Source organism: Orcinus orca, chromosome 13 (assembly GCF_937001465.1).
Source record: "Orcinus orca chromosome 13, mOrcOrc1.1, whole genome shotgun sequence".
NCBI lineage: Eukaryota > Metazoa > Chordata > Mammalia > Artiodactyla > Delphinidae > Orcinus > Orcinus orca.
The window spans coordinates 84,890,070-84,962,158 of record NC_064571.1 but is presented as its reverse complement, the minus strand read 5'-3'; the positions used below and the strand labels follow the sequence as shown (position 1 = coordinate 84,962,158).

The following is a 72,089-nucleotide window of genomic DNA, read 5'->3' as shown; positions in this document are numbered from 1 at the left end:
TATCTTTAGGTATTTTTCTATAATAAGCACTTTTTAAATGCAGCTTGCTAAAGCACTTTAAAATACTTAGTATGTTTCAATTGTAATTTACTCCTTTTAATAAGGAGAGGTCTCAAATTGGACTTCTGGGAGCCATTACAAACAGTGTGGTAAATGCGCTCTCTTTGTCCAACACCCTGAGCTCCTGCTCTTGCAGGTAACCTCTCAGATGCTCGATATTTCACTGCACTTTACTTCCAAAATTCCAACCATCGGTAATCCAATTTTCTATAGCTTTTTCAACAGAATTTATATTTCCCCCCATCCATATCCAAAAATCTTAAGTATAAACCACTAAACTTCTTACAGTAGAGTTTATGACAGTTTATACTAGACAATGCTACAAAAACTACCTTCCTTATCAGCTCAGTGTATGGTCATACTCTCCTGTTTAGAAACGCCACAGTGGCTGCCCAGCATGCTCTACAATGAGAACACTTTCTTTGCTTCCTACAAGTTGCTCCAGCGATCATCCTAAACAACTGAGCTTTTCTCATTTCGGCTGCTACAAACACATATTAGAAAACCGACACTATTCAAAAGGTCAGGCTAGAGTACTGTATTATTTAGGATCCCCTCCCCAAAGCTCTCTGCTCTTCTCTGCCACGTGTTAGTTTCCCTCACTGGGCCTCCTCTGTCTGGTCCTCCTTAGGGACCCTAACCTTACTCACTGCTTTTTTAATCTCTTCCACCCCCACTCCCATCCCTCCTTTCTTGCAAACACGTTCTGCACATATTTTCCCCTTTCCACCAGATCCCACCTATTCATTTATTCAACAAAAAGTTATTGAAAACCTCCTACCTTCCAAGCACTAGGGATATTAATGGAGAGAAGGAGAGATACATTTCCAATACTGCGACTTTGGGGGAAAGAGCATCACACAAAAAATCATTATAAAGTATGTCACAAACCAAGGGAGAGGAAATGGAAAGAATTTATAGAACACAGCAGGAGCTTGACCCCTGTCTGGCAAGCCAAGGATGCTTTTCCCAGGGAAACAGCACTGAAGTTAAGACCGAAAGGATGAGGAAGCAGCCAAGAGAACGAAAAGAAAGGACAGGGTTCTAAGTAGACGGCATACCTGTGCTGAGGTCCACAAGAAATACAGAACACAATACACTCAAAGAATTGAAAGCAAGTCAGTGAGGCTGGAGTGCAGAACGGCACCGCGGACATGAAGAGGTGTGAGGCTGCAGAGGCAGGCAAAGGTCTGGTCATGGAGGGTCGTGGAACTAAATAAAGGATTTTTGACTTTGGGTAAGGGCAACAGCTATAAATTAGAAATTTCCTCGTGACTGTGAAACCAAATGCCCCTAAAACCAAGTTCCCCTGCCAAGTTTGTGATTAGCCTATCTGAAGCTATATTCTCTTTCTTGACCTGACTCTGTTGCCCTCAGGATTGAAGAGTATCACATAAAAGGCGGGACTGAAACCAAGCAGGACCCTTCAGGGCCCTCCCAGATAAAAAAAACTTTTTTTTTAAAAATAGTTTATTTATTTTGGCTGCGTTGGGTATTCATTGCTGCGCATGGGCTTTCTCTAGTTGCAGCGAGCAGGGGCTACTCTTCATTGCGGTGCGCGGGCTTCTCATTGCTGTGGCTTCTCTTGCTGCGGAGCACGAGCTCTAGGCACACGGGCTTCAGTAGTTGTGGCTCACAGGCTCAGTAGTTGTGGCTCGTGGGCTCTAGAGCGCAGGCTGAGTAGTTGTGGTGCACGGGCTTAGCTGCTCTGCAGCATGTGGGATCTTCCCGGACCAGGGCTCAAACCCGCGTCCCCAGCATTGGAAGGCGGATTCTTAACCACTGGTCCACCAGGGAAGTCCCTACAAAAGCCCTTCTGTCCCCTGTTTCTGGTTTGTAGAAAAGGCTTTAGTCTCTTAGACCTTCCCCGAGTTCCAAAGAGCAGATTCAAGCAATTACTAATTAGAGAAGTGATGGAAGGCTGAAACAAAGGGAAAACGGTCAAGAAACAATAGAGAGTCCTAGTTCCTCCTCCAGGGATATACAGAACAAGCTGACACAAATCTTTGAGTTGTTCTGCAGGAACTAAGACAGCCCCCTCCTCCCAAGTGGAGGATAGTGACTACAAGCTGACCACAAGCACACAGAACCCAGACTGGTTGGAACCAGAAAGTTGATGATTAAGACTCATGAAAAACCACCCTGTTACTTCACCACCAACCAATCAGAAGAAAGTCATGCTCCCTGCAACCCTCACCCCAAACGTTGCCTTTAAAAACCATGTCCAGCCAGGAAGATGGATCTGAGACAAGCCTACATCTCCCATCTTCTCCATCTGTGCCCTCCCAATCAATAAACCTTTTTCTGCTCCAAACTCGGACATTTCCATCTGTTGGGCCTCACTGTGCGTCAGGCACATGAGCTTGGGTTCAACAACAACTGCAGTGTGCAGAACGGGCTAGAGGAGGACAAAACTGCAGTCTGGGAAATCAGCTAGTAAGCTGCTGAGCAATCCAGGTGGAGATCACTAAAAGACCCCCAGGTTTCTGGCTTGGATACCTGGGTAGACAGTGGCACCACATTCACTGAGATTTAAAAAAATACACAACTAAGAGGAGGTTTGGGGGAGGGATGTGTTGAAGAGAAAAACCATAAGCCCACTTTTGCTAAAGCCCACGATACCAAACCTAGGTTTAATACCTAACTGTAGTTTCGACCTTCACCAGAAAAGTAATCTTAACCAACAAGTTTGGAATTGTCTACTAATGAGGTAATCTGTCATAGGGGCCCCCTCCATCCCCCAGAGGAAGAAGAGGTTATCCATATGATAAAATCCTTGCCAGTTCCCTTCCCCCCAAAAAGATGATGTCCTAGCCTAAAAACAATCCTTTTCTTCTCTTTCGCTAACAGATTCCTTGCCCCACCCTTACTCCTATAAAAACCTTCCATTTGGTACAAACCCTCAGAGGCCCCTTCTAGTTGCTAGAAGGGATGCTGCCCCAATTCATAAATCGCCTAATAAAGCCAATTAGATCTTCAGATTTACCCGGTTGAATTTTGGGGTTTTTTTAGCAGGTTGATATAAGGGGACAAGTGGATGCTGAAAGATTCTGAAGTTCTACACTGTATCTTGTTCCTTTATATACAGTTTGCAATTATTCATTTACATAGAACTTTTTTGCATTAAGTCATCATACGTTTGCAGTTATGTCACTGATAAATCACGTAATGATTTTAAGCAGGGAAAGAGTAAATCTGTTATTCTATGATTTTCAAAATCAAGATCAGTGGTTAAAATGCAGCTGATACTTCGTTCCTTTTTTTATGTTCTCAAAGAATAAACAGAGGGCTTCCCTGGTGGCGCAGTGGTTAAGAATCTGCCTGCCAATGCAAGGGACACGGGTTCGCGCCCTGGTCCGGGAAGATCCCACATGCCATGGAGCAACTAAGCCTGTGCACCACAGCTACTGAGCCTGCGAGCCACAACTACTGAAACCCGCAAGCCTAGAGCCCGTGCTCCGCAACAAGAGAAGCCACCGCAATGAGAAGCCCGCACACCACAACGAAGAGTAGCCCCCGCTCGCCGCAGCGAGAGAAAGCCTATGCAGCAACGAAGACCCAATGCAGCCAAAAATAAATAAATAAGTAAAATAAAGTTCCCTTTAAAAAAAAAGAATAAAAGAGGAAGCTGGACCTTCAGGCCTGCAACAAACCGGCTTTCTGTATACAGATATGGAGTGGCCTATAGATCTGATAAACCTTCTTACTCTACCCTTCTCTCATACCTGAATTGTTCTGTCTCCATGATATGCTTGTATGGCCACTGACTTTTGGTACAACGACACAAAATATTCCCTTACTTCATTCATCAAGCCAAGGCAAGTTTTTAAGATAAAACTGATTTTTAAATAATGAGGTGTTAGAAGAGTCTGGGAACACTTGTGAACTTTTTACTTAATTTCTCTTTTTTTTTTTGCAATAAGTTGCATCTTCCTGGAATTCAACTTGCAATTGTCATGCAGAATCCCTGTAGCACTCTGTCCACTCTCCACGGCTCTGCTGCACAGAGTATGAAGAGTTCCCCCAAAATGACACAGTGTCATGCGCGCACTTCTGGTGTCAGAAGTGGAAAAGATAAAGCCAGGGCTGCTGTCAAGTGTTTATTCTGCTTGTGCAGAAGACACATGAGACTTGACTGCTCTTCAATACTCCCCAAAATACGCAGGACAAGGGAGAGGCCTGGTCGGGTCACTCTGCAACAAGCCCTAAGCATGGGTGAATCCCTCCTTGGGACTAAGGGATAAGAAAAGAACAGTGCTGTTTGCTAGGCAGTGGACCCCAGAACCTGGGAACTAAAAACCTAATTTTATGGGTTTATACCAGTTAGGGAAGCTGGAGGGTGAGCTGCCTCAAATACTTCCTTATCAAGAGCCCTTCACCTGGGCTGGGACTAAACCTGGGCCAAGACTCTCCAGCAAGACCAGTCACATGGAAACTCTGAGCCAAAAATGAAAGTGAGCACAGCCCAAGGGAACCTCCAAAGAACCCTGGATTGATCCATAAGGCTCTGCACCTGCAATGGATGCAAATTCGGGTTAAGCAATGAGATTACTTCCACAATTTCCAGTGCTGCTGCCTTTTCCTAGATTAAACCTTGTCTCCTATACACATTCTTCTAATCAAAGAGGTAAGTAATTTTGGACATATGTTTGAGGCACCTGTGAACACTGAGGTGGATACATGAGAGTGGAGCTTCAGAGAACAGGTCTAGGTCAGAGACACATATTTGGTAGTTACCTAAACAGTCAAATGGTAAGTGAAACCAGGGCAACAGATGAGACTTGTCAAAGCCTACAACTCTTATTAAAAGAGAGAAAAAAAGAAAAGGAGGTATGTGCGGAGGGAGATACCCATCTCCTTGGTTCATTTTAGGACTAAGTTAAGGGATATGTGAAAAAGCACTTCATTTCACCTCCCAACCTCTGTGAAGCCTCTTCCTGTCCCTCCCTCCCTACCCATCTTTTTCTGACTTCCCTCAAAGTATACTTCCAACTGAAAACACTCACCATCTCTCACAAATACAAAATGGTGAAGGATCTAAAATTCAACCACACTTGGCCTTGAAGGACACCTACACTTAATGTTCTGGAAAACCCCATGAAGGCCAAATGGAATTCTCCAGTTTCCCCACCATGGCTTTCTGCTTAACTCTTCTCTTTGTTCTACTCTAGAAATAGTTTCTCTCTCTGACTAGTACAAAGGAGAACTGTGTTAAATTTCTGTTGAAGCAGGTGGGGTGGGTAAGTGTTTTAGTTTCAAAAGAATCCAGCCTGTAAGCAAAATTAACATCAAAAGACTAAGTCAGATGTAAAAATATTGAGCAAAATGATGCCGTCAATAATGAGAAATGAGCACTGCAATGTGGAGAATCCCCATGCCAATTACCAAAGGTACATTTCAAATATATGTTTCAGATGCAAATTTTCATCCCTCATCTGTGACCTACATTTTTTTTCCTTCCACCCACTATATTCTTTTATTAAAAGTAACACAGAGAAAACTCTTTTGAAATCAGTGACACTTATATACCCCAGCTGTAACTTCAACAGAAGATATCATTATGACTAAGCTCAAATGACTTGTAAATTTCCTAAATTATGCAATTCATGACAGTTCAACTGAAAGCACTTTGGGTGACATGTAGAGTACTCCAAAAGCCAGATTCTAGTATACATTTTTATTCTTCAGAAAATGTTGTCAAATCCCTAATCAATATTTAGAACTGCAGTTATGGGGTTATGGTAACATTTATAGGATAAGAAGGCTATTAAACAATAAACCATGCTCTTTAACTATGAAATTATTCATTGGCCTCGACCAATTCAATCTAAATGGTAGAGTTAAGCAACAAGCTACATCCAAAGCTATCAAACAAACACACAAAAAAGTCATTCTTCAAAAGAAAAAATACCCTCAAGCCATATATTTATCACTAATTGAATGAACCTGAAAAGTCACTACACCTTTCAGAGACTCATCTCACCTGCCGCTTTATTTGAAAAACTAGACATGATCTCCAAGGTTCATTTCAATTCTAACAATCTCTAAGTGCCTCCATCAGGACTGTCCTTATTTTCTCCCTTCAGCTACTTAACCTTACAGCCTGGGCTCAATATCATCACCTCCTTCAGGGAGCCTTTACTAACCTTCCCTGGATAGGTTCAGTGTCCCCTGATGAAAATAATACCCACCATAATGTCTTCTCTCACTCTCCTTCCTATTGTTCTAGAATTGTCTGTTTAGATGTCTCTATTCTACTACACCAAAAGCTTTTTGAAGATGAATGTAGTCTGATCTTTATATTTCCAATGCCTCACATAAAAAACTTGCATACAGTATGTGTTCTTCAAACATGCAGTGAATAAATGGTAAGTCTATGCATTTTTCTGGCACCAGTGGTCTGCACTCTGCAAATGAAAACACACGGTCAAAGGAAAAAAAAACCCTTACGATTTGTGAACGCTGCTGAGAATTGACCTAGAAAGTAAGGTTTTCTTCTATACTATGTGCATTCCTAGGATTCATTCTACTTATTTTTCCACTTGTGAACAAGAGAATGATAACAAAAGTGAAACAGTTGTGTTAGAGTGGTAAAAATATAACTTTAATATTTCAAAATACATGTTTATTCTTTTCATTAACGTTTATCCTTACGAAGTGGATCCTTACCCTATTCCTCCATCCTCACCACCCCTAACTCACCATTTTCCTTCAATTTGTATTAACTTATCACATCTCAGCACTTCCTACCAGGTTCTCCCTGGCCTTTCTTTAAACTAATCACCTGTAATCCATTGCAATTTGAGATAACCACAAAGCAGTCGTTCAGGTGAGAACACAACACCTTTAATACCCTCCGCCAATTACAATTTTTGTCCATTAAATAAGGAAAAAGAACTGCCAGGTAAACTAATGCAAAATTTTTATTGGCCATAAAGAAAATCTACAGTGTCTCAATCTGCACGATACTATACTATATGGATTCATGGTGAGATTTGGGGGCCAAAACAACCATGAAAAATGAGGCTACAACTTCTCACGCTGGGAAAATATACTGTTTCATACTTTGTTACTAATTCATCAAGCTCTCTTACACGCTAACTTTTAACAGATAAAGGGCCCTAACAGGGGTCACTATACGTTTACACAAACTAACTCCCACCAAATTTCACATCTCTCAATGTTAGTCCATCCTTCAAATCCAAGCTCTTTAGAAAATCCACATGACCCTCTACTTTCTGGCCTCAAAACTGACCAAATTGGTCGTCCCTGATAATTTTTGTTTCAAATGGCAAGGAAGGCATTCACAGTAGCGGCATTACGAGCTGGCCCGGCAAGTATAAGTACCTTCCATAAGCTACAATTGAAATAACTAACACGCTTAAGATGTTCGCAAAAAGCAACTCCAAGACGAGTTCCCCAGGCACCGCCTTCCAACCAGATTACCGCCTAAGTACCTCCTACAGAAGAAAACCTAGTTCGCTTCCTTGGACAGCCAGGAAGAGCCGTGCAGCCTTGGGCCTTCCTACCCTCCTCCAGAGCCCTGCCTTTGGTAAGGACACAATACAGATTTGCTCCCGAGAAGGGCAGGGACCTGGACCACATCTCCCTCTCCGAACACGAGCCACCACCAGCCCGCCTCACCTCTGTCCGGAACACACGCCCAAACACGAACTCAGCGGGCAGACCCCTCCCAGGCCCTCAGTCACTCCCGGAGGCTCCCTCCAGGATCCCTGCCCACCCCGAGACAAGCCCATCTCCATTCTTTCCTGAACTCTGAGGGCCACACCCCCTTGCTACGCTGCAAACTTAGGGTCGCGCCACCGTCGTCCAATACCCCGCCCCCAAACACCTGATAGATCCTGCTCCCCTGCTCTTCCCCGAAAGCTGCGCGCTCCAGGCACCCGGTGCCGGCCGAAGCCAGATCCGCAGGGTCTTTACCGAGTCGCTGGGGGGAGCCGAAGCCCGGCTCGTCCGGCGGTCGCGGCGCCAGCACGAAAGGAACCAAGCTGCTCAGGAAGAGGACACACTGCCTCATGTTCCCGGCCCGGCCAGCGGCTCCACCTCTCTGGGCAGCCTTCGCCTGACTGGGGCTCAGGACGCTGCTCACATTGGGAGAAGAGGGGATCCGCCCGGCCCGGCGCCTGCAGCCTCTTACTCTTACCGCGCCGCCTACCGGAAAACTCTAGAGCCGGGCTCCAGGTTCCCGGAAGCGTAGGCAGCGCTCGGAGAGGCTGGCTCAGCCTGCTTCCGGCCGCCGCCGACCCCCGCACCGCCCACAGCCGGGCGCCGCGCGGCATGCCGGGAGGCCCTCACTACCGTCGGCCCCGCGCCGGCGCGTCGCCATTTTGCCGCCCCTCCGCCCGCGCCCTTGCGTCCCGTCGGGGTTCGGCCGGCGCCGCCTCTGACGCGGCCCGCGACGTCCTGACTCGACCCACTCGGGCCACGCCTCTGTCCCTGGGTGACCGCCGCGAGGGAGGCGGGAGCTCGCGAGTAGGCCTTCAAAGGCGCGCCCGGCCACCTCCCTCGCCTCGGTCCGACCCATGTCTGGATAGGATCCCTGTTACCCTTTTTACTACCTAGCTGTGGAAACCACCGTGGGGGTCCAGAGTGGGCGAGGAGGAGCGCCGGGCCGGGTGGGCTCGGGGTGATGACCCAGCAGCGGAGTGCCTGGGACGAAGGACGGGCTCCCGGGAGCAGAGGCCCCGCGTCCATGCGCCAGCTTCTGCGAGACCAGCCTCCTAGTCGCAAATGGGGTGCAGCTTGGCTTTCGGGGCCCAGCGTCGTACCACCCGGGCATCTCAGGCCTCCGTCCGTTGTAACGGAAGATCCTTTGTGGCGGGAAATAAATAGGCGCTTCCTTGATGCCCATTTTCTCGTTGGCCCCGCTGTATGTAGAGGGTCTGCAAGCATTTCCAGAAACTAAATCCTAAACCTAACTCCTCGTCTGCCCGTACAGGTTCTAGGGAGGTCCAGCCAACTTCTTGAAACCTAACTCCATGCTTGGTCACTTTAGCTTAGACTGGAAATTTGCCAAGACACTTTGTGTTTTGTTTTACAATCCTTTGCATAATTTTAGCTCTAGTGAGTGTTTATGGTACTGAATAAAACATTCTAATAACGTTGGACGTGAATTGCTATTTTGGTTCAACTAAAGTTTATGCAAGTACGACAGAACACATTTTCCACTTAAGAGTGAGTGGGACAGCCTTGTCTCCATTATGAAATCGAAAATTCTTAGGAATAGAATATTAGTCCTGTCTGGTCAAGTTTTACGGCTACTCCTAATAAAATACTCAAACTATGGTTTTGTCCTATGAATTTAGGTTCACTGTGGCATGCCTCAGTAAATTCTCAGCATCTTTTCCCAACAGTTATTATCCAGAGTTACTGGTTTTGTGCATTTTGGGCTTAACTGGACCTGTTGTGTTCATCTGAGGTATAAAGTGCCTTCATTAAACATATACATTGATGGCATACCTAATCAAAAAGTAAGCAGAGGTTCACCTCTGCAAATTGTACATAATTTTTAAAAGATGTATCCCATAAAACATGTGACAGTTGTAGACATTTTTTTTTTGTACAGTGAGAATATCATCTTACTTTCTGAGCACCCAGACACCATGCTCTCCAGCTTATACCTTTAGTAGATCCTAGATTTTACTCTTTCTGTGTTTCACCCACAGCTCTTCTACAGTACCTTGCTTGTAGATGGCCCTTCACCATCTGTTTAATAAATGCCATTTTAAAAAAGTAAAGTTCCTGATTCATTTGCTTATTCATATCCAGAAGTCCTAGATTTTCAGAGACAGTCAAGGTTTCAAGTAATTTTTCCTATTCACAAATCAGGACCCAAATTATGATTTCCAGTTTGAGGTTTATCTTTCATTTATAAATTGTCCATGCCTTTTAGATATAAGAGCACCACGTGGGGGAGATAAAGAGCCAGAGGAACATAATAAGAGGGACACATTGGATAGAACTAGTAGTCTGAGCCAGCTGTCTTCAAACTTTTATACTCTTATCCCCAAAAGAATTTTTAAAAAATATGTACTCCCTATATACATTTAACATTTTTCATCATAAATTTCCAGCATAATGTGAACACTGACATTTATTTAATTTTATTTATTTATTTTTGGCTGCGTTGGGTCTTCATTGCTGCGTGCAGACTGTCTCTAGTTGTGGCGAGCGGGGTCTACTCTTAATTGCGGTGCACGGGCTTCTCATTGCGGTGGCTTCTCTTGTTGTGGAGCACAGGCTCTAGGCATGCAGGCTTCAGTAGTTGTGGCACGCAGGCTCAGTAGTTGTGGCTTACAGGCTCAGTAGTTGTGGCACACGGGCTTAGTTGCTCTGTGGCATGTGGGATCTTCCCGGACCAGGGCTCGAACCCGTGTCCCCTACGTCGGCAGGGGGATTCTTAACCACTGCACCACCAGGGAAGTACCAACACTAACATTCAAAATTAAAACTCTTAGGTTTAAATTTACCCAATGGAATATAAATACCTGACAGATTTGATAGCCACTGTGGTAGCCAGCCTCCCCGATGGCCCCCAATGATCCCTGCTTCCTGATATTCACTCCCTTGTAGAGCCCGTCCCCTTCCACATTGGTCCAAGGTTGGTCTCTGTGGCCAATAGCGCAAAGAGGAAGTGATGGTATTTCACTTCCAAGGTTAGGTTGTAAGAGACTGTGTCTTCCATCTCAGGTGTTCTCTTACTTGCTTGGTCTCTCTTGGATCACTCACTAGGCAAAGTCAGCTTCTGTGTCATGAGAACATTCAGGAAGAAGATGGAGTGGTTCATAGGAAGAGAGGTGACCAGCCCACAACCAGCAAGTAACTGAGACCTGCCAAAGACTATATGCCTGAGCTTGGAAATGAAACCTCCAGCCCTAGGCAACCTTTAAGACAAATGCAGTCCCCCAACCCAACAGCTTGACTGCAGCCTCAGGAGAGACCCTGAGCCAGAACTGCCCACCCAAGCCATTCCCTGATTTTTGACCATCAGAAACTGGGAGATAATAAATACTGGTTATTTCAAGCTCCTAAATTAAGGGTAATTTGTTACACAGCCACTATTGTCTGTTTGAAAAACACATGAACAAGTTAACTGGATCCTGGGTTCCTCTCCTTAACAACAGAAGTGGTTCTTTTAATTTAGGATTTAATAAAGATAAGTAAAAGATTACTTGAGATTTGCTGATCCCAAGCTATAGAATGAATTACTTACAGTTTACTTACTGCAAGTGAATGTAAGAGTAAAATATTTACAATCATTAAACACCTGTTGCCACCTATGGTTCTGGAGTAAACTAGCAGATCCACATACGCATTGGTAAGACCTTTCATCTAAATGATCAGAGACATGGCTGTCTAGCTCTGGCTCAGTTTGGGGGCTTTTTCTTCTGTCATCCCAGCTCTATTTCTCTTATTAGCCACTATTTGTCCTATACCAATCCCACCAGTCCTTATAGATGTATAGATTCTTCATCACTCTATTTCTAAAATGCTAATTATTCCTACATCTGTATCCTTTTTTGCCAGTAAACAAATCTATGTGAAGTTAGCACTTCAAAAAGTATGAGTCGGAACTTCCCTGTTGGTCCAGTCGTTAAGACTTACAATGCAGGGGGTGCGGGTTCGATCTCTGGTTGGGGAGCTAAGATCCCACATGCCTTGAGGCCAAAAAACCAAAACATAAAACAGAAGAAGCAATATTGTAACAAATTCAATAAAAAACTTAAAAAGTATGAGTCAATCCACAAATCTCCATTAGACGATAGATCGCTCTTACTGGAATATGACTATATACAAAGTCATGTACCAAGAACTATAGTTTCCAGGATTTTAGTTCAGAAATTTTAATGTATTTCAGATCCTTTTAGAAAGAAAAATGAAAAATACATCACGCACGGAGCAAAGCAGAATATTTGAGGATCCTCACTGATAAACAGATGATTCTTCGGGAAATATTTAATAGGCAAAAAAATAACCAGCCCTCTTGAAACTGGAATAGTAGTTCCCCTCAAGTTCAGAAAGAGGAAACCAGCCATTTCATTCAAAATGTTATTTCAAGAAGGTTCATTTCTAAAATTTTAGTAACAATTTCTCTCTCTCTCTCTCTCACGTACACACACACTTTTTTATGTCTCTTTCTTAACAGGCATCTTTGTCTTTATCACAGAATTATCAATATTTGCAGCGGCTAATCTGTCTGTTGTGAGCAGAGGTAGCATATCTCCTATATATTGTATGCCATACAAAATGTGGAGCTGTGTTCTTTTCCTTCTTAAATCCCTTTCTCTCTCCCTAGAGATCTCGGAGTAATTGAACCACAGGAATAACTGAACACGGAGAATAGATTGGATAAAGAGAACAAAATGGAAACTTCTGCCGGCTTGAAATTACCTCAGGTCTGAAATGGCCAAAAGTCATTACTCTTGGGTTGACAGGCCCCAGAGAGGAAGCAACAGCCAATTACTCTCCAGTTCTGCAGTGGCCACAAAGGCCTTAATTGAAAACCTGTTCTATTCCGTCCTGTTTAGAAAAACAGAACTCAGTTGTTGAATGTTTAAAATCTGGTAATTCTACTAGCATTTTAAGAATAATACCTCCAAAGTGAATGAAATCAGAATCTCAAAGAGATAACTGCACTCCCATATTCACTGCAGGGTTACTCACAATAGCCAAGATGTGGAAACAACCGAAGTGTCCACTGGCAGATAAATGGATAGAGAAGATGTGGTGTGTACATACAATTGGAGATTACTCAGCCATAAAAAGGAAGGACATCTTGCCATTTGCAACAACATGGATGAACCTGAAGGACATTATGCTACATAAGTCAGACACAAAAAGGTAAATACAGTACGATCTCACTTACATGTAGAATCTTATAAAGGTTAAACTCAAAGAAGCAGAGAGTAGAACAGTGGTTGACAGAATCTGGGGGTGGGAGGGGTGGGAATGGGGAGATATCGGTCAAAGGTACAAACTTTCAGTTATAAAATGTGCGGATCTAATGTACACTATGGTGACTATAGTTAAGAACACTGTTTTGTATACTTGAACTTTGCTCAGACAGTATTTGTTTTCTCTTAAATTTATTTATTTGTTTGTTTATTTATTTTTGGTTGTGTTGGGTCTTCCCTGCTGTGCATGGGCTTCTCATTGAGCTGACTTCTCTTGTGGAGCACGGGCTCTAGGCGTGTGGGCTTCATTAGTTGTGGCTCGTGGGCTCTAGAGTGCAGGCTCAGTAGTTGTGGTGCACGGGCTTAGCCGCTCCGTGGCATGTGGGATCTTCCCAGACCAGGGCTCGAACCCGTGTCCCCTGCACTGGCAGGCGGATTCCTAACCACTGTGCCACCAGGGAAGTCCCTGACAGTATTTCTTAAGTGTTCTCACCACACACACAAAAATGGTAACTATGGATGTGTTAACTAGCTTGATTGTGATAATCATCTCACAGTGAATAGGTATATAACATCAACACATTGTATACCTTAAATATACACAATTAAAAAATATATATATATATACACACTTTTTTTTTGTCAATTATACCTCAATAAGGCTGGAAATAAAGAGACCCACATCATACCTTTGATCTCAAAGGACTTATATCCTAAAAGATGAAAGATACATAGAAACACAAAAACATACAATGTGTATTGGCCTAAAAAACACTGGTATCATGCATTTTTTTCTATTAATTTTTTTTTTTTTTCGGTACGCGGGCCTCTCACTGCCGTGGCCTCTCCCGTTGCGGAGCACAGGCTCTGGACGCACAGGCCCAGCGGCCATGGCTCACAGGCCCAGCCGCTCCACGGCATGCGGGATCCTCCTGGACCGGGGCACGAACCTGCGTCCCCTGCATCGGCAGGCGGACTCCCAACCACTGCGCCACGAGGGAAGCCCTCCTATTAATTTTTTAAAATAAAATTTTCATTTTGGAATAATTTTAGATGTACAGGAAAGTTGCAAGATAGTACAGAGTTCCCATATACTCCCAGCTTCCCTAATGTTAATATCTTACGTAATCAAGGTATGTTTGTCAAAACTAAAAAAATAACATCCGATTTCACAATTTTTTAAAGTATGTGCCTTTCTGTAGTCTTTAAAAAATTGTGACGTAAATTTTATGTCACATAAAATTCACGTAACATAAAATTTATCATTAGTGACATTCAGCACATTCATGGTGTTGTACAATCATCACCACTATCTAGCTCCAGAAGGTTTTAATCACCCCAAAAGGAAACCCCATACACATTAAGCAGTCATTCTCCATTACCCCCTTGTCCTGGCCCTTGATAACCACTAATAGAACTGCACAGTTTCTGTTCCAGGAGTCAACCCAGGATACCATAATGCATCTAGTCACGTTGACTTTGTACGCTTTAGGACATATGAAACTTTTCCTAAATATTTTACTCTGTAGAGAAGTACCAGTTAATATGCTTAATTGGGGTTGAAGGAAACTATCCAGCTCAGTCCCTCACTCTTCTCTCCTCTGTACTAGTCTAACAGCCTCTGAAGTGACTTTCTTGCTTCTCGTTTTCTCTCCACCAACATCTCTTCTTGTCTTGGATAACACTGGCTAAATGTCTCTTCCTCATGGCATGTTTCTTGCTTCTTTTATCGTCTATCCTCCGTTTTGTCCCGCATTGCTGTCTACTGATGCTACCTTGTTTTTCTCCACAAGAGCATAAGTTCCTGAGGCAAGGACTATGCTACCTTCCACAGCAAGTAACACAGTCCTGTGCAGAAGGCTATTCTCATTAACCAAACAACTTAGACAATTTAATGCTTGTAATGGGTGGCACTGTGTCCCATAAAAAAGATATGTTCAAGTCATAACCCCCTGTATTTATGAATGTGATCATATTAGGAAATAAAATCTTTGTAGATATAATCAAGCTAAGGTGAGGTCCTACTGGATTAGGGTGGGCCCTAAATCCAATGACCAGTGTCCTTATGAGGAGAAGTGACACAGATACACACATAGGGAGAACACCATGTGATGACATGGGCAGAAGTTGGAGTGATGCAGCCACAAGCCAAGGAAAGCCAAAGGTTGCTCAAGACCACCAGAAGCCAAGAAGAAGCAAAGAAGGATTATTCCCGAGAGCCTTCAGAGGGAAGAAGGCTCTGCTGACACCTTGATTTTGGATTTCTAGCCTACAGATCTGTGAGAGAATAAATTTCTCTTGTTTGGGGAATTCCCTGGTGGTCCAGTGGTTAGGACTCACACTTCCACTGCAGGGGGCCAGGGTTTGATTCCCTGGTTGGGGAACTAACATCAAAAGCCCCATGGTGCAGCAAAAAATAAATAAATAAACATATTAAAATTCTCTTGTTTTAAGCCACCTAGTTTGTGATCATTTGTTGTAGCAGCCTTAAGAAACTAATACATGCTCGTGGAACATGAGATTTCCTCCCCTTCTACCTTTTCTTCTGAAATTCCTCTTGCCCAGAACATATTACTAGCTATCAAAAACCTACCTACTGGGGCTTCCCTGGTGGCGCAGTGGTTGAGAGTCCGCCTGCCGATGCAGGGGACACGGGTTCGTGCCCCCATCCGCGAAGATCCCACATGCCGCAGAGCGGCTGGGCCCGTGAGCTATGGCCGCTGAGCCTGCGCGTCCGGAGCCTGTGCTCCGCAACGGGAGAGGCCATAGCAGTGAGAGGCCCGTGTACCGCAAAAAAACAAAAAAACAAAAAAACAAAAACAAAAAAACCTACCTATCCTTCAGTGGCCATCTTAAGAGACTTTGTGGGTTCCAGGTCTCCTTCACAATTTTTTAGTAGTTGTCGCCTTTTGAAGATCCCATGGTAACTGATAAAGAGTAGACAGAGACCTGTTAACCAACAGACTTTTAGGAGACTTTTTTTTTTTATTGGACACAAAGCATGTCCTAAGCCCTGAGAATCAGGCAACCCCCTAATGCAAGCCCAACTCAGAGAAGCTTCCGTGTAGATTTGATAAGTTTCAACATCATAGTCAATATTACCCCAGGTTCTGCCAAGTACTGTGTCATTTCCAGCCATGACAGCCCTCCTCAGAGAGGGGACAGAAGGACTAATGTTATCTGGTTCAGGACCCAGGTCTCATCTTTTGTTATTCCATAATTTATACTTTAACCACTCAATCCTGCTTTGTTCTTTGAGGATTTCATTAAGTCTTAGATGCTAACAGCATGGACTTTGGAGCCAAACAGCCTGGATGTGAACAATCTACCATCTGTTTGACACATCACTGAAACTCTCCTAGCCTTACATTTAAAATAGGGAATGAAAAGTACCTACCTCATAGGGTTAAATGAGAGAGGCTGGTCTTTATCTGGTAGAGATGTAGGGAAATAACTGTAGCATTTTAAAGCAGTTTGTTGGGGCAACTGAATGATGAAAGAAAAAAACAGAAAAGCTATACATTATGCATACATTTGGTCTTTCAAAGCCGGTCTGCCAGAGGGTCGCCAGCAGGGAAGAGAATAAATTTACATTTTATTTTACTTCTCCCTGCCTAATTCTAATGTTTAATATGAAAGCTCTCATGATTTAATCATTATTCTTCAGCTGTTCCCATTTTCTCCAAGAATTCTTGAGGCCAGGTCATGGTAGGTGTGGACCCAAGCCCCTCCCTCCCCAAGCTCTTTGTTTCTGTTCTTAGTTGGGGGAAAGCTCTTCTCATCCCGGGCTGATGCACTGTTTGGAGAAAACTTGCTATAGGGCATGGGGACTGACTCCGTTCAAGGAACCTTATTTCATGAATCTGTCCCCAGAAAATAAAATAACTGGTTAATATTCTTGAATGATTCGCTCTTTGCTTTTTGGCAAATTCTAGTTTATTCTTGCTTGAGGGTGAACAATAAAATCCACACGTTAACTCCCACATTTTTTACCTAACCCAGCAATTTAACCTCCTTGTTTACTTGCCAAAGCTACTATCAAGTAGCTGTGTGCCTGGCTTCCTTTCCCCCTCTCCTCTCCCCCTGTCCTGCCCACTGGCAGAGAGCCTCTTGTGAATTATAAGATGCTCAAGAGATCAGACAGCAGGAGATTGAAAGAGAAGCAGCAAAGCCATGGGTAGACAGGCCCTGAAAGAAAAGTGTTAGGATCTTAGTGGAGTGCTTTTTATGCCTTTGAAATAGCCAGTTAATTTTCCAGAGGGATGTTGGCTTGGGGCCAGAGGGGGTTGGTGCTCAATAAAAATTTATTACACAAATAAGCAAATTTAGGCTTAGAGGGTACTAGCTGATTAGGAATGAGCTTGTCCTTCTTCTATAAAAGCGTATTGTTTACCCACATTGTGGCTTAGGAAAAGGAGGTACAATCAGGTGTGGGGTGTCTGCAGACTCTTTAAGGGGACAGCACTCACTTACATTGTAGTTGATGTGAATGGTGTCCTCAGAGTTGGGCAGTGGGTGGTCTCCAAGTTGACCATGACATCCCTGCAGGGAGCTAAGAGGTCAGGGTCTAGGATCCCAATCAATGAGAGATCTACTTATAAAAACACCTTAGAATCTAGACAACAGAAAGAAGCACTCTTGATTCCACACTGTTCAGATTATGCATGAAAATCAGGGAGAACTCCCTGTCCAGTGGTGCCTCTCTCCAGAGCAGAGGTTCCCTAATTCTGATCTGCGTGGCCACTGTGCAGTCCTGTGCTCTGCTTCTGAGGGACCAGTCACACTGAAGAGCCTGAATGTAACAGAGTTGCCTGGGGGGACATTACCATTTATTTACTGGCTTGCTCTGAAGCAGTACAGATCAGACAAATAAGTCGATGCAGAATTACAACGCTGGCTTATTTTTAGTATCATGTACAGCCCTCAATATTTCATCACTACAACTATCTGGTTATGTAATGATTTTTTTTAACATCTTTATTGGAGTATAATTGCTTTACAATGGTGTGTTAGTTTCTGCTGTATAACAAAGCGAATCAGCTATACATATACATATATCCCCATATTTCCTCCCTCTTGCGTCTCCCTCCCACCCTCCCTATGCCGCCCCTCTAGGTGGTCACAAAGCACTGAGCTGATCCCCCTGTGCTATGCAGCTGCTTCCCACTAGCTATCTATTTCACATTTGGTAGTGTATATATGTCCATGCCACTCTCCCACTTCATCCCAGCTTACCCTTCCCCCTCTCAAAAATATGGAATGCTTCATAAATCTGCATGTCATCCTTGCGCAGGGGCCATGCTAATCTTCTCTGCATCGTTCCAATTTTAGTCTATGTGCTACTGAAGTGAGCACTGTAGATTTATATTCTGCCTTGTTCTGGAAATAATTTCAAAGTAGACATCCATTAAAAACTCCAGTTAGTGTCAAAGATGTGAATTCTAAATAAACAAGGGAATGTGTGTGTCATCCAGTTTGGCGATGTTTTCAAGTCTTTTTTTGGGTTGTTATTGTTTTTAGCTGTAGCGCTCTAGCTCCAAAAGAAATCTTTTGCAGAAACTTAATGTGTAAAATAGATCAAAGGAGAGCACTGGGCTTGAAGTACTCCTGAACCATCTTCATAGAATCCCTAGGCCTTCCTGAAGTTTACAGAAAGTTCATTGATTTTCCCAAAGTCCCACAGCAAGTTAATAGCAGGAATGATAGGCCAGGACTCAGATCTCCAGTCCATGGCTTTGTTGCCTAAACGGTGGTAACTCTTTAGACAACTCCTGAAAATGGACCCTGGCTGAGGCCGGCTAGTTTCTGACTGTCATCTGACAGATGAGTGTGCAATCCAACAGTTGGTAGTAACAGGACCATCCACCCAGCAGAATATACACAAAGAGAACAGCTGGAAGGCCCGTCATTCACCAGTTGTCACCTCCAATGCCTCCACAACAGGGTACTCAAGTTGAGCACAGAATGCAAAATTCAAGAGTGAGGCATCTATTTTGAGAGAATGAGAGGGTACAGTGCTCTTTTTACAGTTAAGAGCTCTTAGCCCCTGGAGAGGTACAGGGATATTTGCCCTTGAGAGTCTTCTTAAGAAGAGAAAGACAGGGAGGGCAGCCTGATCTGGGTTTGCAACCTCTTATTCTATTGGGTTGGCCAAAAATTTATCTGGGTTTTTCTGTAACAACATACAGAAAAACTCGAATGAACTTTTTGGCCAACCCAATAGTTTAGCCTGTAAAGAACTAAGGAGAAAGAGACTAGTATACTCGTTTCTATCTAAGAAGTACTATCTCCCCAGAGCCATCAGGAATTTTCATCACTTATTTTTTTGGCTGTGTTGGGTCTTTGTTGCTGAGCGCGGGCTTTCTGTAGTTGCTGCGAGCGGGACCCACTCTTTGTTGTGGTGTGTGGGCTTCTCACTGCAGTGGCTTCTCTTGTTGCGGAGCACCAGCTGTAGGGCACACAGGCTCAGTAGTTGTGGCGCACGGGCTTAGCTGCTCCACAGCATGTGGGATCTTCCCAGACCAGGGCTCGAACCCATGTTCCCTGCATTGGCAGGTGGATTCTTAACCACTGCGCCACCAGGGAAGCCCCTCTAGCTTATCCTTAAGAAAGAAAGCTCATTTGCATTTTATTTTGCCCTGAATCAACAATTTAGGATTGACGAATCAGAACAGAAGGAACTCAAGTGATCTACCTTGTAACAGGAATATTGGGCCTCTACTTTGACCCTGGTGACCCATAGAGCCATTAGTCAGCTCACATGGTGCCCTAACAAGTTTCTGGGCCTCCCGCCCACTGTTGATACATCCCTGGCTTCCTGCCTCAAGCTTTAGGCCAATCTCCCAACACTGATCTCCCATTAATACTGAAAGCAGACCTCTAACCTCACATCCACCAGCCAGATGGATCCTCCTTACCTAAAACCTTAAGGATCAGTTCTAACTCACCTCCACGGCATCTTGTCAAATCACGAAATCTGCTTGTTCAGTATTAGAGTATAACTGTATTTTATTTTTACTTTTTTTGTTGTTTTTTGCTTTTTGGCCACACTGCACGGCTTGTGGATTTAAATTCCCTGAACAGGGATCAAACCTGGGCCCTTGCCACTGAGAGCACAGAGTCGTAACCACTGGACCACCAGGGAATCCCCTATTTTTACTTTAAATACAAAACCATTAACATGGGCATGACTGAGAGTCGAGGCAGAGTGAACCAGAGCCTCCTGTGCTCTTCTGCATAATCAACCCAATCAACTTCAGTTGCTGACAGGAAGGCCCTCTCATTCATTAGCCTCAGGTGGGCACAAATCTCAACCGTGTGCTGCTAGATTCAGAATCATTTAACTGACTTTTTACTCCCCTGCTGTGAAAATCACCTGATCTTTTCTTTGGCCTTAATTGTTCATGCTTCCTTAAGGCAGTGGTTTCCTAAGTACCTACCAAGCCCTGATCATTAGCATCAGCATCGCCTGGGAAGTTGCTGGAAATGCACATTATCTATGGGCCCTACCTCAAGCCTACTGAATCAAAATCTGTTTTAGCAAACTCTCCAGGTGATCACGATGCATGCTGAAGTTTGACAATTACGGCCTTGTGGCACTATCAATCACTTACTGAAGTTACCTGTTGAGAAACAAAGGCATTTCCTCTTGGTACTTGTTCCTGATTTTTTTCTCACGTCAACACAACAACCTTTCCCCATCTGCTCCATCAGCGAATGCTAATTAGAAGCAAAACCACTGCTTAAGTTTTTTTTTTTTTCGGTCATTTTCTTTTTGTGTCTACTATGCCCTTGAAAATCTAGGGCAATAGGTCTGCTCCAAGTGTGGTCCCACGGTTTTCTCTTCCACAAGACTAGTTTCACTTGATTAGAACTTTCCAATTCTGAAATTAGGTTGTCCTGCTGCTCACCGAGTATTCCACATATGTATATCTCACAACCCATTTACACTTGGAAATACTTTCACATATTGGCTCACAGGCCGGGCAGGTGTCTCTTTCATAGGTAAGAAAACTGAAGCTGAGAGAGATTAGGCCTACAACTAAAAAAGTGGCAAAGCTGCAAGTACTAGTACCCAGTATAGTCCTTGGCTCATAACAGGCACTCAATATATTTAACGAGTAAGTGAATGAACGAATGCTCGTGTAAGCTAGATCTTTTTCCGCTAGGTCACATGTCTCTCACATCACGCAGCTGTAGGAACAGACAAGTAATCTTGTCCCATTTATGTTCCTAGTTCCAAAGTAGTGGCGTTGCCCCAGTCTCAGGACACAATAGTCTTCTGAAATCTTTCCACTGAAGCACCAAGGTTCTAAGTTCCAGAAGAGCTGAAAGAACACCACCTGTTAAGAAGAATGGCTGAAATGCAGGGCCGTGTCTGAAGACCCACGGCTCTAGGATGGAGAGAGTGCTCAGCACTAATTCCAAGTGGGCAAAAAACATAAGGTGATGACAGCAGAAAATAAAATACAAGTAGTTTGGTCCCCTTCAGGGTCAAGTTATTCAAGTCAGATGCTGTGGAGTGGCGCTCATAAGATGAGGGGCAGGAAGTTTTTTCAATAAATGCCGACTTCTAGTATACACATACACACGTCCTCAGAAATGAGGTTGACCTGAGCCTCATTAAGTGGGTTTAGCTCCCCTACATTTCCAGAGTGGAAAGAGAGCCAGGCTGCACCCTAAGTTAAATTTTAATTGACTTTTAAGCAGAACTTTTCTAGTTTTCAACAATGTCATCTGCTGTCACAGAAAGAAAAATAGTGATTTTTGTATATAGGCAAATAAATCTCATCCCAAACAAGTAAGTCTACAGTATATAATTTCATTTGTCTAAATTAGCAACGAAATTCCTAAATCTTTAGTTCAAATTACAGTAATACAACTCTTTTCATAGGCATTTGGTAAGAACCTTAGATACTCCTCAAAGAGCTGTATTCCAGCTCAAATAAAAGAATTTAGGAGCCTAGAGTAGTAAGGCCTATTGTACTGATTTTTACTTGGGACTCAACCCAGTTTCAAACCCACTCAGTAATTCATATCCCATGAAAGCCCTTAATAATCCTCTTTGCTAGCTGAGTAAATCCTAACTCTGCCATGCTTCTAGGGTTTAAGTACTTCCTTGATGGTCTTAGGCCAAGGCTGTGATATGCTGCAGAAAACAGCGTCTGAGGACAAAGAAAAGATACAAGAATTAATCTTCACATAATCCTTCAAGCAATGTGGAATAAAAGTATAAAAGTATAATAAAATATAAAAAGTATAAGTATAATAATAATAAAAATAATAATTAAAAATAAATATAAATAATAAATAAATATTATAAATAATATATTATATAATATATAATATATGTAATATATATTATTATTATAAATAAATAATATAAATATATTATAAATAATATAAAATATAAATAATAATAAATAAATAAATAAAAAATAAATAATAATAAAAAGTGTAATAAAAGTATTGCCCCCTTGGGATTCCCCGGTGGCGCAGTGGTTGAGAGTCCGCCTGCCGATGCAGGGGACACGGGTTCGTGCCCCGGTCCGGGAAGATCCCACATGCCGCAGAGCGGCTGGGCCCGTGAGCCGTGGCCGCTGGGCCTGCGCGTCCGGAGCCTGTGCTCCGCATCGGGAGAGGCCACAGCAGTGAGAGGCCCGCGTACCGCCCAAAAAAAAAAAAAAAAAAAAAAGTATTGCCCTCAAAAGAGGGAGTCTCCTTTTTTTCTAAAGGGCATTAACGGACTCACTGCTCAGCATATTCTAAAGTAGCAAGTGTTGCCATTAACACAATGCTTTAAGTGGAAGGGACCCAACAATGTCACCATTAAAAACTCTGATACTATTCACAACAGTGAAATTATGAACTTAACAGTCCTAGGACATGAATTGCAAAGAAACCTCTAAGACCATCTAGAACAAATGGCTCTTAAACTCATTTGAAATCAATTTTACATCACAACCCACTGTTCACATAAAGTGAAAATGATTTCACAAACTATTATCCCTATTAACACGCCATATATATATATTTTTTGGCCACGCCATGCGGCTTGCGGGATCTTAGTTCCCCGACCAGGAACTGAACCCGGGCCCCAGCAGTGAAAGCACCGAGTCCTAACCACTGGACCGCCAGGGAATTCCCATGCCATATACTTCTGTTATAAAAGAGCTGGCTGTGACCCATTAGGTTTCCACTATCCACTAATCGGTCATAATGAAATTTTAAAAAAGCACTGATCTGTCACTGCTTTAATCTCCAAAAAAAGGCAACATAGCACAGCAGCAGAGTACCAACTTTCAAGTAGATTACCCAGGTTTGAATCCTGATACCGCCACTCACTTAGCTATGAGGACCCAAGTCCTAGGACACATCATTAGCTTCTGTGCCTCAGTTTTCTCATTCATAAATCAGGAGGAAAATCTACCTCAAAAATTTTATGAAGCTGAGTTTTATTTGTGAAGATGCTTAAAAACAGGACCTGTGAAGATGGGTAAGTCAGGCCCCCGAGATGGTGGCCCAAGATCACATGCAGCTACCAGTGGGGCGCTTGGGCTAGAACACTGGCCGATGGCCTTATCACTATACTGAAGTATTGAGTATACGATGAACATTGACAACACAATGGCCCTCAGTGTGAAACATACAAAATGAAGAACGTATCTGAACCATAAATTTGACAAATGCTTGGTAATGAACATTATTTCCTTACTTTCTGAAAATCATTAGAGGGCTAACATCTTTTAAAAAAACCTCCTAGAGAAATGTAAATTAAAGCCTTCATTTTCTAAGTCTGAGTGGCAAGAACAAATAATTTTCATTGAAAATTCTTTTCAACTTAGGCAGTAGAGAATTACTGAGAATCTGGAACTATTTTCATCTGTTTTTTTGGTCTAATTTTGTCTAGCTTCAGGTCAAACATTAGCTGGGACCTTGGGAAATTCAGTTGATTTTTTTTGGACTTGCTTCCGTAACCATGGGTTAGGTCCAGCATGTCCTAATGTTCCCTGAGCTGCTTTTAAGGTTTTCCTCAAGGGCAAAAATGACAGATTGAGGGTAAGCGGAGGAAGAGTTAAAAAAACAAACCAACCCTCCCAATATGACAGAAAATAAAAGATAAATAATTCTATTTACTGGCCATAGTAAACAAGCTGAAGCACCCACAGCTGGCAACAGCGACACAGAAATGAATCTGCTTTTGGCACCTGATTTCAAACTATAAGTCTGCCGCTTAATACACATTAATTTTGGACAAATAACTTCATTATTTTTCTGATCAGATGTCCTATCAGTCAAGGGGAAATTAACTTGGCAGGGCAGTTGAGAGGATTAAATAGGACTAAATGTGAATGTGTGTGCCTAATACATGACCAGGCACCAAAATGAATTCAATCAATGCTGGGTCCCTGTAACTAAAACAGAAGGGCCAGACCATTTATGGACATGCTCAAGGTGTTCTAATTTTAAACTGAAGATAGTTCAGTCTCCAGCTTCTCCCCCTGGGTATTTATTATTACTTACTATTTATTATTACTCCCTTTAAAGCATCAAGTCTAAAGGCTTTTGTAAGTGAATTGTGGCTAACCAGTAAACGGAAAGTCTGCTGTGAACTGAATTTCATGATGGTCTGGGACTCATCTTCTGGTATTGACACCACAGGTTTCTTAAGCACCTGCTGAATGCATCAAAAACGTTATTGTGGGGGACTTCCCTGGTGGCGCAGTGGTTAAGAATCCGCCTGTCAGTGCAGGGGTCATGGGTTCGATCCCTGGTCCGGGAAGATCCCACATGCCCTGGAGCAACTAAGCCCGTGCGCTGCAACTACTGAGCCTGCGCTCTAAAGCCATGAGCCACAACTACTGAAGCCCACACACCTAGAGCCCATGCTCCACAACAGAAGCCACCGCAATGAGAAGCCCACACACCGCAACAAAGAGTAGCCCCCGCTTGCCACAACTAGAGAAAGCCCACGCACAGCAACAAAGATCCAACACAGCCAAAAAATAAATTAATTAATTAAAAAAAAAATTAGTGGTTTCTGTTAAAAAAAACGTTATTGTGGCAGGTGGTTTATACTGGTACTTAATTGTGATGGCCTCAAAATTCAACGGTAATATATGATATACAATGGTAACTCTCCTCTTGCAAAGCTGATGAAACACAAATTATACAAGGTAAGATGATATATGGCAGAATAAAACATACAACATAACTGTCTTAATCAGTTTAAAGTGAGTCTTCCTAAACATATCAGATGACACCTATCTATAACCAGTCCAAAGAAACTCAGGCTCATAATTTAACAAAAATTGTCACATGTTTGTGCCTAAAATAGGCCCTCAAATATTTCTGAATGTTTGACTCAACTCCACAAAAACAAAACAAAAAACTCAGTCCAGTTAAATATAAGTGACTAGAATTCTGATCTCAAAATATTTTACTCTATTAGAATTTTTACACACTTTAAATGGGCTTCCTAGTGTTTTTCATGACTTTTAAAAAAACTAACAGTCTCTACTGATAAATATTTGAAGTTATACACATGACTGTAGTCTACCAATCCCGTCCAAAAAAACGTACTGTTCTTTCCCAATCTCGGGTGAAATAATCATGGGTGAATGTACTGTATGTTGGAAGAGAAATCCCTAATGTTTCTATTTTGGATAATCAGTGTTAGGATGCAATCCACCCTCCTGTTATTTTCAGTTATTAAAACCTAAATGACATTTTAAAGGGAAAACTGCCAATTAAAAAGTTCTAACTACAAAATAGGTTTAACATTTAAAATTTCTAAACTATCTCAGAAAGTAATTATAAAAGTTAGAAAGCTCAAACCTGGGTTTAAACCCTCCCTCTACCCCGACTGAGTTCTTAGCAGTATTCTATTAATATCCTCTACATCTAGTACAAGGAGGCCCCAAAATGAGAGTCAAAAAGAGATAATACCACAGGCTGGGCCCCCTTTTAAAGATGCTCACCTCTCCTAAAGCAAGGAGATAACCTGGGACTAATCTGCTCTTTAAGAAAGAAGGCTACTTTCATAACTCACCAAAGTAGTGTAGTCATTACTTTATTCAGTACTTACAACTTTGTTAGGACTGATATTTTTTTCTCCTAATTCACAATGTTCTTTCAATGTTTATTGAAATTTTTATTTAAAAAGCACTGTCTTACTGATTTAGATTTTGGCGGCCAGAGTTCTATTAATCTTATTTAAATGGATAATTTCTGCAAGTCCCCTTCAATTCTGTCTTTTCATTTCCCCTCAGAAAACAAATCAAGTGCAAACAAAACCTTGTTTCATAGTTACACTTTTAGGAGAAAAAGGATAATCCTACACAGCTTAATTTTTCAGATTATTTTCTGACTTTAAAATAAATTCTCAGGCCAATACTAAGACAGGCTAGTATAATAGCCATGGCAATATTATAAAACCCAAATTATTCTGAACTCACCAATGGTACAACTGAGTGTTTACAGAGAGAATTATCTGAAAACAAAACAAGGTACTCTTAAACTCTGACATTCTGTTTGAATATCCACTGAAACGTAATTCTAACACCAGCCAAAGCATTCACAATCACGTAATTTTAACTTTTCTAGTTTTAAAATGTCCACTTTATTTCATTTAACAGTTAGCTAATATCATTTACATCTAAGGAAGAGAGGGTCCACAAAACTGATCTAAGGTAAAACACTAACTCTTAAGAAATGGAGTCCAATTTTATACAGGTCCAGGCATCCCTAGACAAGTGTATCACAATGCAGAAAAATGGGTACCACTACTCCATTTTACATGAGATAAAAGGGAAGTATCAATAACTTCAGAAAGTAGTAAAGTCACCTGTCCCTTAAAATATGAGTATGTAATTGTTACAAAGCCATAGTAAATGGTTTATAAAATGTAATTTTATTTTATGTTACTCTGTTGTTACATAGGGCATAACATTTTCACAAGGCCTTTTTGGGACTACAGTCGATGATTATTAGCAACATACAATAGTGGTCCAACTCTCTAACAATCACTAGACAAACTGGACACCCTCTCACATGTGCACAAATCTGCATGGAAAAGTACTAAAGTTTTAGACTTGGACTTGTGTACTTTATTTCCCCTTTCTAGTGTATTAAGAAATGACATGCACTTTCATTTGCCAAAAGCAATGCTTGTATTCTGGCAGCAACATGCTACTTCTATTACATCGTAAAGTGAATACCAGAACTACAAAGGCAGGAGGTGTAAGTGAATTTTTATTGGGAAGGGAAGTTGTCAACTTAAACAGCAGCAAATGAAGAATGAATGAGGAAACTCCCTGTTGTCACAGATACGCAAGACCTCCATCATATATGATACAGGAGGCATTTTAATTTGTGACCTCCAGCCTCAAAATGTCAACTGCTTTTCCATTCAATCTAATACTTCTGGATTCCTACCAAAAAGGAATATATTAAGAGGATGGAAAAGTTGCTTTACTGAAAGAAAACCCCCGAAGAAGAGTAAGGGAGGGAATGTAGAAATCAGGAAGTTATGCAGAACACTCTTTAAACTGTAATTAACTACATTTTCATATCTTCACAGTAATACAAAACACAGTCACTTGCAGAACTGGTTCAGATTACTTAAATACCAGATACATTTTTAGTCCTCTACATAAGTGTTTGGAAGTTACTTATGTTTATATGAAATGAAGCTATTAATACTTTTCTACAGCAGTAACTGCACACCAGAAAGGCCAAGACAAACACAAATCAAGGAATGGAGTTTTCCCAAAGCTGCGGTGTGAAAAGACTATAAACAGTTGATTCCATACACATGAATGGGTTTCTTTGCTATAGGAAATCCAAATGGAATAAGGAATGGAGATGAGTAAAAAGGTTTCTTGAGGGGAAGAAGGATGACACCCTGTATGCACTTAGTTCTCTGCCCCTTCTGCCGCATCACATTCTTCTCCTGCACTGTCTGATGTCCATAACTAGAAAAAAAAATCATATTAAGTTACTATTTCTAGATCAATTATTTCAAGTCTTATTATTATATCAGAATGTAATTCTTAGAGCAGTAAATTAAACAACAGAGATTATGACTAAGACTGGAAGTTATATTTCACCAACTCCTCCCAAAGTGTACCCCTGTATTCCTTTCACTGTGCATTTGCAAAATGACAAACACATATACACTATTTGAGTACGTTTTCAAAGCTTACTATAATCTCAGATAAAAACAAGGTAACTAACATCCTTAGAATTTAATGCTCTCTCAATTTCTGGCAGCCCAATGCTCTTTTTAAAAGCACTACTAAAATATAATTTATGAGATTAATAAGGCCAAAACAAATTTTTTGGGGGGTGGGCAGGGACCATGGTCAAAGTCACCATTGCCAAGTACTTGAAGGGCTATCATACAGAAAAAGAAGCAGGCTTACTTTGTATGCTGCAAAGAGTTAAACAGGAGTGAACGATGTTAAGTTACAGGGAAGCAGCATGTGTGCGTGAAGATATGTAGATACGGTTCTTGAATTAGGTAGGATGTTAGTCTCTCTAATTTTAGGATGGAACAATGAAGTGAAAAAGGGAATAGTCAATACTTGTCGACTATGCATAATAATAGTTCACAAAATGGATTTCTATTAGACCAGCACCAAGACACTAGTGGCAATTTTAGCAAAGCTGAAGTCTTAACCTTTAAGTCATTATTAAGATACTAAAATAAAGACAAACAAATATCCCCAAAGAACTGTCTCTGGGAGAGAGAAAACAGAACTAGTTAAAAGATAGCTCCACGTGGGCTTCCCTGGTGGCGCAGTGGTTGACAGTCTGCCTGCCGATGCAGGGGACACGGGTTCATGCCCCGGTCCGGGAAGATCCCACATGCCGCGGAGCGGCTGGGCCTGTGAGCCATGGCCGCTGAGCCTGCGCGTCCGGAGCCTGTGCTCCACAACGGGAGAGGCCACAACAGTGAGAGCCCCCCCTCCAAAAAAAAGATAGCTCCACGGTGTATCTGGAAAGAGGTTAATTGCTCAGTTTGTTTTTCTTCTATAGAAGCTATTTATGCTGATCATTTTTCTATTGTCACCTCACAACCAGAGGGATTTCTAATGGCTGGGAATGAACTGTCTTCATAATTTCTCTCTTCAGCAAAGTTGAACAGATAGGGTGCTAATGTTAAAATTTTTTTTATCTAGTAGAAGATAAAGCATCAAATCTGGGGGGGGCGGGAGAACTACATTTATATTAAAAGGTGTATTTCTTCCACATTTTGTCTAAGATTCTGACCTATCCAATTTACTTGAACCTACAAAAGAAGCTAAGTAAAGCTCAACCTGTATTTTTTTCACCATTACTTTTTCCTCCATCCCCTGTCTATACAAGAGGTAGGGAGAAAAACAAAAGAAAAAACAAATTAAAAAAGACAAACTTTCTATATTAACATAATTTATCAACATCTTCATACCAGTCAAATAAAGAGTCAATAATGTTAATATTATGAGTTCCTAAAATCTTAGTACTTTCTCAGGAAGGTCTGATAAAATGCCTATTCAACTTGAAAATCTGCCTACGAAGAACAGTTGTCCTATACAAAATACTAATACATATTTAATATTTTTATGTAATTTTTATATAATCATTTTCTAAGAGCAAGTGTAGCTCTAATATAGGTGCCCCAAAACACAGGGAGCCTGAATAAAGTATTAATACTTTTGTTCCTGAAAAGGAAATAAAATTAAAAGTATGAAAAACTCACTGTTAGGTTGTCTCTAAGCAACTGCATGATGAGGGTGCTGTCTTTGTATGAGTCTTCATTCAGTGTGTCAAGCTCTGCAATGGCCTCATCAAAAGCCTGACAAGTATTAATATCCACGGTAAACAATATTCACATCGACACACACTGGTACTCTATAGTCACAAACCATTTTTATAAAATAGATGAACATCCACTTTATGTTCTATTATCACTTAAAACAAAACTCAATGAAATCACTGCCTCGGATTCTCAGCTTAAGAATTTCTGAGGATGACTAAAACTTATCAAGTTATACATACTTAATCAGTAAACAAGCATTTCTTAGTTCTTTCACAGGACAGACAGCACAGTAGCTATGCCCAATATATTTTTTACAAATAAGAACTAGTATTTATTTGCAAAAACCCCTTGGAACACTTCCATTTTGAAACACTTTGAGGAATGCAGAGATTCTACTGATCAAACCTGGCAGGCATTACTTTCCAATCCTTTACATTTCTCTCATACTTTTTTGATTACTCTGACCAATATGCTCTTTAGACAGATCTTACTGCTTACAACCATAGCTGGGAGAGTAAGATCTTGAGAAGGATGGTGGTAGGTGGTCACGATGGTAAGAAAAAGGAGATATCCAAATAAATGTAGAAATCATCCCTGGATATCCAAGTAAAATACCTAGAAATTAACATGCTTGCTATCTCAAATAACCTAAAGAGGGTATTTCTGGAAACACATCTTACCGTTTTAGCCAGTGTGCAGGCAAGTTCTGGGTTATTAAGGATCTCATAGTAAAATACAGAAAAGTTAAGAGCCAGCCCCAGGCGGATTGGGTGTGTGGGTTGCATCTCTTTCTTGCTTATATCAAAAGCCTCTTGGTAAGCTCCTTGGGAATTATCTATCGTTTCTGTGAAGGGAAAAAAACGAAATAAAAAAGCATGATACTGGAAATATCCACCCAGTATACAGTAATACCTTTAACCTATGCTACTAACTCGGTAGAGCCAGACTTCTCTCTGTAGCCTTCGTTTAAAACCACAGTAGCAAACCAAAAACATTATCCTGTACTGGGCTATTAAAAAACTAGTTTATAATGTTGCTTGTTTATAATCAGCTTAATAAAAAAAACATGAGACAGTATATCAGGTTTTTCATCTCTGGAGCTAAAACACTTTTCTTCTTTCATGTCTTTTAATTTTATTACCTGAAAATGCAGCAATTATAAACAATTTGATATATGTCAATAATATCTCAATAAAACTTGAAAAAAATCAGCGGCAATATCCCTTCCCACAATAATGGAAGCATTTTACAAATATCATCACCACCAAAATCTCTATTTTTGTGACTTATCTGTAGAAGTAACACTGACCCTCGGTATCAACATGTATTATGTGAAAGGCAATATAAAAGCACCAGTATATAGATCAAAATCTGCTGACCAGAGTTTGATTACTGGCTTAATAAAAATGTCACCTTCCTGAACAAAATGTTCAGGAAGAACTACCAGCACTAATCTGATTATATCATGTTTTGAAAAGGTTAGGTTTTCTGAATGAGGCCATTGGGCCCATTACAGCTCTAGAAGGACTGACCTAACAGAAATCAAGTTATCCCTTTAAAGCCCAAATATGTGCCTTTCCTCCTTCTTCTTCAATGGCACATTCACTGATCTAAACATAGCTGGTATGGCCCTCACATTTAACTAAGGAGCTCTTGGTGTCCAGCACATAAGGAGGCATTACAATGAGAGTTCTAAAGCGTCTCAGCATCTAGACTTTGTAAATACAGACTATTTACAAATCCCAGACTACTGGAGTGTTCTACGTATAGGACAAGAAAATCCCAATGAGCCAGAAAGGGTCAGATCAGATTAATGCTGGGGCTATGGCCCAATCTCCCAAAGATATCCCTTTGACTAGTTGACGTTTAAATGTTCAGTCCTGTGCAAATATCTGTCACATTCAATTTTGCTTATCATTATGGCAACAGAAATTATATATTGATAACACAACAGTTTAGTATACAGATTCTATTACAGCAAGGTACAAAAGTTTTCTCTTTATATTTTCAATTACACTAATTTTGGGGATGCTAAAACTGTCTCACTTTTAGTAACTCTCTGAGAGAGAGGAAGAGGAGGCTGTAATAACCATTTGTGGGGCATGCCCTTTTTGGATAGGGTAAAATGACGAACAAAATAATAAACTTATTGGAAAAAAAATAAGGACTTAAGTGATACTTCTACCCAGACTTGCTTCTACCTAGACTAGCAGGCACATGCACAATATACTACCGTACACTCAGCTACCAATACTCCAGGAGACTGAGTTCACTGCTAATAAATTTACTTTGACTGTTTTACAATCAAGTTAGGAAATCAGGTTACTCTTTTCCCCATAGCTGTGTTTTCTGTGATAAATTATATACCAGCAATAAAACTCTCATCTGACCTCTCCTCCTCAGAAATCTGGTTATGTGTAATTAGTAGTCAATGTTATGATCCCTCAAAATAGGTAGTAATTAATAAATTAATATGTCAAGTAGAAAAAGTACAATGTCCTGTTTCTACTCTACATGTAATTTCCAGTTATCTTAAGTTTCAAGATACAAGATGCTGAAGACCATGTGACACAACAGAATCACCCAAAGCATATGCAAAGAACTCTGGGGCTAAAAATATGGTGAACCAAATTCTAAAGCCTAAAAGATTAAGCCTGTTTTTAATAATATCTTATCAGGTTATAATCAGAGAGTTTATGAGTTTAATTTTTTATAAAGAGCACATAATGTAAAGTCATAACTGTTTTCATGTTTGAGAACGTAAGGTAACATTATAAATTTATCCTCCCTCTCTTTTATACTTTAGCTTTACCCATAAACCAAATACACTTACGTTTCCGATCATCACCACAAGCAACTTCAGCAAGGTACCGGAAGTAATCTCCCTTCATCTTCAGATAGAAGACCTTACTCTCTGGATTAGTTGCATTGGCTATTAAATACTTATCCAACAATTCCTGAAAGAAATAAGTTAAAACATTAGGTACTAGCAAAAATAACTGCCATAGTAACTCCACACCATACCACCCTGGATTGGAAACATGGCTAGAGAGCAGGGGTCAGGTGGTTGCCATTAGTTGAATGCTCTGGGGTCATAGCAAGTCATAATTTCTAATGGTAGAGCTATATCACATCAAACACTAATTAGAAAGAGCCTGTCTGTCCACTCATCCACTCACTGAAGCAAGCATTTCCTGATACTTGCTAGGTGCTAGGCACTGTATTTGACCAGAGGGGAAATAAGGTCCTTGCCCTCAAAGAGTTCACAGTCTAATAAGAGGTAAGTATACCGTTAACAGTACAGATATGTGAATAAGGGGCTATGGAAGCACAGAGAGGGAATGTCTAGCTTTGTTGGTGATGATCACTGTAAAGACAGGCTTCCCTGGGGAAGGGATATTTGCCTTGTCAAGAAGTAACAGAAGGAATGCAGCAGTTAGAAAACAAGGATGTGCAATTTTAGGGAGGGGAAATGAAATGTTTAAGACATCAAATATGAAGAAGAGTGTAATCACAGAGTAAGTAAGTCATCACGGCCCAGAGTAGGGCTACTCAGTGTCCTCTGCGACCAGCGCTCATCCAAAAACAGGGTGAGTCTAGGGGTTGAGAGCAAGTGGCCTAAAAACTTACCTAGCAATGTGACAGTCATGTCTATCAAATACAACTATTTTTAAAAATTAGGTTAGTATTTAAGTATGTCTTTTATCCCTCACTTCATACCAAGAAATGTCCACTTGATCCAATGAGCTAGTGCCTCTCAAACTGAGATATTTGTACAAGGTGTGCCCAGGAGTATTAAAAAGTCACAAAAAATGAATATGATAGACACCTTCTTGGATTATCAATTTTACTTGATGCTAAGTAATTTAAAAATCTTTTTGTAATAAGAAACTTTATGGTGAATAAAATTTGGGGGGAGTAAAATCAACAAATAGATACTAAAGAAGTAGAATATGGTTTAGAAAACGTAGTTTTAACTCAAGAGCTTTCTTGCTGTTTATCTGAATAAAAAGAACCTAAACAAAATGCAATGATTATATGCATATTATTTTAAAGAAAATAAACAGAGAAACATTTTAAATCCTTAAATTTAATGAAAAATATGTTTAGGTTAAAAAAATATATTTTAAAAGGGTCTGAAGCTCAGGGGAAGTTAAACTTAGTATTACACTAAAATTACCTAATGAAGCCCCAGAAATTTATACGTTATAAAAGTGGCAAGTATCAAAAGTGTGGCTTACATCTGCAAAGCTGCTGAGCCAAGAAGGGAAGAAATAGATGGGCTACACCCAAACACTAAAGCCAAATGAAAATAAATGCTGCTTCTGCACCGTCATACTCTTAAGTGGGAAAAGAACTGAAGGATCATGTTGTAAGAGTTTCTCCTGCTCACCATCACCAATACAATTATAATGGTTATTTATTAAAATAAACTTGAGGAAAACTCTTTCCCAGAATCTTACAAAATCATACTACTTTAAATTTTTCCTCTAATACCATTTTTACATATCATGGATGACTTCCAATTTTAAAACTATTTCTATGGAACACCTGAATTTAGGGGGTTTCTGGGGAGGAAGTGGGGGGCAATGGTGAGACAGCCACAAAAACGTTCACTAAGCTTCTAAACGTCAAACTGACTCAGTCATCTCTATCTTAAAAAAAAAAATAATTTAAACAAGAGTAGATTCTGAGAAGCAGTATCAAATAATGCAAACACAGTATTATACTGCGGGAACCAACACCCCTGGCTTAAATCCAAACTAACGAACTACAATGTAAAATGGAAGAGCCTCTCACTTTTCTTTTACTCGCAAGTAAGTCAGGCAGTTAATATGAGATCCCATAGAGGATCTCCAAAACAGTGCCAGCACCAGCTCTGGTAAAGACAGTATTTACAATTAAAAAAAAAAAGCTACTTGGAACATTTAAGACCTAGTACTTTATGATTAAATGTGGCAGACATGTGGTAGCAGGGGCTGAGAAAAGTCTGACTGACTAGAATGAGGACTTGGGGAGAGGAGAGGAATGTGATTCTAGCTCTCATCCCCGCTAAGTCACTTGAGCCAGATGTGGGAATGCTCATGAGGACTCTCTTATTGGCACAATGGCCTTCCAAGGATTTGGAAAGCTGCTAAACAGCTACTGCACCGGTTTACACAGCCACTTATAAGCTAACTGTAAACTTTTCCCTTCTAAAATTATTAACTTTGATCACTAGTTTGCATATAGCCATTACGTACGATTTACAGTGTTGGCTTTTATAAAGTGACTTGTGCATTACTTCCATCCTGGAGTTTCAGCCAGGTATCATGGTTCTTTGTCAGATGCCACTAGCTCTCTGTGAAGGAAACAACAGGTACAGAATAATTCTGTCTTTCCATGTGCTATCAGTAGTAGCGATGTAGATTTTAGCCCAATTAAAAGACAATGGATTCTGCTTCATGTCTTACCAAAACGATTTACGGCTGTATCAGGTATTACATCAATACCAGTTATTAATTATTAATACCACATAGAATAAAGGCTATAAATACTTAAGGTATATAGAGCCTAGGTGCACAATTTTTTGTTAAAAAAATTAAATTATAAAAAAGACTCTGGGCTTCCCTGGTGGGGCAGTGGTTGAGAGTCCACCTGCCAATGCAAGGGACGCGGGTTCGTGCCCCAGTCCGGGAAGATCCCACATGCCGCGGAACGGCTGGGCCCGTGAGCCATGGCCGCTGAGCCTGCGCGTCCGGAGCCTGTGCTCCGCAACGGGAGAGGCCACAACAGTGAGAGGCCCGCGTACAGCAAAAAAAAAAAAAAGACTCAATACAGGTCAGAGAGTAAAAACCAAAATGACAAGTGGCTCCCTGGAATAAGAAAATCTTCCCAGATAAGGTCATTGATAAGAAGTCAGGAGAGAGGAAGGGAATCAATTTTTAACATTAATGTAGTTAAAAGTTCCTCCACTAATTCCCCCTTTACATTATTCTTGTCAATTAAGCAGGAGATCCCCTTTGTAACGCTTCAACCAGCAAATTTTATGATCCTGGGAGGCTTGGAGAACTAAGATTGGGGCTCCCTTCAGTGTTGAGTGTTACCCGATTGAGAGGCAGAATGCAAGAAGTACATTCCTTTTTGAGAATCTGAGAGATCTGTGAAGAAGTCAGGGCACTTACTACCCAAAATTACAAGATGCACTAGTAACAAAACATTCTAGACGAAAGAAACTCAAATACAAGCAAAGTCAGAGGAAAAAATATAAGGTATTATTATACAGGTCGTTTTTGGAGATGCTAAAGGACCTCAGAATAAGCTTAATCTCAGAAAAATAGGATGGGAATAACAATAAAAAGGATTACATCATAAAAGCAGTAAAGAACTATGCAAGAAATGAAATTGTGAGAAATAACAGTGATGTAAATTTAGTATAGTAATTATTCCTCTTCAACCCAAAACCTTAGAGAAAAGGTTAGGAAGAATAACAAAACTCCAGTACTAACTCTATCTCTAGGAGTGAATTATGTTTACATACAATAATCCTACCATCACTTCCACAGCTTTTCCAAGACAATTAATTTACCTTCAGTGGTAAGAGTCCATGTGTGGCATTCAACAAACGAATACTTTTATCTTAAATTCATTTATAAGTGATTTGTTTTATAGACAAAATAAGCTGCTCTTCTTCCTCATTATATAGCTTATTCTTTATATACCAAACTGATTTTTTTTTCCAAACTGATTTTTTTTAAGAGAGCAGGTAACCAATGAAGAGCCTTGAAATACAAACAAAATAATCAACAGGAAACAAAAAATGTTCTAAGGATTTTCAATTTCCTATCAGCTTACTGAAATTCATTAAATAAAACACTATTAACATGTTCAATCTCTAACTTTATGGCACATATACTAGTCACTATCTGTATATTTTTATCTGTTTAAGCAGCACACATTACCATAAAAGATTACATTATTCATTCAACAAATATATGTGTTCAGTATGTGCCACGCCCTATTCTAACCACTCTTCCATGTATTATTTACATATAAGAACCATTATGATAATTTTACAAGTGAATAAAATCACCTAGGAATCAAGAAACTTACAAAAAGTCATATTATTAATTAAATGGGGCTAGAATCTGAAAATAAAGCTAGCATTCTTAGCACTACCCTATAAAATAATGGAGCATATCTATGAGAGATGAGGCTTTGGCCTTAAGTTATTTAATTAGTAAAGCAAACAAAAGAATTAATATAGGGACTTCCCTGGTGGCGCAGTGGTTGACAATCCGCCTGCCAATGCAGGGGACACAGATTCAAGCCCTGGTCCTGGAAGATCCCACATGCCGTGGAGCAACTAAGCCCGTGCGCCACAACTACTGAGCCTGTGCTCTAGAGCCCGTGAGCCACAACTACTGAGCCCGTGTGCCACAACTACTGAAGCCCAGGCACCTAGAGCCCGTGCTCCGCAACAAGAGAAGCCACCGCGTTGAGAAGCCTGCGCACCTCAACAAAGAACGGCTCCCGCTCACCACAACTAGAGAAAGCCTGCGCGCAGCAACAAGGACCCTATGCATACATACATACATACATACATAAATTTATATTTAAAAAAGAATTAATATAGTACATAGGGTAACATAACTATTCAACAAATGGAACATTTATCTAATGGTAAGAGCTAAATTTTTCTAACATCCCAACTTCAAGTATTATATATAGTACAAAGAACCACTGACATGTAGGAAGAATAAAGTCTCTAGACAATAACTAACTCTTAATTAGGTTTTAACTCCAAGAGACCAAAATCAAAGAAAAATTCAATACTCAAGAAGGAAGTCATATTTCATCCAGAAAATTCTATTGCATTTTACAAACAGGCAGAAAGCATGGAGGAAGAAAACAGTCCAAGGCACAGAGCCCATGGCATAGGAAAAGGCACAATTGCACAAACAGGTAGAACGTCACTGAAGACAGTAAAATCTTTTTAAAACAAAAAGAAATAAGTAGAAAAAAAAAACTTTCCAAACCAGCAAAAGTACATTTTAAAAAGGAACCAAATTTCACAATTGAACCTCAGTGGAATGAATGCTGGACCAAACATCTGGTTCTAGAGTCTCCATCTAGAGCAAGTTCCTTAGTTTAATTTCTTCTATAAAATAATCAAAATATTTTCTAGTTTTAATAATCTATGCTAATTCTAAGGTATTAAATCAAAGGAGCAACCTGTTAAGCAGAGCAACTTCTAGATGAAAATGTTTCCTTAATATTTTTCATTCACAAAATTCTGTATATCGTATGTTAAGTATTTAGCACAGTGCCTACCACAGAGTAAGACTCGTTATTTGTCAAATGAACATTAACCATGACATGGCAACATACTGAAATGGATGCAACAGCAAGAGAATTTCACATGTATTATAGGGCTTAAGATGGCACAGGGCTTTTCTTGAATTATTTGTTTTTGTAATTCTTTATTTTTATCAAAGTAATAATGTACAACAGTTAATTAACTACCACTCTCAAATTTCTGAAAAAGGAAAAAAGAAATCTCCCCCATTCTGTTCTCACTGTTTCACTCCTTTAGCAATTTTTTTTTTTTGAAAAATCATGATCTCATACTGATATATCCAGAATTCAAATTCAACCTCACAGGATTCTTCTTCCCTTACTTGTATCTTCTTTTCACACACAATAAGACTCTGGTTTCCATTAAAATAATACATAATACTGTCCATCACCTAAAACTCAAAAGTGAAAAACAAAGTTTCTCTCCCTTCCTTGGATCCTGAGCCAGCCAGTTCTTCCCCTCCCAAGGTAACCATCATCACCAGTTTCTTGTATGTTCTTCCAGATATTTTAAACATTTAAAATCCACGTACATTCCCCCTCCCTCATGTTAGCATACTACATACATTGTTCTACACCTTGCCTTTTCCATGTAATAATCCCTCGGAGATCATTCCATATTCATACGTTTATAACTGCCTCATGTTATAGAACACTGAACAGTATTATGTATGTCCACTGTATGGGCATACCATGATTATTTAGTTTCCTCTGATGAACATTTAAGTTGCTTCAAATCTGTTGATATTTCCAACAATGTGCCAAATGTACATTTGATCCTTGGAAGACAGATGTTTAACTGTCCTTCCTTGGGGCAATTTCAATTTACATCCCCATTAGCAATGTGTAAGTGTTCCAATTTCTCAACATCCTTCTGAACCCAAGGTATTATCATTTTTTATCTTTTCCAATTTAATAAGGAAAAACATCTTACTACGGTTTTATTTGCAGTTTTCTTTAAACAGTATGTTTATGTCCTTTGCCATTTTCCCAGTGAGTTTTTTCCCTTACTGATATGTAGGGATATATGTTGATGATATTAGTCCATTTTCCAGATGTATCTCATATAACTTCATGTACTTAAAGATTCTGTCTGGGACTTCCCTGGTGGCACAGTGGTTAAGACTCCAAGCTCCCAATGCAGGGGGCCCGGGTTCGATCCCTGGTCAGGGAACTAGATCCCATGTGCATGCCGCAACTAAAGATCCCGCGTGCCGCAAGTAAGACCCGGAGCAGCCAAGTAAATAAGTAAATTAAATAAATAAATATTAAACAATAAAGACTCTGCCTAGCAGTAAAACTGCATTTATTAATATTTTTCTGTTACATTAAATCAGATCTAATATTACCAACGTCTCTGACAAATGTGAGAAGCACAAGTTAATGTAACTATTCGATTTTAGCACAAATACACGAACAGAAGACTTTTAATTGAAATACAAGTCTGAATGTGTTTTTAGGTATTGTCTACCTCACCAGATGAAATAGTAACACATATTAAATGTTACCTGAATAGCAGTGTATCAGATTAACACACACACACACACACACACACACACCCCTCTAACTCACTCTTGTATGGAGTATTTAAGAAATTTATGACTCTTCACCTTAAAATAGATGGGTAGAAACATGATTTCTGGTTGTGGCAATACAGTAAGACCAAGCAGACTTTCCCTTCTAAAAATAATCAAAAATGCTAAACAGAATAGAAGAAAAAATTACAGCAAAGCTCCAAAGGAAGGAAGGGGAGATATTCAAGTGCTAGATAGGAAGAGGAAATGAAGTTAGAGCAAAAAAGTAAAAACTTACAACACAATGACAGTGATGTGTAAGGGGTAAGGACCCTAGAAAAACTGTGTCTATCACTGCTGAGAAGTACCAAGAAAGCTATTTCCTGGGCTTTTGGGGGTGTGGGTGGATGTGGGTGTCGTCCCCCATGAAACACTGAAACCCAAACGCATGTTCTGTGCAGGTGCTCTTCAAATTTTTATTTCATACATGATGTGTGAGTCCACGAGCTGAAAATCTGTAAAAGTGGGCCGAGGCTTAGTGTGCCCAGCAGAAACAAATCATCAAAAACACTTCCATAATCCAAGGCACACACACAAGTTCCACAGGAAAAACTACATCTGAATTTTTAAAAATAACAAAACTAATCAAGGGACAGATCCACCATGAGGGATCAGCAGACAAACAGATGGTTAGTACCCAAGAGCTTAAAAAGTGAAACACCGTGTAATAAAACATAAGTATATTAAAAATGTCTAAAGACTCTTTTAAAGAATCCTTTAAAGATATGTATTTTAAAATTTATGGATTAAATGGATGACGCCCAGGACTGGCTTCAAAATAATGGGTGTGTGTGTGTGTTGGGGATATAAACAAAACAAAATTTACAATTGCTAGAGCAGGGTAATGGGTACATGGGGGGTTATTATAGCATTCTCTTTATTTTTGTTAAGTTTGAAAATTTTCTTGATTAAAACAACCCAAAACAGAAGTCCAGACAAAGAACAGGATACAGTGAATTAAGAAAAAGTAGCTTGGAGGTGGGGGAGAGAGCTTTTAGAATTAAAAGAAGAAAAAAAAAAAAAAAGTAAAACAGAAGGCATATTTGAGGAAACGCCACAGAACACAGAACTAACAAGATGAAACAAGTGTGGATAAGTCAAAAGATGCAAGTAGAAAGAGATGTCTAAGATATGTCTAAGGTAATATGCAACAGGAATTCCAGGAGAAAACAAAGAATGAGGAAGAGACGTTATGTAGAGCTAATGGCTGAGATTCTCCCAGTTACGAATATAAATAATCTTCAAAGTGGAAAAGCACACTAAATCCCAAGCAAAATAAAATAAAAATAAATTCATACCTAGACTATCATGGCAAAATTGCAGAATGTCAAAGACAAGAAAATTCTTAAAAGCAACCAGAGAAATGACACGTTACCTATAAAGGAAGAAACAACAGTATGACTGACAGTTGATTTTTCATCAGAAAACAATCAAGTATCTTCAAAGTGAGGAGAAAAACAACTGTCAGCTAGAATTCCAAAACCAATTAAAGTACCACATAAAAGCAGGAGCAAAACAAAGACATTTCCAGACAAAGACAGAAGTTCCCACTCAGACCTTTACTGGAAGAACCTTTTTAGAGTTGCAAAGGAAGGAGTAATGGAATAAAAGACAAGTCACCAAGTAGAATAATTACAGCAACTACAATACTGAGTAAATGGAAAATTCCTGGTCATAATCTATGAAAACAACTCTTCCAAAACTGTAACAACACAGAAGTATTACAAGATGCCGAATAACAATACATGTGTGATACTTCATGTTTGCAGAGCATAGTATTTCAGATTATTTAAAAGGACAAAAGTTCTTTCGTATTAAGTACGTGCAAAGGATTGAGTTGGCTAGTGAAGAACAAGTGTTTTCCTCCCCTCTTTTAAAGGATTAACTAAATTTTTAAGGATAGTTAACGTGCTCCCTTCCTCCCTTCTTTAATCCAACAAGTGTCTGTCTTTAAGAGACTACACTTTCTAAAAATCTGACAATTAACTATGAAAATGCAATCTGCTACTAGGAGGAAATGTTTCATTAGAATAATCATGGATCTCAACTACTTCTACAGCTCACTATCCATTTTTAAGGTAACTGACAAGATGTGGGTTCATTTTAGATACTTCTTGGCAGGACTTCAGCCAATTATCTACATGCTGATTACTCACAAATCTGCCCTTTACCTGGCTGGGCAATTTACTTTTGCAGCTCATACCTCAGTTTACTGTTAAAAAGAGTTAATGACAATCTCTACTTCTCAGCAGCCTGATGTGAAGACTGAATGACTCAATACAAATTACTTAGAACACTGCTTGGTACACAAACCTCCATCACCACGCACCGCAACACAAGTCTTTCTCTTAAACACCAGGCAAGGTGCTCCTATTTGTATTTATTGACACCTGGATGGGCCACTGGCCCTTTAAACTTTACTCATCTAAAATATATTAAATTTGCCTTCCTAATACAATCTGCTGTTGATTCTCCTCCCCTACTCAATTTTCTGTCTTAGGAAAGAAAAGCCCTCAGTTGCCCTAGTTAGAAACCTGGGTGTTATCCTAATGCTTCTTTGGCCTCACTCCCCTGGTCCCCCATATTTATAGTCACCCAAGCCTGTGGATGTAATTTTTTCCAAGTCAAGGCTTTGGAAACCTTCTCGAAGAAACAGAGTATACTTTGGGAACACACATCTCCCTGCTCTTAACTATAAACCACTGAAGGAAAAGACTTTATTTTGTCTATAATACATACATATATGTATTTGTATAGCAAATTAATAGGAATGCAAGACTTGACTCTAATCCTACAGTATGTAAAGTAAATCTACTTTACAAATAAGGATGAGTCAATCAGAAAGAACAGTGCTAAGAGGCATGGAAACAGAAAAGGGTTACAGACATTGAAGGAAAAGGATCCAATATACAGTCATAATCAGGAAGTTGCTTATATGGAGGGCCAACCCTATCCATTGTACTACATCATTTTATGGAAGGGACTTGAGCATCTGCAGATTTTGGTACCCTTGGGGGCTTCTGGAATCATTCCCCCTTGGATACAAAGGGCTAACTGCATAGTCTAGGGGAGTGTGAATCACAGTCAATCAACCACCGATTCATCCATGCCCTACCCTGGAGATGATGGCCATTAAACACCTGAAAAGCCATCCACTTCTCTTGTTATAATGCCACATTACTAAGCAACTCCCTCATTATGACTTGATTCCTATGTGAGTCTACTTGCCTCCTGAATGAGATCTTACTGGTCACGCCAACACAAGTACTTCAATCTCTGTGCTAGTTATTCCTCACTGTAAATGAATAAACTAATATTCTTGGTTTTATATATCAGTCACACGAGCTTGATTACTGTGGATCTATCCCCGAAAAATAGCTCAATTCTGGTGTTTTTGAGTCAAAAAGGCTAAAGGTCATACTACAAATTGCAATAAACTCACGGAGGTAATGCATCCCCTGCCACTACCCCATCCACAATCCCAACTTCTCCGTAGTGTGACACGGCTAAGTATTCGTATATATTTTGAAATATGAATAGCCACTAGACCTCAATATGCCTTAAACAGGAAATTTATTTCCAAACCTGTTTCTATATTTATATTGCTTATTTCTACTAATTATCCCACCATCTTCCTACCTCCTAGCCACCCAGCCTCATCACCACAACCTTTGACTTTTCACTCCCCATTTCCCATCCTACCACCAGCTGTTAAGCCCTACTGACTGTACCTCTGTACTAGTATTCTGATCTATCCTTTCAGTCTCATTCCTATTTCTATTACCCAGAATTAACCATATCATTTCACTTCAACTAATCCAATGACCTAACTGATCTACCAGGTTTTAGGCTTTCTTCTTTCTCTAATCCATTTTATATCCTGCTACAAGATTAACCATAAATTCTGGACATGTTAATCCCATGCTCAAAAAATCCCCATGGCTGTTAAAGAATAAACTTAAAGCCTAGCACTCACGGTCCTTCAGGATTAGACTCTAAACCTAGAGCTTTCAACTAATATAAGTGATAAAGAAGTACTGATCCCCTCAGCCATCAGAGCAGCAGGGTGAATGAAGGTGGAGAAGAAATCCATTTGCCCCAGTGTGTCACACAAATATGGTTATTCTGGGGCTTCCCTGGTGGCGCAGTGGTTGAGAGACCGCCTGCCGATGCAGGGGACACGGGTTCGTGCCCCAGTCTGGGAAGATTCCACATGCCGCGGAGCGGCTGGGCCCGTGAGCCATGGCCGCTGAGCCTGCGCGTCCCGAGCCTGTGCTCCGCGACGGGAGAGGCCCGCGTACCGCCAAAAAAAAAAAAAAGGTTATTCTGTGTGTGCCACAAGACAAAAGGAGCTGAGAAGCACTGTCTCAACTGACTGACATCCACACTTATTTCTACTGTTACCATTCCTGCACCAGCAGGAAGAGCATGGAGCAACGAGATGCCTCCCAAACATCAATACTTAAAGTGGTGAGCTAAGAAGCAAAACACTCATTACTAGGTGATGAGAATACAGCAGGTATGGGGGGCGGTTAATGAAAAAGCAAACACTGCTAGTATCTACAGCACTATTCAGAGAAGATGGTACTTGGGTCTATGAACAGCGAGGCTTCCAACAGCGAGGCTGGATGCAGCAGTGTTGATAGTAACTAGTCATTAAGATCATCCAACTACTGCCTCTTCTTGTTGGTTTCTATGCTCACCAAACAACCTTCTAATGCTAATTTGGTTCCTCCAGTAAATCGGCCTTCAAGCAATAAACACGGCTAGACAATGACTGCCTGATTTGTAACTCCTGTAGTTCCCCCTCTCAGTGTGCCAGTGAAGTGGATTTGGAGGCCCTAAATCCAAGGAGACAAACCCTGGACCGTAAGTGTACACTATGTGTTACTCATCTGGCACCCTGACAGACAGACAGACAATTCTGCCTTACCCTGATTTGAGGGACGGAAATCTGTGAAAAAGTCACCAAGTTCTTCATATCTCCAATTTCTATGTACTAAAATTTAAACAGCTCTGGAGCATTCATGAATGTGAACATGCCTTCCTGGGAGAAAGGGTGTAGACTAAGAACCACCTTGTATAAAAAGTGTTCAAACTTTGGAGATATGATTCTACAAGTAACAAAAGACCTAAAATCCAACATTGCCTGAAATACATGTCAAATTAATAAAATAAAATTAGTAGGAACTAATGTGACACGATGAACTGTCACCGTGGTCAGAGAAATTAATTTGGATTCCTCAGATCCAAAGGGATATATGTGCTACTGTAGTGTCAGTGAAAGTAAAATAAGCCAGAGTAGTCCATGCAATCAAGTGGTTAATCATTTTGTGGGCAAAAAGAAATAAGGAGCTAAAACCCAGAAGATAAACAGGCAAAGGGGAAGGGGAGGAAACAGATAAAAAGAATTCAAAGTTCTCAACAAAAAGAGAAAAAGCTCTGATCTATGTCCCTGTCCCAATTATTTCCAAACTCTTTCTCCTGGTCTATAAGATGTCTAGCCACCACCACCCATGACCCAGGCAAAATGATCACCAATGACAGTACTATTGCTATCAACATCTATTGTGGCACCGTGGTGCCTTTTAGTGGCCCTTTTGTGGGCATAGTACACCCCTCTCTCCTCTCCTAAACAATCAGCACTTAAAAACAATAAAAATGCTCTCTTGTATAAGAATGTTCGTCCCATCGTCCAACGCAGCTACAGAGCTGTTATGACTGCAGTGGTGAAGACACATAACAGAAAGAGTTTAGCCTCTGACAAATAATACGGTTTGTGCAAATTGCAATGTGTCAGTATTAAAGAAAATCATGGTCTTTGTCCCCTTACTTCACCCAAGGCAGCCGAGCCAATTCCAGATATTCTTAGAAACAAATGTAATGTCCAGTCCTTTGTGTCTGACCTGCTGTATCTCCACATTTTAGCAGCTAGATACTGAGTGGCCACAACAGCAAGATACGAATGTTATCTCTTCTGCTCAAAGTTCCCAACCCTCTGGCCAAGATATAAAGGTTCGGAAGGACAGTTTAACACATACACTGGAAACACTAATACTGATTTCCAAATTTGTCAATCTGCATTAAAACCAATTACACATAAACAACCACAATTTACCAACATTTACAAATCAGTGCTACCAAAAGAACCAAGGCAAGCATCAATGTCCATACTTCCTTCCCCTTAGAGAACTTGCAATTTACTAGTCTCCAGAAACTATGTTAGCCACTGCAGTTTGCAAAGTAAAACATGACAAATGATAGTAAGAAAACAAGAGTGTTCCTTAAAAGGAAAAGAAAACAAAACAAACAGAACAGGAAGTCAAATCTTAGTCTGGTCATAAGTAATCCAACTGGACAGACATCCTGATACCTAAAAGAGAATATGTTCAAGTAATTAAAAATAGGTCAAAATTGCCTTGCTAGCTTAGTATATGGGTCAAGTTTTGCTATGTCCTAGGAAAACTACCAAAAATAGATAATAGCAAAGATACCAGTGTACTTTCACATGAGCTTTGTCTTTTGTAAGTCTATGACAAATTGAATTAAGCCATTTCTACATTATAGAAATGACACAATTATTTGCAGACTAATTTTTCCATCTGTGGCTAACCCATGCCACATACGTTTACTTCTGCAGCTGAATTATATACAACCCTGTAGTTAAGCCTTTCGTCTACCAGACCTATTACAGAGCATAAAGAGAAGAAAATTTAAAAAGAAGAAAAAAAAATTCATCGCATTTGCACCTAAACTTACATGGGTTATTGATTATATTCAACTGAACTACTGGGTACAGCACAAAAAATAACCTTGAAAAATAAAGCAGTGCTTAATAGTATACAGAAGAAAAAATATAGACGAAGTCCTTATTCCTACATACCCTTACAGCTTACCAATATTGATCTGACTTAGATGCAGCCACAAGAGGAACTCAGGACACTGGTACACTCCAGACAATACAGAATTGGGTCTCATTACTAGACGGTGGAAAACAAAACATTATATTAATACAACCACCCATGCTTACACAGGGGAAAGAATAAGAGCAAAGCTAAGAAAGTACAGAATACAGGAGAGAACCATATAATTCCATGTGGCTGGAACACAGAGGGATGAGTAGTGAGAAAGGAAGCTAAAGGGAAAGGCTTGAAGGTCTCCTAAGCCCTGTTAAGGAGCCTGGACTCCATCTAACAGGGTAATGGTTTCAAATTTTTTTGAAGTGTTTATTTTCTCTCCCCCCTGCCCTAAGTCTTTTTTAAGCAATACCAGTAAACAGTAAAAGAGATAAAAGGGAGCTGCTCTAGTTTAAGAGCATAGACTTATAAAGCCTTGACTCTCCCCAACTTACACACGAGAGAACCCAGAGAAAGATGAGATGATCTCAGAAGAACAGGGTCTATAAAGGAAGGCTTTACTATGAAAGGCAGAGGGAACAGAAAGAACACTCTTCTAGAAGAACTGAATTTGAGGTCACAGCTAACTGGCTATGCAACTAAGTAAATCAATATGGCTCAGTTTCCTTGCAGGTAAACACATGTCTCATCCACCCATAACTGCACATAGGAGAGCAGAAGGAAACAGATCTGAAAGTATTAATAGGCTGTAATTTGTAACTGACTATAATAACAAGTGTAGTGGCACCTAAATTCTATCTGGTAGGATAGGTGTGATTTCAACATATAGAAATGGGAGAAGGAAGGGCTTCCAACCAAGAAAAGCAGTGAGTAGAGGGACAGAAACAAAATATGGAGGGCTTTGGGTGAACAATTTGGCTAGAGCATGAAGAATGGAGCAATCACAAGTTTCCCTTAAGTGAGCTTTTATGCTAAACCACTTGTTATTTCCCCCGTAAGTTGAGAATTTCAGATCAAGCATACGTGAATATTTCAACAAATGGTGCTGGGACAACTTGAGTAGCCACACGAGAAGAATGACGGTTGGGCCCCACTTCACACCACATGCAAAACTTAACTCCAAATGGACCGAAAGTCTGAATGTAAGCCCTAAAATGGTAAAACTCTTAGATAAGAGCACAGGTATAAATCTTTACGACCTTGGATTAGGTAATGGTTTCCTAAATATTACAACAAAAGCACAAGCAGCCTAAGAAAAAACAATAAGTCATATTTCATCAAAATTAACAAATTTTGTCATTGAGCCGGGCCAATGCACTGTCCCCTACCTCCTTCCCTAATCTTTTTTTTTTGCGGTACGCGGGCCTCTCACCGTTGTGGCCTCTCCCATTGCAGAGCACAGGCTCCGGACGCGCAGGCTCAGTGGCCATGGTTCATGGGCCCAGCCGCTCCGCGGCTTGTGGGATCTTCCCGGACCGGGGCACGAACCCATGTCCCCTGCATCGGCAGGCAGACTCTCAACCACTGCACCACCGGGGAAGCCCCCTAATCTTTTGAAGTTGCTACTCTCTTGATCCTTTCTCTAATTATATGGTTCTCAAGTTTTTTTCTACTCCAAGTATCTTGGTAGATGTGGGAAAGGTCAGGAGGAAATAAAAATTTCCAGAGGACCATTGGTAGTTTGATAAAGACTCCCATCTCAATTTGTTCAGGAACATAAAATCATCTCAATATATACCATTCCTCATTTCAAATGTCAGTCCCTCGATTTTTAAATATTGCATTTTTTCAAATATATTAAAAGCTAAATTACATAAAAATTAACTTACATATAGCATGACTATATTAAAGGGATAGTCAATCCTTCCAAACTCTTTTTTAAGTTTCTGACATCCTTAAGAATCAAATACCTGGTCTCTGCAATCAGTCCCCAAATAATCTAGAGTATTTCCTGATTAAAGGATGCGTAAACCCTTACTGTAACCTTTCTAACCTCTTTACTAGTCCATCAGAATCCTGAGAGAGCAACACAATCACTGAAGGTCTAAAAGTATATTGCCAAATACTTGGAAATAGTACCAGGCTGAAAGATTAGAACACCTAATATGTATTGATATATGTTTAGTTGCAGGTATCTAATACTATAGTTTTTAAAAGAGCAAAACCTTTCTGAGCTGTGCTCAAGTCATGTCTGGTGGAATGAGCAAAATAAGGAAAATGGGAGTACTAAATATTCTAGACGAGTAACAGTAGAAAGTCTGATCCAAAAATCAGTATCATTATGGTTTTAAAGCAGTTTTATGTACTTTCCCACTTATTTCCCACAGTCACCCTGGCACTTACAAAGAGCAATCTAAGACTGTCCTTTAAGAATAAAGCATTTAGGGCTTCCCTGGTGGCGCAGTGGTTAAGAATCCGCCTGCCAATGCAGGGGACATGGGTTCGAGCCCTGGTCCGGAAGATCCCACATGCCGCGGAGCAGCTAAGCCCTTGCGCCACAACTACTGAGCCTGCGCTCTGGAGCCCGTGCTCCGCCAACAAGAGAAGCCACCGCAATGAGAAGCCCGCACACTGCAACAAAGAGTAGCCCCTGCTCACCGCAACTAGAGAAAGCCCGCGTGCAGCAACAAAGACCCAGCACAGTCAAAAATAAAGAAAGAAAGAAAGAAAGAATGATAATAAAATATAAAAAAAAGAATAAAGCATTTAGATTAAATTTACAGAAGTCCTTATAGTCATGGTCTCACCACGTGCACCACTGTTTCTCCATTTCTCTAAGTAAAGCCTGCAGCAAACACACACAAGAATGGTCAAAGGCAGGCAGTAAACTGAGAATACTTTACAACATGTTTTCCGCACCACACCACGCCATATCCATTCGAAGCAAAAGGCCCAGCTGACAAAGAAATCATGGAATACTGTTCAGCTGGATAGAAAAAATGTAAATGGATAGTCAAGATCTTCGTGAAAGACGAGTTTCACTGAAACGCTTCAACCAATGCTGGCTAACAACTAACCTGACTTCCTGTCTTCAAGAGCTAACTTTCGAACCTAAATGCAACCAGATCCAAAAGCCCATTATCTGCATATTTCATTCATGCCACCTCTGCTTTTGGGTTGGGTACTGGGGAGTGAGACATCATATTAAACCTTACTTTACCATTCTCAACATAAGGAAGCAGAAGCCATTCCAACATACTAGTTCTCAAGTTAGTTGTTCAGGCATGAACAGGGACTCTTTCTTACCCAATATCTAAAATAAACTTTTCTTTATTATCAAGTCTGTGATTTTTTCTGGTCTCCAAAACTATATTCCTCGAATAATTTGGGGGGGGGGTAAAGGGAGTGACTGGGCAATGGGAAGGGAGGGGAAGGTTTTACAAATTTCATTATCACCACACGATGACCACTACTCAGAAACTGCTCAATCCCACAGAATGCCCCTAGAACAGCAATTTTCGAAATGTGTTCAGAGAACTTCTAACCCTCCCCCCAACTTTTTGGATGGGGAAGGGCACAAACTCAAACCATTTTCATAATACGTATTAAGGTACTATTTGCTTTTTCACTGCCATTCTCTCATGAGTGGAGTTTTCCAAAAGCTAAGAGACATGATATTACAACAGATTATGAAGCAATGCCACTTTTCTCATTCAATTTTTTTATTTAAAAAAATGTTAGGGCTTCCCTGGTGGCACAGCGGTTGAGGGTCCACCTGCCGATGCAGGGGATACGGGTTCATGCCCCGGTCAGGGAAGATCCCACAAGCCGCGGAGCGGCTGGGCCCGTGAGCCATGGCCGCTGAGCCTGCGCATCCGGAGCCTGTGCTCCGCAACGGGAGAGGCCACAACAGTGAGAGGCCCGTGTACCGCAAAAAAAAAAAAAAAAAAAAAAAGTTATTATACTTACACGAAGTATCCAGAGTTGTCAATTTCAGAGACAGAAAGCAAAACGGTGGTTTCTGAGATGGGAGAATGGGGAGTTAGTGTTTGATGGGTACAGAGTTTCAGTTGGGGAAGATGAAAAATATCTGGAAAGGTGGTGACGATTGCACAACAGTGTGAATGTACTTAATGCCATAGAACTGCATGCCTAAAATGGTAAATTTTACATCATGTATATTTTACTACAATTGAAAAAAAACACAGGTAATGTTAATTTCTAATGGACTTATTATTCTAAAATGGATTATAAAACCCGCAGTTTAAATTTCTAATAATGTAAATATCTACAGATATAATCTACACAACCAAAACCTTTTAGGTTCCACAGTATTTTCAAGTGTGTGCAAAGGGATCCTAAGCCCAAGAGGCTTGAGAACCACTGCCCCAGAGTACGGTCAGTTCTGTAAGTCTTCCACAGCATTCTTTACCCCCATTAATCTAGTTAGCATCCACCACCAAACGCAAACAAAAGCTATGGTGCCAAGTCCATCAGGGCCATCTCCTAGGTGGATAGGAGACATGTTCTCATATCTTGAGGTCAACAAGACATGGGTTTCACTATTTTTTTTTTTTTTTGCTACAGGTATTAAAGGCATTCAACCATAGCGTGTAGAATATTATACCCCTAATATACAGCAACCAACAATTACAGTGAGCACCCATATACCCACCACCCAGATCCTACCATTAACCTTTTACTAAACTGCTTTATCAAATATCCATCCACTTCTACTAGTTTTTGTGTAAACTGAGACATCAGTACAGGAATATCACTAACTAGAGTTTATTTTCTTTTGAAGCAAAAATTTACATACAATGAAATGAACAAATGTTAAGCGCATATTTGCTGAGTTTCCACAAATGCATATACATGTGTAACGCAAATCCATATCAACACAAAGAATATTACAATCACCACAGAAAGTTCTCTCCTGTCCCTTTCAGTCAGTCCCTGCCTCCATCCCCAGAGGTCACCACTCTTCTGATTTTTCACCCACAGACTACTTTCTGCTTGTTCTAGAATTTCATATAATAGAATGACATTATGTCCTATTTTGTGCAAAGCTTCTTTCACTTAGTGTGTATTTGAAATTCATTTACATTATAGTATGCGTCAGTAGTCCCTTCCTTTTTACGGATGAATAGTATCCCACTGTATGAATATACCTGTTTATCCTTTTTCCTACTAATGGATTGTTTTCAGTTTTCTGCTCTTAGAACAAAGCTGCTATGGTCATTCTTGTACAGGTCTTTCCTCTTGTGTAAGTACGTAAGAGTGGAAAATTTCTAGGGGTAAAAACCCTTTAATTATGGAAAACTGCAAACATATACAAGAGAAGAGAGAATAGTATAATGAATTCCCATTAAAGCCAGTTGCAACTATATTAATTCACAGACACACTTGTTTCATCTATAACCCTCACCCATTATTTTGAAGTTCTAGGTATCATCATCATTTTGTCTTTAAACACTTCAATATGCAAACAATGTTTTCGAATCTGGTCAAATTATTTATCATGAGATATTTCAGGAACCTTCATTGTTGATTTATCCATGGATTAAGAGTTTAATTAAAGTAGAAATGGATGAACTATAGTTGTTTTTCTTTTCTCATCTTTTCAAATGATGCCTCTCTACCATCCCTCCTTGATACCTAGAAAGTCAATGGTACAAAGATATTTTCCGTTGTTACTCTGAAAGAACTAGTGCTAAATACAAAAATGGTATTGATAAATATCAAAAAGGAATAAATAAACATCAATATGATCAAGCAGATTTCCCAACTGTCAAGCACCTTGAATTAACTAATCCCATGCTATGCTATCATTTTATAAGTGAAACTGTATATGAGACTCAAAAAAAAAAAAAAAAAAAAAGTCTGGTAACCAGCCCTTTATGAGAACAAAGGTAGTCCTCATTACATCCAAAACTGAACAAGGAGGTAAAATTTCAACCATTCTAGTCACTAGATTTTTGTTAACCTCGAACAACTGTCTGTGCTGGAGAGGGTAAGGGGAAATGGCCTTTCTCAACAACAGCTGATGACAGTATAAACACATAAAATCTTTTCAGAGGGCTATCTGGGGAAAAAAAAAAAATGCGTATCTTCTGATTGGAAATTTCATTTCCCAAAACGTAACCTAAGTAAATCCTAGCATAAAGCACGCAACAAGGATGTCCTTCCCAGTGTTGTTTATAAAAGAGAAAAATTTGTTTACAACCTAAATGTTCAGTGGGCCATTAGTATAATTATGCAACATCCAAATAAACACACAGTACAGGCTGGAAAGTCTGGAACCACATATGCCAAACTATTAATGGCAGTTATGAAGGAGAGGAGAATATTTGCTGTTATCAATTTTAACTGCCTCTTCCTAAATAGATTGCACTATAATTTCAGTTGGATCATTTTTCTCTGTGCCAAGTTTTTTTTAAAAGAAAAAGCGCAGGGCCTTGGAGGTAAACCCCGAGGTGGAACTTTGAAAATGCAGGACCCACTGAGTAAGTGCCAGAAAGGTGAACTGCAGAGTTAAATAGCATACACACAAGAGTGACAAAGAAAAAAAAATAGCTGAAGTCTAGACAAAGGGTTCTGACAAGATGCCAATATATTAATAAGAATCTAAAGGACAGGTGTGATACAATTCAATACAACTTAATACTGCTTGTTTTATTTATAACCTAACCCAGAGTTTCTCAACCTCAGTCATTACTGACATTTGGACTGGGTAATTCTTTGTGGTGGGGGATTTTCCTATGCCTTATGTGATGCTTAGCAGCATTTAGGTTTCTACTCACAGTATATCAATAGCATCTCCCCACTCTCACCCCAGCCTTGACAACCAAAAACTATCTCCAGAACTTGCCAAATGTCCCCTGGCGGGTAAATTCACCCTGGCTGAGAACCACTGATCAAACCTTATATTTCTATGCCTGTACGTACAATATGTATGTCCATTCCATTTCACTCTTCAGAAACAACTCTTAGCTTCAAGGAGCTTACACTCTTAATGCCAAAAATCCAAAAGTCAAGTTTTAAAATTTTACTTCAATATCCTGCATATAAGGAGGGCTTCAAAATTATAGACTGAGTTTTGTCCACCACAGATCTATCCTACCTCCCTCCTAACTTACAAACATTTATTAGACTGTATAAATTCCTCAAAACACTGTGATCTTTAGTCAGCTACTATGTTATTTAGGGCCAAATGTGTTTCATATACTTTCATCTGGAGTCACACCACCTGGGTTCAAATCCTTGCTCTACCACTCACTAGTTCTGTGATACTGACCAAGTTACTTAACTTGCTTATGCCCCCGTTTTCTCAACTTTAAAACATAAATAATACTATCAACCTAACTAATGGGAACACAGTGAGTATATCAAGTGCTTAAAACAGTACTTAGTATATAATAGTAAATGCCCATTAAATGTCAGTTATTACCTATTATTTTAACTACAAGCCTAGCAAGAACCATCACCACCAGTTTATAGATAAAGAAACAGAGGCTGAGAGAAACTTGCCTGCAGTCACAAAATTATAAGGTTATGGAGCAATGACCCCAAAACAGTCAGTCTTGATTCCAGAGCCCATAATTTTTCCATCATGTCAAAAAGATTACATTAAGACTCATTAACTATCAAAAGCAACATATTGGTCTTACTTCAAAATAACAACTAGCACTAGACATATTTTCATTAAGAGATTAATTTAGAACACAACTAAATTCAAGCACATTATGGAATTAATATTACAGGGCTTTTACACACCAGAGACAAATCTCAGTTTCTATATATTTTAAATGATTCTTACTTAAAAAAAAAAATCACAACATAGACCTTAACTCCTGAAACCGTTTATACATTATACTAAAGCAACCTACTGAAAATAGTCTAATAAAAAGACCATTAACACAGAAGGATAACATGGGGTTGCCTGAGACGGAGGTTATCTTGTACATTCTCTAAGTGTCCTGCTCTTACTCCAAGGTCATGAACTTTGTACATGATATTCGTTCCCAGGTCCCAGAAGGGCTTTGTGGACCCCTCTGATTTCTTCAATTACCCTTACCTCACACCCCAGTTCTTAATGACTCTTAAACACCTTGTTCAAGTTTTTAACCACTGCCCGGTTGTCATACAACTTACAGTATTAACCTTTCTCACTTAAACTTTGCTATTTCCAACACTGCTTACTAGGATCACCAATGACTTCCCCATCCCCTCTTCCTAAAGACATTTCACTGAAGTCGTTAGTTTTTCCACATTTCTTAAATGATTGAGGACATGTTCTTCTTCAACCTGGACTATAAAAACTACTCATTTTAGAGTTGCAAGTCAGAGCACAGGTGGAATGACTGGGACCATATAACTCTATAGTCCCAAAGTATCAGAATTGGAACAGACTTAGAAATTTTAGCCCAACCTCTGGTTTCACAAATGACACTGAGAGACAGAGATAACTTGGTAATATCTTCCTCTTTAACTCCTCTTAGATTCTACGAAGAGTTTGGTCTTGGCCATTTGGGTCTTGTTAATTCCTTTTGCTCTTTAGATTACATATTTGGATTTTAACATTTTTTACTGCCTCCACAATTCAATAACCTCTCTCAGTACAGTGATTGTCAACAGGGTTGAGAGTTGTCTGCCATGTTCGTTTCGAGTAAATAGTCCAAATAATTCCACCCTGAACCTACTCTATGAAATAGAAAGATGAGGCTGAGAATCTCTGCTATTTAAAACCAAAATTTTGCCTAGCCCTCCACGTTACTCTTTTATTAGCCTTCTATAACAAGTCAGTGTCATCCACTTCCTCCACACTAAATTCTCCTTCCTGTTCACCAAAGGGGGGGAAAAAGAGAGAAAACCTAATTTTGGCACTCATGGTCAGCAACTTCAGATTTCATTCTTCTTTCCCCATTATTTGATAGACTCCTGATTAAATCACTAATTTGCCAATTCTCAAATTCTTGTTCACTTGTCTATCACTTCCTTACCTATCAGTTCAGATTACAAACCGGAAATTAGCACCCAAACCATGAATTCTAGATACTGCCACCTGCACCTCATTCGAAAATCTTCAGTCTTCCCACTGTCAATCAAATGAGAAAAATTCCCTCTGACATTCTCTTATATAGTTCCTAATTCCCTCTGACATTCTCTTATATCGTTCCTATCTTCTTTTACAGGCTTTTCTCCTGCACCAGCTCTGCACATATTCTGCTCTTCTTCATACAGAAACCTTCTTCCATGAATAAGGCCCATCCTGTATACTTCTTCTGCTTGGAATATATTGACACTCCCCTCCCCTTGATCCCCCTCCCTCAATGCTCGTTCCAAAAGCCACTCCTTGTAAAGCTTTTCCTGAGGTTTCTGTTTCCTTTAAACTACATAGCATTTTATTCATAACCATCTTACGGGAATTATATATTATTTACATTTAGGTATTTCTCATATGCACTCCTTATTATAAATTACTGGAGGACAAAATCTACCATTTTCAGCATTGCTCTTCCCCATGCTGCTTTAGCACAGTGCCTTGCACATGCTCTCAAATACAGCGGCCAACTTGACAATGGGCTTTCCTCAGGACTTTTTTCGGAGGTTGGCCGTTAAGTCACAATTAGTCTTTTAAGCCATTTCATTAATAAAAATATTTTATTTATTCCTTGGTGTCTGATGAATCAACTCTTCTATTTCACTTAGTATATATGAAGAAAACAGAACGAACAAACAAACAAAACCTGTCCCAATTTCAGGGGTTCTCTCCTACTGAAATGATCTATTTGGTCTCTATTTCAAGTCACTTATCAACTAAGCAAAGTCTCCTCTACTTATGCCATTAGAGAAACTAAAATTTATAAGAGCCACAAAATAAAACAAATATTCCCAGCTAACTTGCTAGAGAACAGGAAAAATTCTGTGGTAATTCTGAATTGCTGCAGGGTAAGTAACAAATTGCAAAACAATAATAGAACAAAGAGATTGAAATATGCTGTGAGAGTGTCCCAAAGTAAAACATGTATAGAAGAGCTTCTCGTTAACATATGGAGTTCTTATAGTCTTCCTCGATGACAGAGTGGATGTTGTCAATAACCATTACCATATGCCACTGAAGTCTACCATCACTTTCAAGTTGGCAAATTTTTTGAATACAAGCAATTCAGTTCAAAAAGCCTAAGTGTCTCCTCTATGCTAGGCAGGGAGTGGAACCTAAGACATGGATGAACATAAAATCTCGCCTACATAAAGCAAATAATCTCAAAGTTTTCTCCACCTCGTACACCTGCTCTGCACTGCTTCCTTCGCCCCTTTACCAGTTATCTCCATCAGCCATGATTTCGTTCAGATCACTTGTTATTTGTACTGGAAAAATAGGTGAAAGGAAAAAACTTTCCTGCCCCACGAATCTCAGGGGCAAGGAAGAAAAGGCTGGGAGAGCAAGAGGCATTTCCTCCTCTATTCCCTCTTGAAAAATCACCAACCTAGCATGTTTGTCTTTCAAAGCCCACCTAAAACACAACGTGGAACAAACACATCAAAAACCAGTAGGCCCCTTGGAAAAGTGGCACTTAAAAGAGGCAACCGCATCGGCTATTTCATATTTTATTAGTAGAAATGACTCTTTGCAGTACTAAAACACTTCAAAACACCTCAGGATATAATGCTGGTATAGACATTTTAAAAACTTATCTTACTGATCAAAAGATCCATACGATGACAAAGCTAAAAATGCTCTCTCTCACCAATAAGCGTGAATACAGCAGTCACCCTACTCCACCCAAAGCCACCCTAGCTAAGACTGGACAGTTCAAAACCTGGAAAGCTTTCCTCGCTTACTCCACACCAGATACGAATTCATTTCAACACCTCGGGGTTCACGTGTAGCTATGTAACAGCGAAGAAATGGTATCAAGCACCGAAATTTCCCAGGACATTTTATTCCTTTGATTTAGCTGTGCCTTTTTCACATTTACCAAACTCTCCCCCTTCCCCGCTTTTAACAAGGAAAAAATCAACAGATACTCTTACTTGAAAAACGAGATACCTATTCAGATTTTCGAAGTAAATTTCCATTGCTGGATTTGGGAGGAAAACCGACTTACATACGTGATCTTTATGGAAAAGGCGCCCGCCCCTTCTTTCAACGGAAGCCTGAAGCCTACGAACTGATTCAATACGTTTAAAGGGTTCCCAGATCGCCTCAGGACGCTGGAAAACGATTTTCAGCCTTCTACAAACCTACTCTCATGTTTAAACTTATCTGGTGGAGGAGCAACGCAGCACCTAGAAAAGATATACTTACCACAGGAAAAAAAAAAAAGAAAGGAGAAAAAAAAAAGAAAAAGCAGCTTCTTCATCTCAAGAACTGAAATAACGCGTTAAGGAGGGCAAGGCTAACCTCCTCAAGCCCTCTACGCGTCGGCAGGGCGTCAGGCAGGCCCCGGCCCCCACTTCGTTCCCGTTCCCGGGAAACTCCCCACGGAAAGCCTCACACAAAGGCGCCTCGGCGCCCGCCGCCCGGACGGTCGCGGACTCACCAGGACCGTGGTGCAGATGGACCGCAGTTCAGACTCCACTTTCTCCCGATAGTCCTTAATCAGCTGCAGCTTCTTGTCGGAGGTGTCGGTCTTCTGCTCGATGCTCGAGATGACCCTCCAGGCGGACCTGCGGCCCCCGACCACGTTCTTGTAGGCCACCGAGAGCAGGTTGCGCTCCTCGTTGGACAGCTCGGCGCCCTGCTCCGTCACGGCCTTCATGCAGGTGGCCATGTCGTCGTAGCGCTCGGCCTGCTCGGCCAGCTTGGCCTTCTGGATCAGCTCCGTCTTCTCCATGGGGCCGGGGACAGGACAGCGAGGGCGAGCACCGACCCGGATGCCGAGGAGGAGTGCGGAGGGCCTGCGGGCGGGCGGGCGGGGCGGGGTCGCGGGCAGAAGGCGGGGGCGGCGCCGTCAGACAATGCGCCCGCCGCCCCGGCAGCCCGCCCGCCCGCCGCCCCCTTTGTCTGTGTCCGCACGCGCGGCCCCGTTGAATTTCCCTCCCCCGCCCACGCTCCCCGCGGGGTGCCCGGGAGGCCCGGGGGCGCCAGCCGAGGCGGCCCGCGGCGGGGGGAGGAGGAGGAGGAGTAAGGGGAGGAGGAGGAAGGGCCGCTCCCGCGCCCGCCCGGCCCAAGATGGAAGCGGCCGTTGGCCCGCACCTTCCTTCCCGCCGGAGCCGTCCCTGAGGAGAGCGGCGTCGAGGCCAGCCGCTCCCCGGGGCTGGCCTCCCGCCGGACTCTCGGGCCCTGCCCGACCCGAGGAGGGCCGGGGGCGACCCTGGCGCTCACCTTCACGTCTCCGCGGCCGCGGCGCGAGTCCCACCACTTTGATCCGCCTTTGGCTTTAGCCGAGGACCCTCCCGTCTCAGCCTACCTCCGAGCCGGGAGGCGGGCCGCAGCGCGGCGGCCCTCGCTCCCCCCGCCCAATGGCGCGCTGAGCTGTCCCCTAGAGTCCCGCCTTCCTCCCCGCCTCTGGCCAATGAGGACTGAGCGCGCGGAAGGGGGCGAGGAAGGCGGGGCGGGAGAGGAAGCGGAGGCTAGGAGGGTGGGTCGGCTTTGGGCAAGTTCGGTTGGCCGGCAGGCTGCGGCTTCGGCCACGGGGTTTCCTCCAATTAGATCCAGGGTACAAGGACGTCACTGTTGCCATGGCGATGCTGTTACCAACTCCCCTCAACCTCCCCGCCACCCCCGGCACTCGTGGGCGCGGCACGGGAGCAGGAGGCTCGCATGACCTCCCCTGCGGTGGCCGGGTCTCCTGCTGCAGCACCGTTGCAGATGGTGCATAACATCTTGTGGGCTAATGCAGCTACGGCTCTCGGCCCTGGTGAGGTCCGGCCTGGGAGGGTGACACCATCGGCTGTTTTGTTGCACAAGCGCCTGCCTTTCCTCCACCTTCCTATTCGTGACAAAGGTTTGGAGCTCAATACACTGAACTCAGCCTTTAATGACGTTGCGATGGGGACCGCGAATTAGAAATAATCCCATCCCCATTAAAGAGGAATTAGTTGCTGGAGAAAGTGGCATAAGCATGCATTTTACAAGATAAATTCGGTTTCAGACGGGCACCTAAAACCTGAAATTCCCTTGGAAAATACCCAAAAAAGTCCAGGCAGGTGTCTCTGGCAATGCCAGATATTATGATTTTCTTTAAAATGGGAAATGACCTTAAGGATAATTTGGAGAAAAACACCCATTTAATCCTCCCCCCCCCCGAAAAAGCAACTGTTTTTATATTTCTTTCCAGCCTTTCTAGGTCATGCATCTAAATACGTATTTTTTACATCATTGTCGTCTTATGCGTACACGCTTTTTTTATCTTCTGGTATTATTATTTTTTAATAAATTTATTTATTTATTTTTGTCTGCGTTGGGTCTTCGTTGCTGCGCACGGGCTTTCTCTAGTTATGGCGAGCGGGGGCTATTCTTCATTGCGGTGTGCGGGCTTCTCATTGCGGTGGCTTCTCTTGTGGCAGAGCACGGGCTCTAGGCTCGTGGGCTTCAGTAGTTGTGGCACACGGACTCAGTAGTTGTGGCTCACAGACTCTAGAGCGCAGGCTCAGTAGTTGTGGCGCACGGGCCTAGTTGCTCCGTGGCATGTGGGATCTTTCCGGACCAGGGCTCCAAACCGTGTCCCCTGCATTGGCAGGCGGATTCTTAACCACTGCACCACCGGGGAAGTCCCTTCTGGCATTGTTTTTGAGAGGACACTTGAAAAGCTAAACTTCTCTCCCTAGATGTTGACTTCTGACTTTCTACTCGTGAACATCCTTCTGAAACGGGAATGATCGCCCTAGATGCCTTTTATTGAGGGTCATGGCTAGACTTTTCCTCTCTCCTTAAACTGGGCACTCCCCTCCAGCCACTCCCTTCTTTCCTGGCACTTCCCCAGTGCCTGACTACAAATCAGGTGGCTGTCTTGGGAGTCTGGAAAGTGGCCTTTGTGCCATATGGGCTTACACTGCCGTGATTCCAGTTCCGGCAAGTTCAAGGGAGAATAGATCGTTGAAGGCAAAGAACGCCACAGCCAAGAAAGAATTTCAGATTCTAAGTGGAGCCTGGAGCAGATCTGGAGACTCTCTAGAATGGAAGATCTGAGAGCAGAGAGACGGCAGGAGAAGGTGCGGACTTTCCAGAAATCTACACTCCCTCCCAGCTGCCCCTCCCTGTCCTGACTTGTAAAGGTTGCTTTGTGCTTTGACGGACAGGAGAGGCCTGGGCTGGAAAGGGCTTGTGTCTTAATGCAGAAATGCCTTACTATGTTCCAGCGTTCTAATGGAGGTCCCTGCTGTTATTTCTGGAATCCCTGGGGCCGGGCTGTAGACACATGAGTGTTTATGGCCGTGTGGGCTGGGGTGGAGCCGGACACTAAGAAATCCCAATGGAAAGAATTTGCATGTGCAAGGGCAGATAAAATGCTTTCTGTATGACCAGTGAATTTCAAGCTTACTGAAATTAGAGACAGCTCAGGCAAGAGGAGAAACCAGCGCAGGTGGGTGGGGGATGGAGACCCCTGAGCAGAACGGTCAGGGGACAGAACCTTTGTGGTAGGGAGGGAGGGTAGGGGCAAGAACACTAATTCTTTGTCAGAAAGTCTGGGCTGTACTGCCATCTCCCCAGGTGACCTTGGGCAAGATTTTGCTGCTGCCTGTAACTCAGTCTCTATAACTTCTGCTTTCATCCAATCATCAGATATTTATGGAGCACCAACTCATATAGTTACATCTGGAATCATGGGTAAAAACTGCTTGGAAGCGATGGCACACTATGAAATTATATTTTATGAGGGACCAGAGGGATTAGTTAAATCTAAAGTCCTCGGCGCCTGAAAGAACTCAGTTGGAGAAAATTAAAGCTCTGGGGACTGGGACTTCCCTGGTGGTGCAGTGGTTAAGAATCCGCCTGCCAATGCAGGGGACACGGGTTTGAGCCCTGGTCTGGGAAGATCCCACATGCCGTAGAGCAACTAAGCCCGTGTGCCACAACTACTGAGCCTGAGCTCTAGAGCCCTTGAGTCACAACTACTGAGCCCGAGTGCCACAACTACTGAAGCCTGAGTGCCTAGAGCCCATGCTCCGCAGCAAGAGAAGCCACAGCAATGAGAAGCTGCACACTGCAACGAAGAGTAGCCCCCGCTCGCCACAACTAGAGAAAGCCGGCGTGTAGCAACGAAGACCCAACACAGCCAAAAATAAATAACAAATAAATGAATTTATTTTTAAAACTTTTAAAAAAAGCTCTGGGGACTTGAAGCCCCTGGACACACAAAGAGCTAACACTTACTAAGTGATTACGCGTGTCAAACACCATTTTAAGTCTCTTGCAAGTATTAACTCATTTATTCTGCTTAATGCCACTATGAAGTAGGTACTATTCTGATCACCTTCTCCATTTCACAGATAAGGAAATTGAGGCACAGTCCTTCGATTGTGCACAGAGTCAAACAGCTAGTGAGTGGCAGAGCCTCGATGTACACCGATGCACGCAGTCTGGGTGCCAAAGCCCATCCACGTTACGGCTCTGCCAGACCTTTGCTTGATGCTGTAGGGACTCCAGGAAAGATCACACCAGTCTCTGTTCCCTAGGAGTTTCATCCCGGTAAATATGAAATGTGTTAAGAATCCACATTCAATGTGCTGGGAAGAACTCTAGGGACCAGACAGCTAAGAAAGAAAGCACTGAGTTCTTTATCTGTTTGATGTTCTTGTTATTTTTTCTAAATTACTTGGTGAGAAGAAGCTTCCGGAGAAGAGCAGGAGGGAGCATGCTGAGCTTGAAGCCAGGAGATCCTCAGTCCCAGCTCTGCTCTTTATTTGCAGTTTGACCTTGAACACCGTGATCTTCCCTGAACCTCAGTTTGCTAACCTGTAAAGATAATCCCTACCCCAAAGGGATCATGGAGCTATCCCATAGGAAAATGCTGGGCGTATAGCAAGTGTTCAGTAAATATTAGGGGGTTTTTTCCCCTTTTTCCCTCTGCTTGGTGGTAGAGTCAGGGGGAGGGAGGGAGATGCCTGTCACGCTGCAAGGAGCCTCAGAGCCTCATAAAAAGTTAGTGAAGGGGACTTCCCTGGTGGCACAGTGGTTGAGAGTCCGCCTGCCGATGCAAGGAACATGGGTTCGTGCCCCGGTCTGGGAGGATCCCACATGCCGCGGAGCGGCTGGGCCCGTGAGCCATGGCCGCTGGGCCTGCGCATCCGGAGCCTGTGCTCCGCAACGGGAGAGGCCACAGAGCGAGAGGCCCACGTACAGCAAAAAAAAAAAGAAAAAAAAAAAGTTAGTGAAGGTTTATCTCTTGAATCACTGTTGTAATTAGCAGAGTTAATGGTCTGCAGAATGGCTACATTCAGTGTACATTTCAGAATGAATGAGTCCTTCTGGTTGAGTTTACTCTGATAAATTGTTTCAGTGGTTTATTTGCCAAGAGCAGTGGGTCATTGGAGAGGAACTTCTTCCTCTCTTGCCATATGGCAGATATTTCATTGACAAACAAACATTTGAGTGGGACTTTTCACTGCAAATTTCCATATAATCATTATCAATACTTCTGTCGAAGGGGTAGTTGAAGAGTTGCCCCCATTCTCCACTCCACCTGGAGGGGCTAAATGAGCCTCATGTAGAGCCAGGACAGGTGGGGAAATCAAAGGAGTCTGGTCAGGCAAGGTCTTCCTACACATTTCCTGGCTTAGGGCCGGGGTCAGGCCTGTAGAACTCAGTCTCCCATCAGACCTGCAGCTGGCGAGGTTTATTCTTGCCATCTGGAGGCATCCCTCTGTGCTCGTGGGTGTCCCATTTCTGGCACCTCCTGGACACCTGTCGGCTACACAATGTCTTCCAACTCTCACTGTGTGTTCTCAGGAAAAAAATCTAATCAAATCATTCCATCATTAAAAAACAGGTAAGTCTTCCAGCAATATTTCCTCTGCCACGATTTCCATTTTAAGAGAAAGAAAGCTCTTACAGTGGAAGAATAAAAGTTCACTGGTAGGGGAATTCCCTGGCAGTCCAGTGGTTAGGACTCAGCGCTTTCACTGCTATGGGCCCGGATTCAATCCCTGGTGGGGGAACTAAGATCCCACAAGCCATGAGGCCCGGCCAAAAACAACAACAACAAAAAGTTCACTGGTAGAATTTCAGGCATTGTGAACCAGCTTTTGGTCCACCAGGCTTCTGGGGAAAGGCTTAAGCATTCTGACATTTCTCCAGCATTTCCTCTATGCTAGTAGGGTATTTTTATATATATATAAATTTATTTATTTAATTTATTTATTTTGCTGCATTGGGTCTTCATTGTGGTGCATGGGCTTCTCATTGTGGTGGCTTCTCTTGTTGCAGAGCATGGGCTCTAGGAGCGCGGGCTTCAGTAGTTGCAGCACGAGGGCTCAGTAGTTGTGGTGCACGGGCTTAGTTGCTCCATGGCATGTGGGATCGTCCCGGATCAGGGATCGAACTGGATTCTCAACCACTGTGCCACCAGGGAAGCCCAGTAGGGTATTTTTTTAAAAGCTTGATTGCTTTTGTAATGATAATAGTGATGATGATAATGTTAAGTAAAAATGTAATAGCACACATTATATTAAAAAGATAAAACAATACATAAATATACAAAAGGAGAGTAAAAAAGAACCTGAGAGGCTGCCTCTGCAAGGGGACCACTGCTGGCATTTTGGTGACCTCCTTCTAGATATAGCTTTTTTCATTTGGACATATGCATGTGTTTTTGCATGCATGAGATTACATTCTTCACTTTGTTCAGTACAATGGTTAATTTTATGTGTCAACTTGGTGATCAAACGTTATTCCAGATGTTTCTGTGAGGGTGTTCTGGGGAGAGATTAACAGTTAATTTGGTGGACTTTGAGTAAGCAGATTGCCCTCTATAATGTGGGTGGGCCACCTCCAATCAGTTGAAGGCCTGAATAGGACAAGAAGAATTGTCTCCCTGGAGCAAGAGACAATTCTCCAGCAGACGGCCTTGGACTTCATCTGCAACATCAACGCTCCCTGGGTCTATAACAGCAAGCCTTCAGACTCAAACAGAAATATAGTTTCTCCTAGATCCCCACCCTGCAAGCCCACCCTGCCAATTTTGGACTTGCTAATTCCTTATAATAAATCTCTCTATATATCTATCTTATTATTATCTTATAATATATACCTATATGTACATATCTTATTCTGTTTCTCTGGAGAATCTTGACTAATACTGTCATTCAACAAAAAATCTGGTATCTTTTACTAGCTTTAAGTGTGTGTCGGTGACATATGTTTCACCTCTCTCCTTTGCCAGACTGTGAGCTTCTTGAGGGTTAGGGTTTTCTTCTTTGATCTGTATCCTTAGTGTCCTCTCAACAAAGGTGTACAGATGAGTAAACTGATGCCCAGGGAGGTTAAATTACCAGTCTAAATTGGTAAGCTACGGAGTTAAGATTCAAAAACAAGTCGGTCTAATTTCAACCTTCTTCTACAACAATAAACAAGACTCTATACTACCTGCGATGGAAGATGAAAACTCCAGCGTTTGCTGGTCTGGGAACAATGTTTAGTTATCTGAGGCTCGTGGGTGGCTAAGTATATATCTGCTGGTGAATCAGCTGCTGATTTTATTTTCATATGGAAGTCTCTGTTTTACTCTCAGCGCCTGTGCAGGGAGAGGGTACCTCCTCATCTTTTATCTGTTCCCTTTTATTAATTACATGTCTGTCTCTCCTCTCCTCTCCCAGCTCCCCCATTAGACTGTGACCTTCCAGAGGGCAGAGTTTCATCTGCTTTCCATATCCCTAGTGACTCTGACTCATAGAAGACATTCAGTGAGGGTTCGTTTTGAGAGTGAATCTGGGCCATCAAGGGGGACATTTCCAATACCAGCAATTACTTGCACTGGGTGCTTCCTTTGTATCCAACCATATATAAAATCACTAGAATCGTAGTAAATTCGCAGAGGAAATCGTAGAAAGCAGAGCTGTGCATTTCGCAGCCGCTCCCTTAGCACGGAATTGCATCTGCTGTGACGAGCACGCTAAGAACCTCGAAGTTGGCCCTGAAGGTCTCTGAGCATCAGAAAAACGTCCTGAAGTCCAGCACTGATGCTCACACGTGGAGGAGTGTGTGAGGCCCACTAAGGAGCTCCCAACCCCTGCCTCAGCTCAATTTCCTATTAGTTCATTCAACAAAATATTGAAGGGTCTGCCATGTTCCAGACACTGCCCTAGGGGATTCCAAAAACGATTAAGACACAGTGCCTACGAGGAGCCTGATGGAGAGCATGGAGGTGGGGCACCTAACCTGCAGCTCAGGGGAGAGGCGGGAACGTCTCCCTGGCTTTTCAGTTCTCAGATGCTCAGCAACCTGACTTCCAAGCCACAGCGGTTTAGAAGTAACTATTCAGAAAACAGGAGTAGAATTTCTCCTGGGAGTCCCTCTGAAATCCACTCCACCTTCTCACCAGATGACTCAGAGGAGAGGAAGTGCAGGGGGCTCTGGGGCCAGCCCGGGCCTGTCCCCACGGCCTGACCTGGGATCTAGTCTACGTGGAAGGTCTGTGCAAGGCAATCAGTTGACAGGTGGAGACAACAAACCTACAAGAAGTGAATGAGAAAGCCCAAGAGGCTGGCCCCTCTTAGTGGAAGGGCACACGACCCGTACGCCTCAGGCAGGGCTAGGTACATAGAAAGGTGCCTCAATTATCACAAAAAATGTTCATTATGTTCTCATTTTTTTGTTGCTGTTGCTGAAATCTGTTATATACTACATGTGTATGTGTGTATATATATATATATATATATATATATGCACATATATCCAGAGTGTTTGGATTTTTTTAAAAAGTTTTGGTACAGAAAGCAACAAATCTTCAGCCATCTCTCAAATTATGACTCATCTGCAGACAATTCAGGACAGTTGAATGGATGAATGATCACAAAACAGTCGCAGAACAATGCACACAGGACTGATTGTGTGGCTCTCACAATAAGTGCTATGGGAGTGGAGAGCAGGGAGATGTGAGTGTTGGCCAGGACCGCTGCAGAAGACGTCAGGCATCAGAAGGCCACAGGGAGAAAGGGATCATGGCAGAAGGGGAGAGCCACCGAGATGACGATGGTCTGCACACCCACTTTTCTGCCGCCCCAGTGGAGGCCTCTGGAAGCGCAGGAAGGCCATAGCAGCTCCCCTTTGTGCGGAAGTCAGCTTTGGACAGGGCTGAACCCCGAGAAGGGGGCTCTGGACAGAATGCCAGAATGCAGACCACCGAGGGGGGCTCAGCATCTGTAGCTCGGAGGTGGACCCTTGTGTGCCTCTTTACCCCATCCCATCAGAACCAGCGCAGCCACACGGGCAGCTTAGCAAGTGCAGGCCGCACTGGGGAGACTGGATATATGAACCTCCTGGCTCCTTCGGCAGGGCTGATCCTGTAAAAAACGCAAGTCTCACCTTTGCTTTACTTTCCTGCTTAAAACCCTTCAGCTTCATTTAACTGCAGCTCAACACAGTGGTTGGACTCGGAAGCCAGATGGCCTGGCCCCAGTACTCACTAGGTAGGTGATCCTGGCAGGTTAGCTGAGTGCGCGGTGCCTGACTTTCTCCACTAGTAAAATGGGGATGATGACAATAATGGTACCTACCTCATGGGTTGTTATGAGGATTCAGTGAGTTAATATTGGGAAGGTGCTTTGAACAGCGCTATATATGTGTTTGTTAGATAAACAGAATCAACTCAGAATCCTTCAGGTGACCCATAAGCCCCCCGTGATCTCACCCCAGCGCCTCCCCTGTCTGATCTGTTGGCCCTCTCCTCCTCCTGCGCTCCAGCCTCTTCGGAGCTTTGCCCCCGCCATCCCCTCTTTCCTCACATCTTCAGCTGGCTAACTTCTCATGTCCTGAGCCTGCAGGAATGACAGCTTCTCGGGGCTGTCCTTGGGCTCCTCTCTCCTCCCAGCTAGGTGAGCTCCCCCCGCCCTGCACTCCGCAAGCAGGAAGCATGGCACCTTACCTTCCCACTGGGCTGAAGCACCAGGAAGGCGGGGCTATGTCTCTGTGACTTGCCCAGGTAGCCCCAGTGCCTAGCAGAGTGCTGGGTGCGTACACTGGGTACCAAGAAGTGGACAACTGAATGGACAAATTAACAAGGGAGGGAAGGAGGAGTCGCGGGCGAGTGCACGTTGGCCACCGGACAGGGTGAACGGGGGCTGCGGCACAGGGTGGCTTCAGGCTCTGGCTGGAGTCTGGCCGCCAGCTGGAGGCACGCATCGCTCCAGCTGGGAGGGGCTGGAAGCCCCAGGCAGTCCCTGATGGTCCTCCTTCCCTTCAGTCCTGTCCAGCTCTGTAAACAAACTCCCCATGGCGCCAGAAGGCCTGCTGATTAAGAGAAACCAGTGAAGGAAACTTTGCAGAGGAAAGACCCTTTTGAATATGAATAACCCCTTGATTCATTTGGACAGTTTCTCTTCCGGATTTCCTTAAACCAGGATAAGCCCAGGTAAGAAATTTGGGGGCATCGTATGTCTAAACAAAATACATAAAACCTTGTTCCATCAAAAGCCGCCCCTGGAAGGAAGGAGCGGATGCTGCCCTGCTCGGCTTTTAATACACCGTGAGGTGCCTGGACGGTTTGCCAGGGCTCTAATCAATGTTAATGAGCAAATGATCCCCAGCCACTCTCCCTGCTCCCGGTTCTGAAACTCAGAGACATGCCAGTCAGACTGATGAGCCCGGGACCCCTTTGAAGGATCGTACAGCAGCCGAATTGCCAAAATGTGTTCAAACAGAATGCGGTAGCAGCAGCTGCTACAGCTGTCGGGCAAGCTTCCTGAAATAAAGGGGAAAAGGCAGCAGCCTGTCGCTCCTGAGCCAATGGATTTAGAACAAGAGAGATGAAAAAACATACAGGAAGTCGGTGAAACAAGAACTTAGCTCTCCGGACCAAAGTAGGCAGTCTGGAGTCTTCGAAAGAAAGTTTTAGCCGCACAGGCAGCCCCTGAAGGGTTAGGGATTAGGGGGCTGATGCTGAAACTCAGCCTGGACATGATGATGAGGGGGCGGGGATGTGGCAGCCCCATTGCACTCTCAGAGGTCCTCAGGGTCCTCAGAGGATCCACACATAAAAGCACGTTTAGCCACGTTAGCTAGTAGGTGCTAGTAGGTGCTCAGAAAACGTGTGTTTCCTTCCCCTTCCTGAAGACCAGCTTGGTCAAGGTTAGTTTCTACATGAGTCCTTATTTGTAAGTAACACACACTGACTCTAGCTGACTTAAATATAAGACCATTACTTCTTACCAATTGTGAGGAAGGCTGGTGAACCAGGCCTCCAAGATGGGTGGGCACTGGAGAGAGTGTGCAGTCCGAAACATGGCCAAAATCCCACTGCAGACCTCGACCAGAGGGATTCCTGTTGCTTCCTCCACTGGACCCCAGACACGAGTCCCTACTGCTCTGACTCCATGGGCACTGGACCCTGGACCCTGGACCCTGCATTGGCTCCACCCTCATGGAAATCCAAAGAAGCTTTGCCACTGCCCCCAGAAAGAATTCTCCACAACCCCTGCTTCTTTGGGTCACTTGCTCTAGATTCAAAATCCGAGTCGGGGGTGTCTGGCCTGAGTTCAGTGTCATATCTTGTGGCAAGACAAGCTAGGAGGGGGGGTATCTGGAATATACACCTTCCAAAAAGGTGTATAAGCCTCCATCCCCCCCCCCAAATAGGATTCATAAAGTGAGGAATTCCTCAAAGGGAGGGGCTTCAGATGCTGGGCGGCCCCAAAATAGCCCACGTCCCTTGCAATTATACTTGAACTTTGGGTCTGCATGGTGGAAAAAAGCAAAAGCCATTGTGGTGGGGGAAAGGGGCATGTGAAAGTTGGAGCCTGAGGAAAGCCTTAACGCGGGTCTCATCTTACTCTCTCTGGAAAAAAGAGGGAGGGTGCTTTGCTGTCATTGACACCCCTACCTGGAAGGCTTGTCTCCATTCACACTGGACCTCCTCCCAGATCCACAAAGATCTCTCTCTGGTCCAAGATGTTATTTCACCTCTAGATTGCATCATACTTTTTAGAAATGAATTGCTTCATTTATATATGTCTTGTAAATCTCCCCCAGGATGGAGACAAAAATCTCATTCATCTAATAGTTAACAAACATTTATTGAGTGTCTGTGAGGCCCTGCGGAGACCGAGGGGACAAAGACAGGGCCTGTGCTTTAGAGAAGAAGGTCATTGCTGGTGCAGGTGCGGGGGTGTGAAGGCTTCTGACCTGGTTTAAATGGGTCTTAAAGATTAAGATGTTCTCAGCCGTTGTGGGGTGGGAGGAAGTAGTGCCCTCCAGAGAGAGGCATAGACAGGGACAAGGAATTGTGAAAAGCTGTGATGTGTTTGGGAAACAGAATGGGTGGGATGTGGCATGTGTGTGGCCCAGGCACGGAAAGCAGGGCGATATGGTTTCTAATGAAGAGTGGAACCACATTCTGAGGATCCTTGAATGTCTTTCTGAGGAAGGGGTATTGTATCCTGAGACACCAGGAATCATCTTTATTTTTATTTATTTATTTTTCTGGTAATTTATATATGTAACATAAAATTGACCATTTTAACCATTTTGCAACGTTAAGTTTCAATGGCATCAGGCACATTCACATCATTGTGCACCAGTTGCCACTATCCATCTCCAGAACTTTTGGACTTTTTTTTTTTACATAAATTTATTTTATTTATTTATTTTTGGCTGCATTGGGTCTTCGTTGTTGCGCGTGGGCTTTCTCTAGTTGTGGCGAGCGGGGGCTACTCTTTGTTGTGGTGCACGGGCTTCTCATTGCGGTGGCTTCTCTTGTTGAGGAGTACGGGCTCTAGGCGCACGGGCTTCAGTAGTTGCAGCACGCAGGCTCAGTAGTTGTGGCTCACGGGCTTAGTTGCTCCGAGGCATGTGGGTCTTCCCGGACCAGGGATCAAACTCGTGTCCCCTGTATTGGCAGGCGGATTCTCAACCACTGCACCACCAGGGAAGCCCTCCAGAACTTTCTGATCTTCCCAGACTGAAACTCTGTGCCTGTTAAACTACAACTACACATTCCCCCTACCCCTACCCCCACTCTGGCAACCACCATCTGCTTTCTGTCTGTATCATCAGATACTTTTAAGCAAGACAATGACCTAATGGAATTAGAAGGATCCCTCTGCCTACAGTATGAAGGATGGCTTAGAAGACTTAAGGTAGGAAGCGGTGGCAGAAAACTCCAGAAGAACTGAGAAGGCTGAATCGGGGCAATGGCGATAGTGGCACACAGACAGGGAAGACATGTCAGAGATATTGATTAGATGTTGGAGTCGATTACTCCTAGGCATCTTATTCTATTTTATTTTCTCTATGTTGACCTCCACGCCCCTTCCTGTGTGAGGAAGAGAGAGAGGATTTACAATCCTACAAAACTGATTTTTAAATATCCCTCTGACCCTACTGGCTCACAAATATTTCAAAATTACAGCCTATGTAGATGGCAAAGCACAGCCCCACATCATTACTGTAGGACGTGTGAGGTGACTTTGGGATGGATTTGATCATTGCACGCTATGATCGATTTTCTTAAAGAGAAATAATTTACAAGAGGAGTTTGTGATCATTAAATGTGCGGTGGCAATTCAGAACAGTTGCTGTGCTAGGAAAAATGATCTGACGCTTGCCTTCAAAGGACAGCTGACTACTCATAGGGTCTGGAGTGGATCTCAGAAAACCTGGATCCCAGCCCGGTTCTGCCATTCACCAGCAGCGTGGCCCTGGGCAATTTACTTAACCTCTTTGCATCTCTGTGTCCTCTTTAGTAAAGTGGTTGGTGATTAACTGAGCTGATCTGTACAAAGCACAGCAGTGTCTGCCCTACAGTAAGTGCTCGGTTTCTGCGGCTATTGCTGTGGTCTTGATGGTGATGACGATGGTCAGCATTACCACCTCGGAGGCCTCTTTCAGGGCTGAAACCCTGCGCTTTGCAGGAGTTCTTGGAGGGAGATGGAATTGTCCATTCCTCGTGGTTCTGAAAGGAAGCACTGGCCTCCTCCCTGCATGATCTCTCTCCCTCCCTGAAGACTCAGCCTCAGCTTTTCTGCAGGAAAAACATGGCACGTGATGTTTCTGCCAGCCTCATCCTCCCTGCTTCTCATTTCTTCTCCCAACTTGCTCTGGTTCCAGTCACCCTGCCCAAGTCTTCCTTAGCAGCTGAGATGTTTCATCTCCTGCCGGGTGTGGGAGCGCAGGAGGTGCAGGAGTCATGCCCTCTTCGCTCTACCCTCTCTTGGACCACAGCCGTCTATCTCCCATTCTTTTTTTTTTTTTTTTTTTTGCTGTACGCGGGCCTCTCACTGTTGTGGCCTCTCCCGTTGCGGAGCACAGGCTCTGGAAGCACAGGCTCAGCGGCCATGGCTCACAGGCCCAGCCGCTCTGCGGCATGGGGGATCTTCCCGGACCAGGGCACGAACCCGCGTCCCCTGCATCAGCAGGCGGACTCTCGACCACTGCGCCACCAGGGAAGCCCCTGGTGCCCTTTTGAAAGGTGTGTTCTGGCCACAGAATCTTATCTAGAGCCTT

At 42.2% G+C, this 72,089-nt stretch overlaps 2 protein-coding genes and 1 non-coding gene across 4 annotated transcripts in view; all 3 read right to left on the bottom strand.

Annotated features, from left to right (window-relative positions):
* The window catches only part of ADAM17 (ADAM metallopeptidase domain 17), a 52,024-nt gene extending 43,750 nt beyond the window's left edge, over positions 1–8,274 (bottom strand). The window contains exon 1 of the mRNA XM_004274897.4: positions 8,002–8,274. Within this exon, the coding sequence (XP_004274945.1) occupies positions 8,002–8,098 (97 nt within the window). The 5' untranslated portion in view covers positions 8,099–8,274. The remainder of the gene's footprint in view (positions 1–8,001) is intronic.
* Positions 8,275–18,222: 9,948 nt separating this feature from the next.
* On the bottom strand, positions 18,223–18,329 carry LOC117203295 (U6 spliceosomal RNA). The gene has a single exon (XR_004485993.1). It is a non-coding gene; the product is annotated as a U6 spliceosomal RNA (small nuclear RNA).
* Positions 18,330–27,209: 8,880 nt separating this feature from the next.
* On the bottom strand, positions 27,210–58,974 carry YWHAQ (tyrosine 3-monooxygenase/tryptophan 5-monooxygenase activation protein theta). 2 transcript variants are annotated; one of them, XM_033437463.2, is made up of 7 exons: positions 58,818–58,974; positions 58,033–58,390; positions 32,612–32,735; positions 30,459–30,622; positions 29,719–29,814; positions 28,400–28,514; positions 27,210–27,949 (listed from the first exon to the last, which is right to left on the bottom strand). In XM_033437463.2, the coding sequence occupies exons 2-6, from the start codon at positions 58,324–58,326 to the stop codon at positions 28,506–28,508; spliced, it is 687 nt and encodes a 228-aa protein (XP_033293354.1). In that variant the 5' UTR covers positions 58,327–58,390; positions 58,818–58,974; the 3' UTR covers positions 27,210–27,949; positions 28,400–28,505. The 2 variants fall into 2 exon arrangements, with proteins under 2 accessions (XP_033293354.1, XP_004274944.1); XM_004274896.4 differs by lacking the exon at positions 28,400–28,514.
* Positions 58,975–72,089: the final 13,115 nt, after the last annotated feature.

Bases quoted from the DNA above. Each gene is read 5' to 3' on its own strand.
- YWHAQ (XM_004274896.4), bottom strand. From the start codon at position 58,326: ATGGAGAAGACGGAGCTGATCCAGAAGGCCAAGCTGGCCGAGCAGGCC. The intron at 30,623-32,611 runs GTAAGTGTATTT...TTCCCTTCACAG, and splicing joins TTGTGGTGATGATCGGAAAC to AAACGATAGATAATTCCCAA. The intron at 27,950-29,718 runs GTGAGTTTTTCA...TTTTTTTTCTAG, and splicing joins TGCTTAGAGACAACCTAACA to TTATGGACATCAGACAGTGC.